At 39.5% G+C, this 72,089-nt stretch overlaps 2 protein-coding genes across 2 annotated transcripts in view; one reads left to right on the top strand and one right to left on the bottom strand.

Moving 5' to 3' along the window:
• Window positions 1-23,643: 23,643 nt before the first annotated feature.
• c18h3orf70 (chromosome 18 C3orf70 homolog) lies at window positions 23,644-53,045 on the top strand. The gene is made up of 2 exons (XM_053477686.1): window positions 23,644-24,345; window positions 50,520-53,045. The coding sequence occupies exons 1-2, from the start codon at window positions 24,171-24,173 to the stop codon at window positions 51,146-51,148; spliced, it is 804 nt and encodes a 267-aa protein (XP_053333661.1). The 5' UTR covers window positions 23,644-24,170; the 3' UTR covers window positions 51,149-53,045.
• A 16,490-nt stretch (window positions 53,046-69,535) lies between these two features.
• vps8 (VPS8 subunit of CORVET complex) overlaps window positions 69,536-72,089 on the bottom strand; it is a 109,160-nt gene continuing 106,606 nt past the window's right edge. Inside the window, exon 45 of the mRNA XM_053476992.1 lies at window positions 69,536-71,754. Coding sequence (XP_053332967.1) covers window positions 71,611-71,754 — 144 coding nt within the window. The 3' untranslated portion in view covers window positions 69,536-71,610. The remainder of the gene's footprint in view (window positions 71,755-72,089) is intronic.

Raw genomic sequence — 72,089 nt, 5'->3', positions numbered from 1 at the left:
TAATCTTTAAGTCACCATGCCGCCTGTGATATTTCTATTTTTCTAAGATTTTAGTACAAATACAAATTACATGGCCAGCAATAACCCAAGTGAAAAGTCAAATCGATTTATATTTATTGAGTTGGGAAATTCCTAATTTCCCCCCTTTTAATGACAGCATTTGCTCAAGATGTCATGAACATCACAACTTGTGTGGTCAACTCGCTGCCACTCCTCACACTGCTCAAATGTTTTGGCAGCCCAAACGCACCGCAGTCTGACGCTCCACACAATACAGTGAACTTACATTTTATTTATATAGTGCATTTACCAATGGTTATTGTTGCAAAGCAGTTTTAAAGAATCAAAAGAAAATTAGTGAAATGAGTATGAAATGTGTGAGGAAATGTGTATGAATCAAAATGACCAGATAGTCCCTGATGAGCAAGCTGAGAGCCACAGTGACAAGGAAAATCTCCCTCAGATGGAAATAGAAAAACACCTTGAGGGGAACCAGACTCGACAGGGAACACATCCTCATTTGAGGATCCTGAGGAACCCCCGTGACACGCTCACAGTATGACATAAAAGTTGATGATAATGCTGCCCACGGGTACAGTACCTGTGCACTCATCGCGAACACCGCCCACCTACCCGCCAAACAAACTGAATTTCTCTTTTATATAGAGTGTATACTGTAGATTAGCCACAAGTTTTACTGAGCATCCTGCAGCACCTCCCACAGTTCTTCTGTGGACTTTGACTGTTGCACCTGCCTTATTCTTTTCATGCAAAACCAAGCAACTTCCATTTCGGTTCTGTTGTCTAAAAAGCGGTCGCTTATACAAAATATGCTGGGATACAAAATATTTTCTGCGACAGTTTATTTTGTGGTTGAATACTGTTGTTAGTCTGGGGGTCACCACAGTGGACATGCAACTTGGCACAGGTTTTTACACCAGATGCCTGTTCCTAACACAACCCTCCCAGTTTATCCGGGCTTGGGACCGGCACTGCATCCAGTGGCTAGGGTATGGGCATTTGGTGGGACTTGAACCTGGGCCTTCAGCATGGCAGGCGAGAAACCTAACACTGAGCCAAATTTCAAATTTGAATTTTTTTTTTCTTTTACTAACTTAACATTAGTTCTAAATGAAATCCAAAGGAAAGATTGTGCTAAAAATCACACGGTACTGTGAATGCTTGGCTAATCTAATTATTGTTTCTCAGGGTAGCCACATGACATGACTGTCACTGTCACAGGCATGAGTCTAGAGTCAGGATTAGAAAGAAATCAGCCCGAGCCGCGCTTCTTTCTGATATCTTTCTGCATTCATGCCATTTTCAGCTCTTATCTCGATTCCACAATAAATATAAAATAATCCGCTTTATATCACTCATTAAGAGCAAATCATCTGATGTGAATGCCTGAAATGAAATCTTACATTCATGTATTTTTTTATCTTTGGTGAACAGAACCCGGTTTGGGAGAAAGCCAGACTCCAGTATGTCATAAGAGAAGCATTAATGCTAACGGTTACATCATGCTGCTCAGCCCTGAGAGAACAGGACAAAAGGATTTAGCTGTGCAGCTAAATCCCCACAGCACTCTGGGAAATTTCTTGGTGTTTCGAGAGAGACAGAGCAATGAGGTGAGAGAAAAATGAATAAAAGGAGCGAGTTAAAAGGCGAGAGTGAGGAGATATGAAGAGTGGGATGGCGTAGGGGATGAAGCAGCTTATGTCTGATTAGATGGAGTGAAATGTATTCTAAACATCATGTTTTTTTGGGGGGAGAGTTGCTGTGTGTGTGTGTGTGTGTGTGTGTGTGTGTGTGTGTGTGGATTAGGATGGGAAAAGGAAGACCATTTTAATGGTACCCAGAGTAAGGCGGCAGAACTAATCTAATTACAAATACAAGTAATATTTTATGTATGGATTTGTGAATTCAATCCACTGGGTGATTGTATTTCCTACGTTACAATCAATTTCATAGTTTTTATATTTCATTTCCTGAGGCACATTCCCACTTCATTAAACGTGCCTTAATTAAGGTCTGCTCTTGTACCTCTTCATCAAACAGGGTTAAAATTAGATACAAAAAGGAAGGAAATTGAATGCATTTTTCTTAAAATAGGCCATGACGGAAATAACGCATGACGGAAATTTGGATTTATCTTCGGATATCAGAAGGCATATAAGGGTGGCGGTGGGAGTTATGTCATGACATTTCAATGGAGGTATATGGAAAAACAAGAAGTGAATAATACTGAGGAGATGCACAATATAGTGCACAGTGATATTTCAACCTAAAAAAAAAAAAAGGTTGGGACATTTTTCATCTGGAGGATTTTTCATTTTTCTTCATTTTACTCCCTAATTTCTCTCCCAGTCACCTGCCAATTTACACCCACCAGCCAACTCTCCACTATCCTCAGAGACACATGAAACCAGCCGACAGTATGATTTCGCTCCGTTGCATCACAGGGCGGTGTAACCCACTTAGAGAAAAGCACTATCTACCCTCTTCTACATACGCACATGATATGGTCACAGGGCACAATGATTGGCTGGTGTTACTGTGGTTGACAGAGCAGTAAGAGGATCTTATTTCTCCTACCTTGAGAGAGCAGCCAATTTTGTTCCTTTGGCTTTTTTTTTGTTCCTGCTCTGGCACCTCTAGGGTCTGGGTTTGATTCCCGCCTTGGGGTGTGTACATGTTCTTTCCCTGTGCTTGGTGGGTTCTCTCTGGGTACTCTGGTTTCCTTCCACAGTCCGGAGACTTGCACATTAGGCTAATTGGCGTTCCCAAATTGTCTGTAATGTGTGAATGTTGACTGGAGATCGTACCATGATCGTATAAATGGGAATAAATACAACGGTCACTATTGGCCTCCACAGTCCCTAGGAGTTTTCTAGATGGATGGATGGACTGTACAATGTTCACATAGCATGAACCTGTCAGATCATTTAAGGTAAACTATATTTTTTAAACAATATTGCAGATTTCAAAACTATGAAACAACACATATGCAGTCAAGTAACAGTAATTAAGTAACAGTCAGGTGTTATTTTAAGACATGATGGTCAGCTGTTCTGGAATATTTCATACCAGAACAGTGTATATTGTGTTGAGTGCATTTGCAAAACCCATCAAGCAACATGATGAAACTGGCTCTCATGAAGACCTTCCCAGGAAATTAAGTCCAGAACTTACGTCTGCTGCAGAGGAGAAGTTCAGTATCAACAAATCAATCTGTATCAATCTGTTTAACAAACAGTATCTCAGATTAGAGCCATTATGAAGCTTTACAAAGCATAAGTAGCAGATACATCTCAAAGGAGGTTATTACATACTGTACAGTATGTTGGATGCTTTTAGCATTGTTTTACAATGAAGATAAAAATAAAAATCAGGAAAGACCATGGAATTAGAAGACGTGTCCAAACTTTTGCCTGGTGTAAATATATATATATATATATATATAAGATTTAGCACAGTATTTAACATGTTTAAAGCTTGAAGTCATCAGAAAAGTCACTACTCCAAGGCTGCACAGGTATACTTACATTTGAATCTTTCCGAATCAGCACTAAAGTTGAAATGGAACCAAATTACAGTCTCATATTTCTCTGTTCGGAAGGCAGAAAAAAAATAACCCAGCCAGTTATATATCCACATATCAGCACTCTACAGAGAGTGATATTTAAAAAAATAGATTATAAGTGAACAAACTTATGCATAACAAAATTTTGTTTCACAGTGTCCCTTGGATAAGAAGAGAGAAAACGGGGACTGAAGATGAAATGAAAAAAATAAATAAAGGCAAAATCTTTTCCACACAGCATGAGACATATTGCAGCGTATTACAGCGACCGAGCAGCACCGTGGCACATTTCTCCTACACTGTCCAGTCGTTTATACCCCTCCGGCACATATTTATGAATGTCCCCAACCTCTGAAAATCAGCACTGCCATTAAATGGTACTTTATTTGCCTGCTCATACAGTATCTGCCAGTCTCTACAAAAAAGTACATTTACAATACTGTATAAGCTGCTAACACATAAAACGTTCATTTTAGTTACACAGTTACTGATCGAGGGACTGGAATATCTAGATCATGCATCTGCCAACCCCCGATCTATTTCCTCTCCATTAATGTCCTATACAAAACGATGCATTTAGCAATACCCAAGTCCTCTAATCCCATGAGTGGGTTCATGTGGAACACTCACACCAGATTTATGTGTCACCAGTCCATCACAGTTCATACACTACCACACACAATCACACACACACATATGCATACAGTCGGCACACACTCATTCATGCCGAGGCGCACTTTAGCAGAGCGCATCCACCTCCAGTTGTTCTTTCGGAAGGTACAGTACAATGAGGAAACCCACATGGACACAAGAGAAGGTTTAAATACGATGCACATCATGCTCCCACACTCGTTACAGTTAAGTGCAAAATTCCTGCAAACACAATTTCTAGATCACAATAAAAATATCGATATTTCTTGATGTTTATGCTCAAGTTTCTTTAAATACCCCAACTCACACCAACTGTCAGATGAACTGTTTGACCGCAAAATGAGATAAATCCATTTTGAGAAAATAAAGCAATGTATCGTACACTGATATGAAAAATATTTTGTGCATCTTTCTTCTGAGTTACAGGGGTCTTAAAAAGCACAAACGCCAAAATATTTGGACAAATATAAGTTGTGAATTTTGTGTGATTTTTTTCAGCTATAAATATTTTATAAATTAATAAAATGAAAAGTCTGAAAATGGTTTTTATCTCATTTTGCTGTCAAACTGTTTGTAATCAAGAGGAAAGAATGGATAGAATGAATGCTTCTTTATTGTGGATGAGTCAACCGGCTAATGTTGTGGTGGCAAGATGCTAGCTTGTTAGTTATTTAGCTTTTAACTTTTTCAGTTTAAATATTTATATTTATAGTTTAATATAGTATGGCTCGTTCGACAACCCGAGTCACACACAACGCAGCAGCACAGGTTTTATGCCAGATGCCCTGCTTGATGCAATTTTATCTGGGCTTGGGACCAGTGGCTGGGGTTTTGGGGCGCTGTGCTGGAATTGAACCCGGACCTTCTGCAACCTGCCACTGAGCCACCAATAGAGCTATTTATAGTATAGTTTTTATAGTATAGTGTAGAATTTATAGTATTCTTGTTCTTATTTAATCCATTTCTCTTCCTCTGCTTTTACCTTATGCATTGTCCCAAACCCCAGATACTATAGGTATGAGATATTCATGATCAGAGCTTCATTGTGATTTTCTGAAACAGGTTATGTTATAAAAGAACTTTGCACATCACAAGGAACATGCCTGGTACAGAAATATTTATAGATAATGAAGATTTTTTTTTTTTATCTATTTTTTAAAAAATCATGCCCCCTGGTGGTCTACTATACTCACTCACTCACTCACTCACCATCATTACCGCTTAATCCTGTGTCTACTATACTAATGTGACTATTATTGTGACTTACAGCAAGAAAAAAGTCAAAATCAGCAAAAAAAAAAAAAATGTCTAGAACTTGCGAGGTATTAATCATGCAATGATCCTTTAGGTCTCCAGTCATGATTTTGTGATAATATTTTAATCAGTAAAACAGGTCCAGAATGAACGCACTTGGTGACACCGGATGCCGTGAACCCACAGTGAGGCCGTATTAAGTCGTATTAACAGGCTGGAAATGAAATAATAGTTTTGCGAGCGGAAAATATGAATTAGTCCTAGACTGACTTAGACTTAGTGATTAGACTGACTAGTCTTCTGCAATTCAAGTCCACCATTCTCCTTTCAAACTCCACATACTTTATCTGTATTCAGGTCTTGAATATGGTTTGTGTCAAGTTGCCCTCAGTGGGAGTCACACCGGCCCTTTAAGACTCCTGATACTGACCCAGTTAATGTGTTAAGTGTCTCTTATGTGTTCTTTCTACGTGTGCATGTTGGGTTGCATGGGCCAGATGGCAAGAGTGGTCTTTAAATGTCATATAAATCAGCATTTTTATCTCTGTGTAATAACGCGGAGGAGGTTCCAGGTGCCTAATGAATTTTCTTTTCACTCATGTACTTATAGCTTTAGACACTAATGTAAGCAAACTCAGTACACACTCCAGTCACAGCTGGAAATCTGAATCTGTAGAGTAAATCGTGTCATTTAAGTCATGCAAATACAGGCTGTGTGTGTGTGTGTGTGTGTGTGTTAGAGGTGCTTGAACAGCAGAGCTAAGCAGCAAGCCAGGAGGCGGGTATCATCTTCTATGAGGTCACAATAGGGGGAATTCAAATTGGCTTGTTTAAACAGTACAAAAAGTGAAAATGAATAAAAAGCTTTTTTTATTGTAAGCAAAATTATTTTTTTTTAATGTACAAAAAGTATTTGTATTGAAAAGTATTAGTATTGTTTATTTTTTATTTTTTGCATACTTGTTGGACCTGAGTAAATACAAAATGCAGTTTTTAAATGATGATTTAATTTATTAAGGGAAAATAGCAGTCCAAACTTGCTTGGCCCTATGTGAAAAAGTAATTGCCCCCTAAACATAAAACCTGGTTGTGCCACTTTTGGTGGCAAACAACTGCAATCAAGCATTGGCCATAACTGACACTGAGTCATTCACATCACTGTGAGGGAATTTCAGCCTGCTCTTCTTTGCACTATTCAGCCACATTGGAGAGTTTTCGAGCATAAACGGCCTGTTTAAGGTCATTACCACAGCATCTTAATCCAACTAGGCCACTCCGAAACCAAATAAAAATTTTAATTAATTAATTAATTAATTAATTTATTTATTTATTTATTAATGTATTTATTTTTGAGAACAACTTTACTTGCTTTATGGGGCGGTTACTTTTTCCCATAGGACCAGGTAGGTTTGAAAAGCTTTCTTCCCCTAACAAATAAAATCATTAAGTACAGTATTTAATCGAGTTATCTTTGTGTGATTATAAAATTTGTTTGAAGATCTCAATCGCTTAAATGTGAGAATTATGAAAAAAAAAAAAATCAGGTAGGGGCAAATACTTTTTCACAGCACTGAATTGTTTATACACACACTGGAGACCCATGTGAATGTTGAAAAGTGACTAAAAAAGCATTTAAAGGTTAATTATTAAACTGTAATGTTGTTGCTATTCAGTCGTGTTGGCGGTTTATCTGGAACTGAATCTGAAATTCAATAACACTGACATATTAGACATGGAGATATATTTTTTACTTTACTTTACTCTTATATAGCGCTAAATCTCAGCTCTCCTATTTCATTTCTTATTGCCTAAATATCCGGCTTTTCTCCTCCAGTCCTGGACGGCCAGAGTGTAACACAGTTTGGTGATTTAACTAATCTGCTAATTACCAGGTTCAGTGAGTGTGTTTAAGTGGTGGTGCATTACAAACTGTGCTGGACACCGGCCCTCAGGGACTGGATATGAAGAGCGCTTCCCTATACAGTGTGTGTGTGTGTGTGTGTGTGTGTGTTTGTGCATAAGTTTGTTCAGAATCTAAAAGTCCAAGCCAAGGAGTGGGAAAAAAAATGGATAGAGTGGTGCAGCCCTTAGGGAGATCTTAAGATATGTTTTACTGCAGGACCAGAAAGCAGAGGCTAAGAGACCAAACAGAGCAGAAACAGGAACAGAAAGAGGGAACGTCTACGTAAGTACCAGACATCCGCAGAAAAAAAAACAACAACAAAAAAACTGAAACTACTTGAGGTGGTGTAGTGGTTAGTACTGTCCTTGCACCTGCAGGGTTGGGGTTTGAATCCCACCTCAAGGCCTGTGTGCATGACGTTTTCACGTTCTCCCTGTGCTTGGTGGGTTTTCTCCAGTTTCCTCCCACAGTCCTAAAACATGCAGATTAGGCTACCTTGAGTTCCCAAATTGCCTGTACAATATTAATCTCCACTGGCCTCCACGGTCCCTACAGGGGTTCCTAGATAGATAGATAGATTGAGAGGCATAAAAAATTTGATTTGCTCTGTTTAATAAACTGTTATGTTAATGGTTTCCATCAGGCTTTTGGTGTTTCTCTGTATTTTAGCCATTTTAAATGAGGTTATGTTAGGGGCCTGTAAGGGCAATAAACGTCAACAAAAATTAATTATTAAAAATGGAGAAATATTGGCAGCACTCATCTCTGTCGAGAATGATTTTCGTTAGTGCGGTGAGGTTTCAGGCCATGTCAGAAACGTGCACTTTAGGGTGAGTTCTGTGAAGACGTTTCTAAATCAGTGGGCTGGAGCAGATGTGTATATATAGTCTCCGTGTGTGTGTGTGTGTGTGTGTGCTCTCTGTCAGAGAGCATCACTTTTGTAGTCAGCACAAAACCACAGAAGCGCACAGCAGGCTGTCACTGTCAGACAGAGGAGTGTGTGTTTGTGCATGCGCGTGAGAGAGAGAGTGAGAGTGAGAGAGAGAGAGAGAGAGAGAGAGAGAATAGTGGTTTTGACAGGATTGGCCTGTGTTTGGAGTTGCTGGTGCGCAGATTGACTCTGGCAGAAGCATATGCAGGACTGCAGAACACAAACAGCAGGCTGCCCATCTCCTCACATTTAATCTCCTCCCCTCTCTGCACTCCTCACCTCTCCCGTCCTGCACAAATTTGCACTCTTATACTCTCATATATACATACTGTACTATGTATGTACTGTACAGTACATCTGCCCCGCCCATGGTCTTTTAAATGTCTCAGGACGATTTTAATTGCAAGACCGAAAAACAAAACAGGCATCCTGCAAGTGAAATTATGTTTGTTTCAAATTACTGTTCAAATACAGTCGGTTATTATATATTAATAAGTGAGGCACATGCTCATGCATTTTGAATGGACATTAGTAGAAGTGATGCACATGGCACGGAATCGCTATTTATAGAAACAAACTGGGAGAAGTGCATGTGAAATGTCCATGATTGAGGTTACACTGAGATCCTTGGCTCATGGTTTATGGTAGGTTAAAAAAAAAAGGCCCTGATCCTGCACATTGTATTCTGTATAGTTTATGCTAATTTCTAAAAATTGCCAAAACTAAAACACTTTAGCTGAAGCTTCAAAAGTGACAAATCCAGGTAAAACTTATACTTAAGATTTAATACAATTAAAGAAATAGTGACGCAGGAACATCTATCCATCTCTTCACCCATCCACCTAATCATCCATCCAACTCTCCATCCATCCATCCATGCATCTATCCATCCAAACATCCATCCATCTATCCAAACATCCATCCATCCATCTATCCAAACATCCATCCATCTATCCATCCAAACATCATCCATCCATTCATCCAAACATCCATCCATCTGAACATCCATCTGAACATCCATCTGAACATCCATCCATCTCTTCACCCATCCACCTAATCATCCATCCATCTCTCCATCCATCCATCCATCCATCCATCTATCCATCCAAACATCCATCCATCTATCCAAACATCCATCCATCTATCCATCCAAACATCATCCATCCATTCATCCAAACATCCATCCATCTGAACATCCATCTGAACATCCATCTGAACATCCATCCATCTCTTCACCCATCCACCTAATCATCCATCCATCTCTCCATCCATCCATCCATCCATCCATCTATCCATCCAAACATCCATCCATCTATCCAAACATCCATCCATCTATCCATCCAAACATCATCCATCCATTCATCCAAACATCCATCCATCTGAACATCCATCTGAACATCCATCCATACATCCAAACATTATCCATCCATTTATCCAAACATCCATCCATCCAAACATCCATCCATCTGAACATTAATCATCCAAACATCCACGCATACAAAAATCCAACCGTCTATCCAACCATCCATCCATCCATCCATCCATCCATCCATCCATCCTTAGACCCTATTCTAGGGAACAAAGGGCACAAGATATCCTGGTTGGGATGTCAGTCCATCACAGGACACAAGGAGACATACACTCATACATACACTGCACTACGAGCAATTTAAAAAGTCAGCCAACCTCTATTCCTGGTGATGGAGCAGGAATGGCAAAAGGAAAACACAAACATTTTCAAGAAACACTACTGTAAGTGTCTTGGCCTCGCGGGATGGCATTGACATTCCAGTAACGAACACTCATGCACTAAGACACTGGCTTCACCCTGACATCGCATGAAGTATTTTTGATTTGTGCCTCATGTAAGAATGTTTCATAAAAGACTGAAACCTGAGGGTACAGATGCTGTCCACACGAATCAGAGACTGTATCTTGCATTCAGTTCTGCGGCACGGGCTTTCTTTGGTAAAGAGCACACAGGCTGAGAATCACAAGCATCAGCGTAGAAATATGCTGAGATGCAGAACGGGAGATGGAGCGAACAAATGAGAGAGAGAGAGAGAAAGAAAGAGAGAGAGACTGGACTGGACAAAGATACGCCTTAGCTATTGTGATTCATTGTATGCATTGTATCGAGACCACATCTCACAGGATCTCACAGCACTCCCCAATCTGACATAAATAACCATTAGCGTTGTACAATACAGTATATAGGATCTATTTTTAATTAGTTATGATCATTGTCAAGGAGGTTTAAAGGAATTTTGAACACTTATTTTTCAAGACTTCTCTGTCTGTGCAAGTGTTCACCATGGAGGAGGATTTTAACAAGTATTTTTTTAGGAAAACCTCATACATACAGTATCAACGTGCAGCGGCGGAATCCCTTCAGCAAAATCATAAAACATATGGATTCTTAATCCTAGCGTAAGGTTTGATAGATGAGATGCAGCCACGGCGTGAATGCAGATGGTAAGACGTTTAATGAAATGTAAACAAACAAGAATAAAAGCAAGAACTATCGAGACAGTGATGAATCCAAGCGCGATGAAGAGAACGGAAGCTAAACGTAACAGTGACAACGGATCAGTACAAGAACAGATGTGACTTACCCGACCTAGTGCTTGACGTTAAGCTTAAACAATAGCGCTAGTTACCCTGTGTATTACGGAACAGAAACACGACAGTGAAGCAAGAGCCAACAAACATCAAAAGTAGAGTCACTAAAGTACAACATGCAAACCCACGCAATTCCATGAGGGCAGAGACACCTACTGTAGATGGGTAGGTGGGGTCAAATTTAGTTTCTGATGGGTCAAATTATTGAGTCTCCTCACACATTTTATGCTCAATTTCCTAATTTTCTTTATGATTCTGTAAAAATCTGCTTTAACATTTAATTCAATCGAACTTTAGAGCGATGGAAGAAGTTCATGTTGTCTGATGAGTCCAGATTGAGCCTATTTCAGAGTGATGGTGCATCAGGGTAAGAAGGGAAGCGCATGAAACGATTTACCCATAATGCATAGTGGCCACTGGATAATCCTGTTATGATGAGTGTTTTGATCTGGGGTTGCTTTAGTTGATCAGGTCTAGACTCAGCTGCTGACCTGGATGAATGAATGACCAGGGTATCACATCTATAGGTTTTTCCTCTCTGATAGTCCAGGACTCAAATTGTGAAAGAGCGTGAAGAGTCCTTTTCACACATGAACTGGTCCCCACATTGTGTGCTGTAATCAAAGCTACAGTAAAGGTGCCTGAATGGGATCTTTGGGTGCACAACTTTTTTTTTGCTTTTTTTTTTTTTTACATAGACACCACAATATTACCTGGAAAAGTGTAAATAATTGGATTTACATTTAGAAAGTTTGATACAAAGCCATTAGAACAGCTTTGGTCAGACTTTTTCTTACATTCTTCTCATTTCAATAGCTTTATTGCTGTAGTTTAATATGTGCAGTTTTGAATGACGTAGGCCTCAAAGTGTGTGCACTATTCAAGAATCCATAAGCAGAAAATGCTGAAAATAAGCAAGGGGTGGAAAAAAACGAAGTATGATGTTATAGAGCACTCGGAGCACACTGTTTAGACTTAACGACACGAAAGCATGATAAGACTTCGCAAAGATACTCCACACGCCACGGCAGCTGAGAAAACAAACCAAGGACACAGAACAGATGAACACAATATGGGGAACAAACCAATCCCTGGACCAGAACCAAAGCAAAACAAACACAAGCACATGCATCTGTAACAACTGCCCCTAGACATTACAGTTAAATAAACATATTTCTGTTTTTATCAGCATGTTGAAATTCTTCTCTACATTAATCACACACGTCCTTCAGACTCCGTGGAATGAGATAGATTGAAAAATGTTAGAGTTTCCCTTTAATTGACAAGTAACAAAAGCTGATCCATAATCACTAAAACTGTCATGGTAGCGCAAAGGAATGCTAGACTACATTACCCATCATCCCCCAGCATGTCACATGTCACTAATCACTCACACCTGTGCCATCTTTCATCATGACTAGAGCTGCGTTCCATTCCAAAGTGCACTTCGCTACTGTAAATGCTCCCTACTCCCTACTCCATGTACAGAAAATTTCTGTAAAGAGAAATTCCCTCGACATAATTTTACCATTCGGAACACCCTGCAATGTCACCAGCGCAGACGTCACTTCCTCTGTGCGTTACCATGGTAACATAAGCATCTCAGATACCTGTCGCTGCTGCTGTGAAAATTTCAGACTACGGACCAAAACTGATACTATTAAAAATGAAAACCTAGTGTTACTTTTTGCGCACTTTTGCACATTTATGGTCATTACATCTCCACATCCATGCATATTTACACACTCCCCGGACATTTCTATTTAAATTCCATGTCAATTTCCACAGCAGTTTCTATATTTTCCATATTTGTACAGCCATATTGTTTATATTTTGCACAGCTAATTTTTTATTTTATTTTATCACTCACTCAATCACTCATCTTCTATACCACTTTATGCTGTATTCAGGGTTGCGGAGGCCTGAAGCCTATCCCAGGAGGCTTAGGGCATGAGGCGGGGTACACCCTGGACAGGGTGCCAATCCATCGCAGGGCACACACACACATACACACACTCACACACCCATTCACACACTATGGGCAATTTGGGAACAGCAATTAACCTACTCTGCATGTCTTTGGACTGTGGGAGGAAACCGGAGTACCCGGAGGAAACCCACCAAGCACGGGGAGAACATGCAAACTCCATGCACACAGAGACGGGAATCGAGCCTGGCCGGGAATCGAACCCAGACCATATCAATATTTCTTATTAAAAATCTGTTTCTTAAGGTCGTATAAGCATTTCACTGCATATTGTACTGTGTATGTGACAAATACAATTAGAATTTGTAAATATACTGTATATTATTAAAACTTGTAGAAGATTTTTGTAAAGATTACTATTCTGTATAATACCGTGGATTTCTTGATTAAAGTAAAATGTGAATTATTGTGTCCCATTAATATGATGTTGTCCTCGATAATAACAATAATAAATATATAAATCCTTTATCGAGCTTCATTTTTTTCACGCTCCAATGAGACGCAATGACTCATGGGAAATTTTTCGTTCCCTTTTCCGTTGAAGTGAAGACCTGTTGTTCACTTTCGCTCACAGTTTCCTTTGAACTGGGCAATTTCGCTCTCTGAGTTTTAGAATCACACTTACAGTAAGATGGCTAAACACCCTATGAAGTATACATGGTAGGGTACTCCAAGCCATCTGGAACGCACCATAGCACTCCTCATGTATCACTTTGATTAATAAATGTATCCCTCTTCACCCCTGAACCTGACAAAATCTATATTAGACCTCCGGATAATCCCAGGAGATCGAGAAAGCTGACTTGGAAAACGCACCTTACACCTGAGGCAATTTTTAGACTTCACTCTGCTGCAAGTCTGCATTTCATGTTGTAAGTCGACTTCATGTTCCCTGGGAGCCTTGTGGCATCTTCTAAGCGTTTCTCCTCCATACATGTGCTCGCATCTGTGCTCATGGTTTAGAACAGACTTTACAATTCAATAAAAGCTAAATGAGACACAGAGGTATGTGACTATTCCTGTAACAGTAATGAAGATCCTTTCCCTGACATGACCGTAAAAAAAAAACAAATGAGCACTCCTGAAACCAAACCTCTGCATGGCAAATCACGCCCTAACTAACTGGGAGACGTCTCTTGGCATTTCGGCGGGGAGGTGAAAATGAATAAAAACTCATTAGAGTAAAGAAAGGTCAGACGAAATGTCATGCGAACAAAAGAGACTCATCAGTCTTTGTTCCGAGTCTGCTGTCATCACAGCCATGCATAGCACTAACGGCCATTTATGCCAGCTTTCTCATATTGATTGGCCTATGCTCTTACATAATTATTCCTTTGGTAAAATCTGTACATGGTTTTATGTAGGTCTCTACAACAAAGGGGTTTCCTTTTCATAAAATAATTCAGAAAATATCTATTAATGATTCTAAAAAAGGAAAAAAAATCACTTATCATTATTCATTTGTTGTCACTCTACATATCATCTGTTTTACTAAACATAATTACAAAAAAACTAATTGAAATATGTAATTTGAACAAGTCCCAAAAGATCCTTTTTTTTCTTTTCTTTTAATCTTGTTGAAACAAGTCATAGTTTTGTGTACAAGGTAAAATCTTGTAGTGAATAAATTATTATCTTGTGTAAACAAGTATTTAAGACATTCTATGCTTTGTTGTGGAAACCACAGGATTAAGTTGAATTTACATTGATGCTTTGTTGATTTACAATATATGTGGAATGTGACGGCCTTCTTTGCTTTATTTAAACAATTTATTTGCTTTGTGGTTAGAAGGTGACCTGTGTGCGCACGAAGTAACTACTAAATAATGTGTTCCCACAAGATAAATCATATCTACTAATATTTGCTTACAAAATAAGAATAAGATTTTCTTTTGGTTTTCTTTTGTAAGAAAGAAAAATATGCTTTGCAACAAAGGATAAGGGAAGATAATACAGTAGGATGATTTCACAAGATAAATAACCTGTTCCCACAAGTTAATATTAGGGGGTATCAAAAAGTTTCAAGATTAGCTAAGTTTACAAACTCTGTTTTTTTCCCATGAATTTGGGGACGAATACTCGATTCACGATGCCTCAAATGTCAAAAAAGTTGATGAGCATTCACTCGATCAAGCTGTGGACCAGCCCTAACATACACCCATAACATGGTGTATGTTCAAATCACATGTGAGGATTGCCTGGACTGTTATTTATGACACACCGACAGTCTCAGCAATGTTGTGGATTGTTCTCCGACAATCATCTGATCATCCGACGAAGCATGCATGCCACTCAAAACTCATTGCAGCATCACCGTGAATTATCTCCAATCGTATTAAACATCTCTGTGGCAGATTTGCCTATTTTAACACAGAATTTCATGTTCACGCTTTCTCGCTGTCCATGATGAAATAACAGACGTTGTAACGCATGTGGTCAGAATAGCACCAGTTCCAATGCTCCCGATGTATACAGAATGATTTCCAAAAGCAGATGTCTTTTGGCACTTACTTATGAAGGTGCTCACTGTGACTGTGCATGCAGCCTTGTGCTGCCATCTGCTGGTGGGTTACAAAACTAGTCTTGAAACTTTCTGATACCACCTCGTAGCTAGTTCCCACAAAACAAATAGCTGGCTCCCACAAAGTAAACAACTTATTTAGACAGTATAATAAATGTTTCTCACAAGTTGAATACCTTGTTCACACAACTTCTTCACCAAAGGTAAATAACGTGTTGCCACAAGGTAAACAATTTGTTCTCACTAGATAACACCTTGGTCACACAAGATAATAACTTGTTTTTTCTTCCATTTCTGTACATTTACTAGTCATACGCCTGACTAACAATGTTTGCAATGTTTGAAATTCTTCAAAGGTTTAATATCTAGTCAATAACAAGTGTTTTCCATCGGGTACCTTTTGGGCTAGCTGCTAAACCAAGTACTTTAACTAAGGGGCACCAATGCTAGTCAGTTCTGGCGTTAGCAAGGAAATCAAGCTAACTCTGTAAAATATAGTCAGTTATCATGTTAGCAACTTAGCAAGACTAACCTCAGTGTGTTTGTTCATGTTAAGCAGGTAAACCAATTGATGCCAATTTATTTATTAATCTTTTCCAGGACATCGAAACGCTTAAGAACCAGGTGTTCACCCTCAAACTCAGAACTGCACTCACATATTCCGATGCCCATGGAATGGTAGCTTAGTGGTTAGCACTGTCGCCGTGCACCTCCAGGGTTCTGTGTTTGATTCCCGCCTCCAGTCTGTGTGCATGGAGTTATGCATGTTTTCCCTGTGCTTGGCGGGTTTCCTCCCATAGTCCAAAGACATGCAAATAGATTAAGCATAGATTAAGCTCTTCCCAAATTGCTCGTAGTGTGTGAATGAGTATTTGAGTGTCTGCCCTGCAATGAATTTGCACCAGTCCAAGGTGTACCCCGCCTTATGCCCTAAGTCTCCTGGGATAGGCTTCAGGCCCCCTGCGACTCTGTATACACGATAAAGCGGTATAGACGATGACTACATGTGTGAGATGCACATGAATAGCTATAGTGGTAACTTTATTGTTTAGCGTTAAAAGGCCACAGCAACTTCTATCTACTATAGACTATGATCACCTCTAGCATGCACAAAGCAAGCACTTTCTTTCCCAATTTTAGCATGAAAAAGGCATGAAAACTCCTGGTTTGAAAAATCATGTAGTGAAGGGCTAGATACTTCAATGCCTGATTAATGACATCATCGTTATGATAATGATTATGGAAAGTGATATTGATTGTGCACCATCAGCAAGACATGGTGGCGGAGTGGTTTTTTGACGTAGCTCAGCATTCTCACTTCCCGTCACAGAAACCCCATGCGTTGCACATGACTGTGATTTCTGTATGCCTGCACAACTGCTTCTGCTTATGAGGTAAGTATTAAGCAGCTCATGCGCTGTTTTAGGTGTGTTACAGCAGGAAAAGCACAAAAATTGTATTAATGTGCATTTCAACGTGAATAAGGACAGGAACTGGGAAGAGCTGTGGTAGTTAACATGAACTGAGTGGCTACAAAGGGAAAACCCACGAACAGTGCATAGTGAAAAATAAACTGGCTTGACATGTGCATCCTGTTTTTTTCTGAGCCAAACACACACACACACACACACACACACACACACACAGAGCACTGAAATAACCCTTTCTTTCAAATCCATGAACAAAAACAAGGCATTGTGGTTTGCTTGTAAGGATTACTTCCTCAAGCCTCATGCGTTCCCTGCCGCTTTCTTCGCTCTCTTTTTATTCGCCCCTCATCTCTGGTTCCTCTGAAGTTCACATTCCATCCGTAGCCTGCTCTTGCTCTCCCTCATGCCCATTAATGGCCCAGCTTCCTGCTACTCTTAATGCTCTTAGAAGCATAGCTGTGTATGCTCGGGGGTCGGTTTGCATTACTGACTCAAAATGGCTATGGATCACGCAGAAGGTGACCTGATCCTGAACTCACGTGGAATCAGCAGCGAATGGCTAGCAGTGGAGAGCTTTTTTCATTCATAGTCCTGAGAAACAATTGTGCTCCTGAAGGCTCTGGGCATTATAGAAGCGATGAGATTGATTATAGGAATATGGCAAAGTAGAAGAAATGCTCAGGATAGGGAGTCCATATTAGTCATGAACAGATTTCTACTACAAGAACCTTTACAGGAAGGCAGAAATATTTGGCCTCAACAGCTGGACTGAGGTTTTCATCTCTTATGCTACTTAACTGTCCTGCTCTCAATTCATCCACAAGGTCAATTGAGAAGGGTCTCGCCATAAACAGTCAACATATCAACGGCTCAACAGCTGCTAACTCTTATGAAGTCCTTTGCCTACAGTAACTCTACATATTTTAAATTCCACTGAAATACTAATTACTAATTTGGAGTGAAGAACAATTTAAAAATGTTGGTAGCTTGAAGCTGTTATACTGATTTGCTGTCACTGTTCAGATTGCTTTCTCCTGGATTTATTGTTATAGGGCTATTGATGTGTTTTTGGTGTCTTGTTAGAAGAGGTAAGGAGTCACGTGGCCTGGGGGTTAGCTCTGTTGCCTTGCACCTCCAGGTTTCGGGTTTGATTCCCGCGTCAGTTTGCATGTTCTCCCCGTGCTTGGAGGGTTTCCTCCGGGTTCTCCGGTTTCCTTCCACGGTCCAAAGATTGCCGCTTCCAAATTGCCCGTAGTGTGTAAATAAGCATTTGAATGTTGACTGGAGGCCTTACCACGATTGTCTAAATGGGAATAAATACAGGAGTCACCACGGCCTCCACGGTCCCTAGTTGGACTACAGACATTCCTGGACGGATGGCTGGTTAGAAGAGGTGGGCAAAGTACACAAGGCCTGTGTTTGAGTAAAAGTAGAGATACCCCAGGTCAAATATTAAGGTCAAGTCTTCAATGAACATGTCTATTTCAGTAAAAGTACAAAAGTACTTACCCTAAAATGTACTTAATTATCAAAAATACTGAGAAATATCTACTTAAGTACAGTAACAAAGTAAATTTACTTACCTTCCATCTCTCCTCATTAGTTGTAATTTGCACCTTGTGATAATGTCCTTTCCCACATCAGACTGTCCAAAGAGTAAAATTGACTGGCCACCTCCTGGAAACTGTCTTTTGTTAGCTCATAAAAGCAAGTTTAATTGCTCTTTTAGGGTTTGGACGAATATTACAACAACAGTGGACCATAGCAAGTGGCGTGCTAACTGGTTAACTTTAGTAAACTGGTTAACTCCAACGTTCACGATTGCCTCCTTAAAATAGTGATAAATATGGCCCATATTACGTATTTAATTACTGTACTGTAAATTTACTAATCCAAAGCCAATATAACTTATTTTAATGTAAAGAAAGGGGACTTTACACTCCTGTTATTTTTTATGTGTCATGTTACTTTGTAAACAGGTAAGGAACTTGTGTTTGAAATAAATATTTATGTTAAGAGGGAGTTTTTCATGTTTTTTTTGTAAGCAAGAAATTCACTCACTCACTCATCATCACTTTATCCTGTATGCAGGATCGTAGGTGGCCAGGAGCCTAATCCAGGAGACTTACTATAGGGTATAACATGTGGTACACCCTGGACTGGGTGCCAATCCATCGCAGGGCACACACACACAATATGCAATTTGGGAACACCAATTAATCTGCACGTCATTGGACTGTGGGAGGAATCGAACCCGGAATCTGGAAGTGCAAGGCGACAGTGCAAACCTTTAAGCCACCATACCACTAACAGATTGTTTACTGGACACTCACTCACCGTCTATACAGCTTTATCCTGTATTCCGAATTGCGTGGGGCCTGGAGCCCATCCCAGGAGACTTAGGGTACAAGGCGGGAAGCACCCTGGACAGGGTGCCAATCCAGCGCAGGGCACACACACACACACACACACACACTCACTCACAAACTATGGGCAATTTGGGAACGCCAATGGACTGTGGGAGGAAACCAGAGTACCTGGAGGAAACCCACCAAGCACAGGGAGAACATACAAACTCCATCAACGCACACAGACCCAGAGGTGGGAATCGAACCCAGACACTGGAGGTACAAGGCGACAGTGCTGACCACTACGCCACTGTAACCCTAAGAGATTGCTGAAAGAAGCCCATGGGCTTCACTGACCAATAGTCTGTGGACATACGTGAGCTAATTTAGACAGAAGAAAGCAGTGAGCTCTTATCTTAAAGTGTTTTCAGCTGGCATGTAAAAGGCCATGAGCAGCGATTTGAAAAACCACATTGGTAGAGCTGCATATGTGAACCATGTTTTAGCCCTCCTCTCACCTGGAAATACGCAATGACTTTATAACAAATATAAAATGTATCTACAGCACTAGAGTGACACAGCGTTCACCCTATCTTTGGGAGACTGACTTTAAATCCACACGATGCTACAGCTATCCGTGACTTGGAGTCCAAAATTGGACACGCTTTCTCTGTGGAAAGAATGGTGTTATTCTTACCCCTGTCAATCAAAGCAACACTTGCTAATCATGAGCTCATGTATGCCGGATGTGCTGCCCTTCACCCACCCCGGTTATTAGCAGCTCTGTGATAGGGTTTTGTCAAATGATAATCACAGTAGGGTGGAAAAAAAATGTATCAGCAGAGCAATTTGTGTCATTTCTCATACGCGTTATTCACACTGAATTGCACAAGTAATGTTGAATTCTGTGGCACGGCCACTTGGATAGCAGCTGCAAGCCTTGATTGACAGACAGATAGACAGACAGACAGATAACTTTATTCATCCCAGAGGAAAATTAACCTATTACAGCAGGTGTTACATTCGACTTACACTATGTACACATGTCGATGTACACTAAAATAATTGAACACTATAAATGAGACAAAAGATAAAGTGTGCATTGTGGTGTGAAGCAGCGAGCTTAAGTGGGATTAAAGTCTCAGTGCAGTGTAAACATTATTCAGTATTGTATAAAAGGGAAAAATAAATAAAAGTAAAGTAGCCGTGCATATGGATATGAATATAAGGTGGTGGTGAAGTTTTCCAATGAGCCTAAGTCTGGCTCAAGTTTTTTGGAGTGTCTCTACACATTCTGAGCCCCTTGAAATCTTATACTCTTAAAAGACTGGGACCCCAAACTGGTGCATTCCCTGCCGCTTCCTTTGCTCTCTTTTTTTCACATTTGTGAAAAAATCTTGTCTCTGGTTCCTCTGAAGTTCGCATTCCATCCGCCTGCTCTTGCTCTGCCTCATGTCCATTAATGGCCCAGCTTTGCTGCACTTTTACTGCTTTCAGAAGCATAGCCATGTATGCTCGAGAGTCGGTTTTACCTGCTCACTCAAAATGGCTATTTTGAAGGTGACCTGATCCTGAACTCAGGATGGCTGGATGTGGAGAGCCTTTTGGCTCACAGTCCTATGAAACAATTGTTTCAATGCAACAATGCATTGAAATGGAAGAAATGCTCAGAACAGTGGGTCTATATTACTCATAAGCAGATTTCTACTATAGGAACAGGAACCTTTGCAGGAAGCCAGAAAATATTTGGCCGCAACATCTGGACTGAGGATATTCTCGCACGGTTTTCTCTTATTTCTGAACTCCGGAGTTCTCAGTGAAGGTTTGTCCCAAGGTGCAAGTGGGAACACTGTATCTACTGCTCAACCACCGCTAGCCTTCATTCATTCAAGTCCTTTGCCTGCTGTAACTCTACACGTTTCAAACTCTTCAAAATTTTCAGCCTTGACAAAGCCAACCATTTTCAGTTGCCCTATGGCACCCCCTTGGAAACTAAGGCGCCTTTGGAATCGTCCTTTCTTACAGTAGTTACCCCTTGTTAACACCCCTCATGATCACACTTGGTACAAACGACTTCCTGCACCTCCTGACCTCGTCCTTTCTGCAGCAGAACTGATTGAGTCTCCAACTAAAGGAGTTCTGCTGTTTAACAAGTAGGTCATGGAGTAGGTCATTTTTCCATCACAGCCTTAAAACCGTCCAGAGAGCAACCGAAATTGAGCCAGCCCTCTTGCATTTGCAGTGTGTCGAGTTTTTTTTTTGGCATTTGCGGCTCTGATGCCAGATCTCCAGCATACTGCTTCAAAAAATGACTGCGCTGACTACATAGGGTTTGGTAGAAACCTCTAGCATCTTCCCGGAAAATGTTAAAGGACCCGAGCTTGAGGTTACTTGTTCCTTTTCTGCACACAAATTGAGTTTACATTCCATCTACCATAGCTTGTTGTTGAGACAGACACCAAGGTATCTGTAGAAGTCAGCTCTAAGTGCTTACCCATGATGGTGATGAGGCTGGTTGTGGTTCTTCTTCCTGTAATACACCACCATGAGTCATGACAGTCTAATTGAGGACGTCAGTGCTAAACTCAAATCACACTTTGCTCTTGTGCAATTTTATACTTCCTTATATAATCAATGTAATGTATTTATTTCGATCAAATATTAAGAACTACAGAGCAACCCTGAAGCCCATTCTGCAATGTAATCACATACTCCAGGCTATCAAATCGGATTTCTATTTTTATTTCTGTCCCTCCACATCTTTTCCCCTCTTCTTTAATGGTAATGTCTCTAATAAAAAATCATACATGTCACATGTGATCATATGTTTGTCTCATTGTGTTGTCTCATGTGATTATGGAAATATGATTAACTGCAAATGCGAAAGGGATCATGTGAACTCAAGTAAACACTTGTGAATAATATGTGATTAATTGTTTTAGAAAGCATGTGTGAAAAAAACATGATAAATCATAATAAATCAACATAATAAATGTGCAAAACACACATGAAAAATCAACAAATCATATGAAAATCACATGTGAAAATCATCAACTGAGGTTGTTTAAAAAAGTTTAACCAAATCATGTGTACAAAATGACATATGAAAATATATTGTGTAAAAACAAACAACTCAAGTATAAAAATCACACGTGAAAAAATCAAGTGTGTAAAATCGTGTGTATAATTAACAAATCGTGTATAAATCACACATGAAACACCCATTTCTCTTCCCTCTTTAACAAAACCCACATTTTTTTGTCTTTAAACATTTTTTCTCTGTATAAGAACCCAATACATTTAATGTATGACTTGATGTTTATATTATAACAAACATATCTCAACAAATCAGTTTCTTTTAAGAAGCTGAGACCACAGTATTACGAAAAAAAAAGAGAGAGAGACAAAAAGATAGAGACAAAGTGAGACAGAGAAAGAAACAGATTGAGACACAGAAAGTGAGAAAGATACAGACAGACAAACAGAGTGAGACAGCGAAAGAGAGAGACAGGGTGTGTGAGAGAGAAACAGGGAGAGAGATAGACAGACAGACAGAATAAGTGAGACAGAGAACAAAAGACTGTGTGAAAGAGAGACAGAGAGAGAGAGGAGACAGAGACAGAAGGACAGTTAGAGAGAGAGAAACACAGATAAAAAGAGAGTGATGCAGACAGACAAACAGAGTAAGACAGCGAGAGAAAGAGAGGGACAGAGAGAAAGACACACATAGAGAGATACCGACAGAGTGCATAACAGAGACACAACGAAGAGAAAGAGATTTATCTTTGACTAAATGTCTGTACTCTTCTATTTTATATACAATTATTTATTGTTACTTTCTATACACTCTATTACTGTATCTTTGAATCTTGAATCTTGAGACAGACAGAGAGACAAACAGAGAGTGTGAGACAGACAGAGAGACAGACAGGGAGACAGTGTGTGTGTACCCCTATCTCTAACTGACTACAGTTTAACATCACTATTGTTCAGACTCTTATACCTGACGGTTCTGTTGTTGGTGCTTTATTTTTATTCTTCACCCACTATGTTATTCTTTCATACTTCATCTGTTTATACTGTATATGTCTATAGGTGGAATATAAAATAAATAAAAGATGTTATTGATAATGTAATCAGTGTTTTAGAATTGCTTTGGCAACGATGTACATTTTTGTTAACATTCCTGCCAATAAAGCCGTTATGAGCTGAGAGAGAGACAGAGTGAGACAGAGACACAGAGAGAGACAGGGTGAGACAGAGAGACAGAGAGAGAGGAGCGCGTGCATGGTGTGATACGATCAGTCGGTGGCTTTCGTCGCGCGTGCAAGCGTGCCTGGGCAGAGAGAGAGAGAGAGAGAGAGAGAGAATATCGGTGTGGGTCGACAGTAACCTGACTCTCTCTCTCTCTGTGTGTCAGCGCGCGGATTCGGTGGAAGTTGAGGGAGGAGGCGCGCGCAGACGGAGAGCGGGAGACACCGACAGGAGGAGGAGGAGGAGGAGAGGAAGGAAGGGAGGAAGGACGGAGCCGCTCTCCCTCACTCCCAGTCCAGCCTCCGCCATCGGTACCGCACGGATGTGTAGCAGCTGGGCCGAGGAAGACACGCTCTAAAGGAAATGATGTAAATGTTTATAGAGGGAAAAAAACAATAGTGGGTTTTTTTTTTTTTTTTTTTTAAACCGAGTCGGCGAGCGAGCGCGCGCGCGGGATGTTTTCCTTCAGTGCGCTCCGTTAGGAGTTACTTTGTTTCATATATTATTTCAACACCCTTCTGCGTTCTCGGCTCGTTTTAATTTTATTATTATTATTTTTTTTTTATTTTACCGTCGACGCGAGGAGGGTCGTGCACGCGCGCCCGGAGCTCACTCCGCGGTCCTCAGGAGCGCATGCGTTCTCGGGAAGCGGGGCTGCTGTGACCGGCGGGGGCGCGTGCGAGATGGCCGCGTCGGGAGGAGCGAAGAGCGGCAAGCTGGACGAGGCGCAGGCGCTCGCGCGGAGCTGCGCGGGGAGACCCGACTTCCTGCCGTGCGACGGGCTCTCCATCTGCGCCACGCACAGCCACGGGAAGTGCTTCAAGCTGCACTGGTGCTGCCACCTGGGCTGGTGCCACTGTAAGTTATTACACCGCTTAATGTACCACCCGAGATATACCCCTCACCTCTCCACCCCAGGGCACAGTTAGAGCTCTCCGGGTCCCTCCATGGTACAAACTCTCAAAGGCAAGGGTCCACTTAGCTTTGTTTTTCAACAACCTTTCCCCCCCCCCCTAAATTATCCTGAGGCACTTTTAAACCGGTTTTAAACCAGATGGAATACAAGGTTTTCCCAGGAAACACTTTGATTACTGTGTACTTGGTTAGTGCAACTTGAAATACACTATATTGCATCACATGGTGGCACTGTGACTTAGTTGTCAGCGCTTAATTGTCGCCTTGCACCTCCAGGGTTCTGGTTCGATTCTCTCCTCAGGGTCCGTGTGCATCGTGTTTGGTGGGTTCCCTCCAGGTACTCCGGTTTCCTCCTCCAGTTCAAAAGGCATGCTGATTAGGCTAATTGGCGTTCCCGAATCGTCCTTATTGTGTAAATGCATGCTTAAATGTTGGTCATAAAAATGGGAATAAATATAATACATACATTGGCGTCCACGCTCCCTAGTTGGACTACAGACAGATGGATATTGCATCACAGTTATATGTGCTTGTTGAAAACCTCATTCCACATTTAGTAGTGCTCCTCTGCTGGTCAAATGACCTTCACTCTTTTGGGAAGGCTTCCCACCAGATTTTAAAGTAAGGATTAGTGCTTGTTCATTCCGCTACAAGAATGTTTTATGGAAATCAGGCACTCATGTGGCTGAGGAGATCTGAAGAGCAGTTGGTGTCCCAGTTCATTCCAAAGGTTTTTCACTGCGGTTGAGGTTGAGGTCAGAGCTCTATGCAGGACACTCAGGTGCCAGCCATGTCTTCGTGGAGGAGCTGGCTTTGCGGTCATGATGGAACCGGTTTACATATTTATGTTAAACCATTAAAGAGAAAGCTATCATATACAACGACATACTTCCAACTGTTTGGCAACAGTTTAAACAAGAGTTCATATGGATGTGCAGGTCAGGTGTCCACATACAGTACTTTTGGCCATGCAGTCTATTTTCCCATACAGAAAAAATAGGCATGGTGGTATAGTCGGTAGTGTTATCACTTCATGGGACTCCAGGTTCAACAGTGAACTCAGTGATATCGTTTGCAAGTTCTCCCAGTGAAAGTGTGTTTGTTTCTTTAGGTTCTCCAGTATCCTCCCATGTAACAGTCTAACACAAACCATCAACATCTACCTGGGTAGTACATTTAATTCCAGATCAACTCTTACACTAACAGATTTTGTAGAATTAGTGAGGTCAGTTAGTCCTGTTTGTTTTTCTTGTTTCTCTACTACAATGTAATAGAGATAGAAATCACCTGATCCGATATTAATGTAATACTTAGGTGCTGATTCGATTCATACTTCAATTCTGTTAGTCACAATTTTCTAAATATCCGAATTCGTTATTAATTTTAAACTAAGATAATTTAGTAATTTGCTCCTATTACACCGAATGCTGCGCTGCCTGCCAATGTGGGAATAGTTTAGAGTGCACCACCTGTAGGATTATAGCGGAACTACAACATTTCACCATCTGAAATGCAAACTTATATAAATTTAAAAAGAATTTTCAAACAACGATTTTGGACTACAGGTAGACCTTGACTTACAAACGATTTCTGTTCCAGGAGCACGTTAGTAAGTCTGATTTGTTCTTAAGTTCAACAAAGTGAGTCTTATACTGTACGCCCTTGAAATGACTATACAATGTAAAGCATACCTATCCAATTGACTAAATCTCTGTCTCCTTTCCCCACACTGCCATCATGTGACCCCCTCACATGCACACACGCAGACTTTAGACATTTTATACATTCATGTACACACTAAAGATATTGTATATAATTGTAAATATTGGTATTTGATGCACTGTCTAATTTGCGTACAATACACGTGAGTTACTTCTGTCATTGAACTGGAAGTAGAACCACGATACGTTCATATCGGAAATCCGTAACTCGAATGTTCGTAAGTTGGGGACTACCTGTACTGTACATGAATTGCCATACAAAAGAATTGCGATACGTAACTGAATTGATTATTTTCCCCCATTTGTGCTGTGTAAAGGTTAAAAATGTTTTTTGGGTAAGGGATGAATTATTTTATAGTGTAACACATCTTGCTTGGTCCCTCTTTTTATTTCAACTGCAGTACATTTACATTCAAGCATTTGGCAGACACTCTTATTCAGAACGACTTAGATTTTTTAAAAATCTCATTATACATCTAAGCAGTTGAGGGTTAAGGGCCTTGCTCAAGGGCCCAACAGTGGCAACATGGTGGTTGTGGGGTTTGAACCTGGGACCTTCCGAACTGTAGTCCAATGCCTTAACCACTGAGCTACCCCTGGCAGTACTCGTTCTCTGACAATGTTTTGTAGTGCAAGAAACAAAAGTTTACTTTTCTCCTATATTAATTCCTCAGCAAAAATTCTTGACTTTGCTAGTACCTCATGATGTTAGCGCTTCACTTCCTGCACATCTCCCTATTGAACACTATTGGAACCTAGCGCTAACCGTTTCCCCCTGTGGTATCAGACTGCCAGACAATTTTCTGTCTTCTCACAAGAAGGACAAGAGCAAAGCAATAATCAACACCAGGATCGATAAACAGGTTTTTGTTTCAGACTTTAAAGCCTGGCAAAGGTATTTAAAATCATTTTCAAAATTATTCAAAATCATCTCTTTCATTAACACACTCCGTGACCGCTCTCACCTCGAACCCCAGGTTTATAAATCAGAGACCATATAACATTAAGACGGACCAGGATCTAGGCCAGGAAGTCTTCTGATTTAGTTCTAAGCCACAGGATAGAAGCAAAAGTGCTTTATTAGTTGCCAAATTGCTGAAAGCGTTACTGAAAATATTCTAATTACAGGCTACAGATGGCAGCTATGACTGTCAGAGGATTATACCGGATCCTTGGCAAACAGGTTTCATTCCACCGATCGCAAATCTCGTTAAAATTCTTTTCCATTTCGCCGTCCTCCTTCCAAATCCATCAAGGATTCCTTTCAAATAAGCCGTAACCTGTTTTTCCGTCCAAACAACAAATTAGTTCATGATGAAATAATTAATGAGTCATGATGCTGGTAATTGCTTACTGATTGCTGTTTTGCGGGGAAGATGTTTCTCGTCTAATCGATACATGCAGGCTCATCTGAAGCCAATCAGATGGTTAATAAGCACGATGGAATCAGCATGCGATGTAGTTACAGAGGTGTTTCCTACTTTTAATGAATAGGAAATAAGACAGTCAGATACTGTAAGGAGTCTATAGATTGATAAGTCTGCATTATGGATAACGGTGTTGTGCTTTCACTGTTCAAGATAAGGGTTATTACGATTGAGCTGTAGATACAATACTTCACTGTTAAAGAAAAACGAGCTAATTGTGATGAGCTAATCTGCATGTCTTGGGACTGTGGAAGGAAACCCTGTAAGTGTGAGATCACAGAGCTAACCACTGCTACGGCACCTAATTGTGTGCCTATTAGGTAAAACAGGTACATGAATTCGTTTATTTTTAGTAGGCTCCGCCCCCAGGATGTTATCCCGTATAGTGTCTAAGATATGACTGACAGGAGGCACATGTCATGTTCTCTTCTTTTTTCGAACTTCATAACGAAAGTAGAAAGTAAGTATTTCATACCTCAGTTTAAGCTTTGCTCTTTAGAAGAATTTTGTATTATCGCCTTTCATGAACCTGTACAATGACCCGATCGATCAGCACAAGCGTTACATTGCATTCATGAAAGCAGGCAACAAAGCGACAGGAAATGGTCATTTTAAACGTATAGTGGATGTAAGTCATCATTGTTTTATTGTTAATCTGAATAAAAAATACATCACAATGCCAACCCCTCTGTATTTCCCATAGAACATGTTTCTAGCGCGATGGCAAGACTTGACGATGATGGAGATTTGGCGGCACACACACACACACACACTTACACTAACATTTATGTTTTTTCATTTCTTGTGCAATCCAAAACCGATATTGGTTCTTCATTTCCTTAAGCGTACTACAGTGTAGTGCTGATTTGGAGAGGTCAAGCCCTTTGTTGTTTCCGCACCACTTTGTCTCCAGCCCATGACCGTAGCTGGAAATGTCAATTTGTGTGTTCTATTGATTTTCACATCTACATGAGGGGTTTCACGACTGTAACAAGGGCCAATATAATATGCGTTGTTTTATAAGTGGACTACAGAGTCGTGCTGATTTAGCGAGGCCGAGTCTTTTTACTGAATAATTGTATTTTCAGCAGTACTTAATAATATGCAGTAATCCATGCAAAGTTACCTAGAGTGAAACATGTTTGCCGCTTATAATTTATGTAGTGACTTATTCAGGTCTGTATTATTACAGGGGGGAACAAACAGGACCTCAATCAGAATAGCCTGGAAGATCCGGGTTTATTGAATTAATATAAAATACGTAGTAAAGAATCCAACCAATCATAGATGAGACTTGAGTTCTTGTAACGAATCATAATGCAAAAGCAAACCTAACATAAACTTTTTGATAGAAATATAAATTAATAAACAAAAAAAAATCAATTTTATTCCCAGATTGCAGATTAAACACTTCCTGGCAAACAGATCCACTGTGCATGTCACACATGTCAGATCCTGATTTAGTGCTTGGAGCATGTACGGTGGTGGCCAAAAGTATTATAACAGAGGAGTATTAATACCTATATATCCCTGTGCACAAAAGAGGTGATTTTACTTCTTAGTTTGAGTCTATCTGGGTGAAGAGTTGTGCTAATTAGCTGAAAAACTGACAACAGTATTCGGCTTCTGGAGCCATGGCTCGGCTCATCTCCTGACTGAAACCTAATAGTAAACTGTTAGACAATGGTGAAGAAGGAGGTAGCAGTAAGGAAACAGTCTCACGTCTCCTGTACATCTTCAGGAAGCAGGCATGGACTGAGCGAGCGAGTGACATCTTTCAGACCTCTTTTTCATACTCTATGTCCAGCTAGATCCAGCAGGGTTTGAAGACTTAAGGACTTTATAATCAGTGTTGGGTGTAACGCGTTACAAACTTTTTTGATGTAACGAGTAATCTAACGCGTTAGGTCCAGCATTTAAGTACATTAATTATTTACTTATATTTTCAAAAATTTAATCCATTATTCATACAACTTCTGTAATCCGTGAGCCAGACAGCAGTCATTCCCAACCTGTTATTAGTAGTTAACAGATTATGGGCCAAACTTGGCTGAGTGTTGATGGTAGAATAATTATAAAGGTCTTGACTAAAACAACATGCATGAGGAATCACAAAGGAGTCTTCATTTCCTGCAATGGAAAAGGACTCGTTTTTCTAAAAAACTAGTTACTTTTATTAGAAAGTAACGCTGTAATGTAACTCATTACTTTTTAAAGACAGTAATTTTGTAAAGTAATTAGGTCCTTCCCCCAACACTGTTCATACTAAATATCGATTGTTGTATGGCAACTTTTTAAAAAAAAAACAACAAATTATTATTATTATTATCTTGATTAGATCATTATTTTAAAATTATGAGAATTTTCTTTTGTCCCAACTGGAATTTTAAATCTGATTGAAGAAATATCGTCCATCCAATAACATGATCCAACTTCATTAAACAGTAATATAATCTTATAGTACTGTACTGTATATCCTGTCAGATACAACCTCTTGTTAAACATGGATAGAAAAAAAAAAGGAAAGAAAAGCCCTCTTTGTCATTGATTTCAGTGCAGTAGTAGACAAACTCAAAGACGAGTTGACTTTTCAGATAGGAAGCAGGGATGTAAAACCATTTAGCGGAAATGATGCTGAAAATGGAAAGCAGAAGCACGTTCTTCAGCGACTACAGGAAGAGAAACGCTCAACTGGGCGATTGGGAATTAACACTCGATCTCATATACAGGAAGGAAAGTACAAATGAAGGCCTGACCAAACCCCGAATGTCTCCCTCGAGCCTGAGCTAACTGCTTCAACACCCAATATCACTGCATCTTAATCTCATTTCTTAGCACCCGGTATCCTGTTCGTTTTTACGTTTTACATGATAACACGCGAGTCGAGTCGTCAAGCAGCTATTAAATCTTTTACGAGGAGAGCGCACGAGTGCAAGTGATCATCGCCGTGGGACTGAAACACGCCAGTCTCAGCAGCGACCTATCGAGCTGTTTTGGACAGAGAGCTAATTTTTCCAGACGTGTGACACGACAGAGGGTTGCTTACACTCGGGAAGGCGGTGTCAGGATCACAACCCATCTGCTTTATAAACAACAGGCTTCTGTTAAATGGCGCCCGTCACCAAGGAGAACACGGGTCATGTGACGGGGAGAGAGGAAGCAGATTCTAAGCATCTTGTCGGTAGTAGTGTGTGTGTGTATTTGTGACAGATAGAGAATGACTGAATCGGATGTGTAAGCAGACAAGAGATCGTTCTATGCAGATGCTCGGGCCTCTGGGGGAGCGGCAGTGAAAAATCAGGTCACTCAGCAGTTTTTTTTTCCCTCCCGAGTTCTCAGTGCCGCTGCTGCACTGATGAGGAGTTAGAACTGTTTTCCTGTAGTGAAGCACTTCATTTCCTCTCACGCAGACTGTTTCCACTCTCGCTGCCGTTATTCCTTCACCTATTACTCTTAAGAGTGGCAGTTCCAATGTGTAGAAAACATGCTAACCCTTTCTCTCTTCCCTTTCTCTTATTTGACCCAGTCATGTAACCAATTAAAAAAACAGACTTTGAAGTAGCCCTACATTTACAGTTTTAAAATTTCGACCAACCGTGAAGTTGATTATTTTCCAGCGACATCCTCTCGTACCTCAGCTGTCTGTGAACAAATAATTAATTAGCGTGTTATTCAATAAAGCTTTAATTGAATGTCGTAGGACATCTGTAAACGGAATTAGTTCATATTCTCATTTGCATAACAGCAGTAATAAACAGTTGTTCCTGTTGCACCACCTCTTTTTCTTTTTTGATAATATTAGCATGAAGTAGCATGTAGGAAACGAAATATAATCGTTCCCACGTGTTCATATTTAAGCTAAGAGTATTCTGATTTAAGAGTAAGCGTGCCATTTTATGCCTTTATTCCTTTAGTCCAGCTGACCATTATGCTGTGATACTAACATTATACTACCTTGAAGAGTTAGCTACGTAGCTAAAGTTAGCTTGAGTATAGTAGTCTGCTCGTTTTTGTTTTGTTTTTCTTTAGATTGAATGTTCGACCAAATGAATCTAAATAATTTCTGGTTTGAGTAAGATTTTAAAGGCTAAACCTCCTGTGGGTAATTTAGGGATTTTTCTTAATCCCACATTCCTGCTGTAGAGGAGCTCAGTGTCCAAAATATCGAACTAACGAGGGTAGGGCTGCAACAATGAATCGAAATCAGTAAATAAAAGCGTTGACATCGAATTTCATAATCGATTTGTTGTGACGCACGATGCGGAGACATTTGATTATTAAAAATATATATATTTAGTTGAGCGTGGAGTGGAGTGAACACACTACACTCGGTCTCGTGCACTGATGGCGGAGCAAAATTTTTTTTTTTAAACGAGCGGAGGTAGAGAAAAGATACATGGCGGAGGCAGAGAAATCCATAATCGGGTAATCGTCTCCCCTGCTGGGTCTCTGGTATAATCAACATCCGTGCACGCGTATACTGTTTACCATAACACTGTGCGCATAAAACATTTTTTGTCTGTATGCGTGTGTGTACAGCACGCATGTAAAGCAAAAGCAAGTCTTATTAGAGAGGTTAAAAATCCATTTTCTTTCTGCTCAAGGCTTAGCCTTCTTTTTGCCTGCTGTGTGTATCTGTGTGTCTGTGTGCGCGCGTGTCATTGGACACTGTGCCCCACACACACACACACACACACACACACACACACACAGACCCCTCCTACTTTCACCTTCACAGACACACACACACTCTTTCTCTCTGCTCTATTAATTAGTTTTATTTTTACTTTACAGCAGTGATTCTGTTGATGTGTTTTGGAATATAAGCCGCTTCCGGAATGAATTATGCTCGTAATCCAAGGTTCCACTGTATATATTTGGCAGAAGTAAAGCATACATGTCTATGTTTTTATTATTATTATAACAGCTCAAGGAGCAAAAATTTTTTACATGGTTTGTGCACTTTCTAAAGATTTTAGTTCTGCTTTTGAATAAAGGATTGGAAATGATAAAAAATAAAAAATTGAAAAAATAATCGACAGATTAATCGTTTATTAAAGTAATCGTTAGTTGCAGCCCTAAACAAGAGTGTACCTACTGTATGTTCCCAGGGTCCTTTGTTCGCTAGTTCATTTTTTGCTAACACACATTAACCACATTTCGGTTCAGATGGTTATCGCTGTGGCTTCACACCTCCAGGGTCAAGGGTTCAGGCTCATGTTCTCCCTGTGCTGTTCAGTGCGGTTTCCTCCCACAGTCCAAAGATATGCAGATTATGTTATTTGGCATTTCCAAATTGCCATTTTACCCTTTGCCATGCTCCCATTATATGATATAAAAATCTCGGGACCATAGGACCCTGGGAACATAGGGGTGACCCCCTAGCTAACTCGCAAACACACTTCATGTCAAACTCTTTTAATCAACGCAGAGTGTCCCAGTTAGCTGTCTAGCTAGCTAATTTCTCTTGAGTTATTTCTTTCTTTGCGGTTATATAATCCCTCTGTCCTAGACGACCTCGCTGTCTGTTTGCCGTTATTCTTCCTTTATGTGGCAGAAACTAGCAGAAGCCCTTGTAGTCGCTGCAACAAAAGGCATTATCTGCTTCTCACTTTCTCTTTAGACTTTCTCATTATGCTTCGACTCCACACACCTACGCTGCTTTTAAGACACATTCATCCTGTTTTAATATTTTATCAAGCTATAATGCGAGAACGCCGCCACTGTCTGTGACTCACTGTCTCAACCGCCTTGGCTAACATCAGTTTAGCGAACGGAAGTTACACAATGAATTGCAGGAAGTTTAACATGACCTGAAACTCACCCTGATCTTTGTGTCTTCCGTTAAGCGCTGCATTTTTTAAAATATTTTCTTTTTGGAATATTAATATCATGGCTTTTTGTTAAAGACATTGCATCAGAGTGCAGTGCTTTGTGGATAAGTGTACACGGACGTCGACTCTATCCTTCAGCCTCATGAAAGAAACTCCAGGACTAGCCGTCTTAAAGGCGAGAACGATTTGCCCCGAGGGGAAACATTGATGGGAAGCAGACGAGGCAGTGTTTAAAACACTACAGGAATGCTACCTGAAAAACCCATTAGCTGTATATATTTTAGATTTCCTGGCTCTAACTCACCTGATTCAGCTCATTTAAGCTTTGGTAATCAGCCAGTGAAACACTAAGGTGCCAGGACTGGAATAAGGAACTGCTGAATTATTGTCTTTGCATCATCAACATGACTTTATTATGTACTGGATTGAGGAGGCGCGGGTCACACAGGCTGAAGCGCTCTGTTTATGTAGCCGAGTTTAAACATAAATTGCCACAATATCTGACTTATACGATGTCATTTTTTAACACGATGTATGTAAGAATGGCAATCAAATAAAACCTGAAAGACTTTTGATTTTGTAGAATGAAAGTATAAACTGCTTTTATTTCTCTATATGATCCCCTGCTGCACTAATGCGCTTATTCCAGCGTCTCACTAGTGCTTAAGTACACCATCAAGGTAGAAATTTTTCGCAGCCATGATCAGATTGCCTGATTCACATCTGAAACGCTGGCCTCCCAGGAACTCCTATAAAGGTCCAAACATGTGGTAATGGTTTGGAGCGAAGGTTAATGTCAGCTAGCTTTATGCCTTCATTCACGAAAAAATTTTTACGTCCCTGCTTTGACTCGAAAGTCCCTCGTAGTCTCAACACTTTAAACTGTAAAAGTTTATCATAAATCTAATACGTTGTTGTTGTTGTTGTTGTTGTTGACCACATTGAAATGCACTTATGTAATTTAATTCAATTAAATTTTATTTGTATAGCGCTTTCAACAATTGTCTTTGTCGCAAAGCAGCTTTACACATTTAAAAGAATTATTTAAGTTTGTATGGAATGTGAGTGTGTATGAATCAAAATGGTCAGATATGTTGTTTATTAAGTGGTAGATATTTTTCATTGGTGAAGTTTAGTGCATAATGCCCATAATATGTTTTAATGGTACCTATTATGCCTAATTGACTTTTTAATCATAATTTTTAGACATTCACATGGGTCACTAAGTTTAAATAAGCCAATTAGATTTTTTTCCCCCTAATGTGACCTCATATAAGAAGATCCCTCACCCGGTCTGTTGCTCAGTCCTGCTGTTCTCTTGTGGTGCATTGCTCAGTGGTAGGAATTTCAGGGATAAACAAAAAAGCATTATCTGACTGGTCCTGTCTTTCAGCTGCAGGATTAACACACATGGTGGAGGAGATCTGAGGCCCGGGTTAACTTGTTGAAGAAACATGTTTTACTTCTAGTTAGTATTTAAAATACAAGTACTAGAGAAAGATGTGTAAAGGGTTAGGGTAAGGGTTAGAAGTATGCGGGGTCGTGGATAGCTCAGTGCTTAAGGCATTGGAATATGGTTTAGGAAGGTCACAGGTTTAAATCCCATTAAATCCCATCCTTGAGCAAGGCCCTTAACCCTTAACTGCTCACACGTATGATGAGATAAACATGTAAGTCACTCTGAATAAGGGCAATTGTAAACTTTAAACTATACTGTATATATTTGTTGTTAAAATCAAAATTTTACTTTGAAGTAAATAAATTATATTATTTATACAGTATATATACACACAATATTGTTAAAGTGAAACAAAACCATTATTAATTTACATTTTACTAGTTATGAAGTCCTTTTTACACCGTAATAGTAGCACCCTTTCAATGACTTTAAGGATTGACTTTACACCCCTGAGTTACACCCTGACAGCTGGTGCGAGAAGAAATTTCATCCCACCCTTTTTTTTTTTCTTGTTTCTTGCTGTTTTGATTTGTTCAGGCAGTGTTGTGTTTTAAATTCTAAGAATGAAGACTTTGTTAATGAACTCTAGGTGTAGCAGGAGAAAGAACGCTCCAGATACGTGGACACGTGCACGAGCGTGAGCCATATGTCGAGTCGGGATGGTCGTAAATAGTAAAAAAAAAATAATAATCTGTAAATGTTCCGTGTTAGAGAGTAAAGCAGGAGTTGTGATCAGATCAGTAGGTGTAAGCCGTGTAGTCGTCAGAATGTCAAACGGGAAACAGTTGCACAATGAACACGAGGAAGTTCAGACGGCTGTCGAAGCGGCGTGAAGCTACAGTACATTTGCCCTCGTTTTTTTTTTCATTACAATCTACTCCAGCAATTTGCTTCACAAAGGTCAGCGTGTGGCGTCGCGGAAAACCGTTTAACCCAGGACACTCAGGCGTAGCGTCCAAGCCAGACCTTTTCTTCGGACAAAATAGCACAGGACCATCTTTTATCTTTTACAGTACACACAAGCACTTGCTTAGTGTTTTTTTTTGTTTTTGTTTTTCTCGCACACATCAACTTTTTATATAAACCATAATGTAATTGAAGAAAAAATGGGTGAAACTTTCACTTTTTTACTTCAGTCATAAAAAAAAAAAAAGACTTTTCTTTGTTTAATGTGACCGTATCCTCCTGCATATTGTCGTCTCCGGTTTGCGTGACTCATGGCCTGAGAGACGATGTCAACTCGTTGTCATGAAGTAATGATGAGATCATGATGCTTATGCACACAGTATGATGTTTCTACTAATCCAACACGGTCATGTCAGTCGCTTGTGTGTTCTACAGTAACTCAATCGGCGAATATCAGTCTAATTTGGTGTCAAGGACACGTCTGTGTATTGAACCATACAGTACATTTCACAAAGGACAGTAATAGTAGTGGCTAAATAATGAGAGCTCATATTAAACAAGGTATACTGGACGTTTAAACTTAATCAAGACCTTTTCTCTGAAGAACAAGCTTTCTGTTTATCTTGAATCAGCAGAGGAGACTGGGGTTTATATATATATATATAAACATTCTTCTAATAAGCCTGTTGTTAGATGAGTGTACATTACTTTATTACCTTGTGATAAACAGCAGTGGCAGCATAATATAAATTGGACCTGAGAGAAAAATAATGTATTATATCCCTGCTAACCGTTTCACCCAAATGAGGATGGGTTCCCTGTTGAGTCTGGTTCCTCTCAAGGTTTCTTCCTATTACCATCTCAGGGAGTTTTTCCTTGCTGTCCTTGGCTTGCTCTTATCATTTTGATTCGTACACATTCACATTCCATACAAACCTAAATAATTATTATGATTGTGTAAAGCTGCTTTGCGACAGTGACAATTGTTAAAAGCGCTATACAAATAAAACTGAATTGAATTGAATTGTATTCGGTTATCGATGGTGCTCCTTTTGTGTGCAGATTGATGTAGTGCTAAATTGTTTTTATAAAATACATTTATATCGCGTGTAATAAAGATTCACCTGTCGATCAGGGACTGACCAGAGTTGACTGTTTTTCAGCTTGATCAGCCATGACCGATCACGTGAGCCATTACCGATTCGGTGCCGAGTACACGAACTTCCTGTAGTTACATTTTTAAAAATGTTAAAAATTCCCCAATCTGCATTTTTATCCCATGTAAGCGAGTGAATTAGTCACAAACCCATTCATCAAACACTCCAGCCTCGAATCACTGCAGCACTGCAAGCCCGAATTAGTCTTGAAACTCGCTGTGCGTACTCGTGTTCGGAGCTGCGCACAGCCACACTTTCGAGGCTGAAAACATCACAATTCCTTTATATTCCTACAGGTGGTAAACTCCAAACTATTCACCCCTTGGCAAAAGACAAAAATTATTTTGGTTAGGATCGTCAAAAATCAGGACAATGACAATTGTTAAAAGCGCTATACCAATCAACTTAAACTGGACTGAAAAATCCCGTGTGATAGGAGTGAATTATTTACTACGTTTGTTTAAAAAAAAAATGATGGTGGATCACAGAACTATATGATGCTCAGTAAAGTTGTGCTGCTCAGTGTTTAATTGAATTTAAAATTAAATGTTAAATTCTTGTATTTAAAGTTAGTTTTGTATTATTTAAATGCTGCGCTTTTAGGAATTGGAAAAGACTAAACAGGGGAGAAAATCAGGGGGAAAAAAATCCCCCCAAAAAATGATTAGGTATAAAAACTTTCAAGTTATGACAACTTTTTTTTGTAAGCATCATTGTCTTATATTTATATTTAGGCATTTGGCAGACGCTCTTATCCAGAGCAACTTACATTTTTATCGCAAAAATTTAAAAATTGCCAAAACAATGTAATATGCCGGAGTAAACACTCCTGGGATTTGCATAAAAATATAAAGGAGCGAGTGTGAGAAAGTTACCAGAAGAACTCGTATTCTTCAGCAAGCTCAGTAAAACCTAACAGCTGTTTTCTTAAAAAACTGCACAAATCTGTGTCTAAAACTCCTGATTTTAAGCAATGGGTTTTCACTCTAAATATTGACTGTTTATTTTATTACTCTTTATTGCTCTTTATAGAGCAATAGAAATGTTTTTAAAAGCATCTATTGCTTATGCCATATTTTTGTATGTGCCCAAGACTTTTGCACAGAACTGTATTATTGAGCTGAAACAAAAAATCATTAAAAAACAGAAAATGTGCGAATATTGTTTGGAAAACCGATACAGTGTACGGTGAGTGGGAAAGGATTTGAGTGTCCTGTTTAATGGACTGAAACAAGAAGGGAAGTCTCTCCTGCAAGCTGATGACATCTATAGTCATAGTTAAAAAAAAAAAAAAAAAAAAGTAAAGGGCTAGAGTACTGAATGCGCTGTAGCTAAAATTTTAATAAGATTCATTGCCTTGGATGTCCGTCTGATTGTTGTTGTTGTTGAGGGGTGCTCAAGTCAAACCGGGACTTTTAATTGCGCGGAATTATCGGGGGCGGGGCTTGTAGGACAACTTTCACACATATTATATAGAGAAATAAAGGTGGTTTTATGTCTCATGACTGTGTTCTGTTTTTCTGCACAATGAAAAGTCCCGGTTTGACCTGAACACCCCTGGTATTATAATAACTGTTTAAAACATCTAAACAGATGGAGATGGCGGCATTGTGGTCTAGAGAGCGTATAAAATACACAGAGGGAGAGGGTCTGAGTATAGAGATTTCTGAAAATAAATGATAATACATCTGCGTAGGGTGAGTATTATGCAGTCCTCCATATTCAGAATACAGCACTGAAATTGTAATAAGCCCAATAAAGGCTTCCCGAACACTTGAGCGCACATGTGGACACACACATACACACACACAGTTACAGTGCTGGAATAAATTAATACTGATTGGGCTTTTAATTCAGGAGGCTCCTTTGTAAGATGAGTTTTATGCAAACCCCTGGGAATACAGTGTCATTTGTCTTCTGTCATCTCTTTCTCTCTCACACACACACACACACACTGTCTTCTTTTATTTTTTGCTTTGAAGCATTGTTTACTTCACCATGAAAGAAAATCTGGGCCTTTATGATATACTCCAGGTGAAATATAGAATTTATTTATTTATTTATCCCTCCATCTTCCTCTGCTCTCGGTAGTGTCTCTCACAGGTTGCTATTTCTTAACATTTCATCTTAAAAAAAAGGAAAACAAAAAGCCGCGCTTCTGTCTAATAATCTCCAAGGTAAAAATGTGGATTTGTTTTTAAAGCTGCTTATATTTCAGGGCCACCGGAGGTCTGATTTAAATAAATTAACCTTGAGCGAGCTGTCCATTTCACTGATGGCTCCGCTCCCCGCGCAGCTCAAAGCACACCATGAGAGATTACTTTTTTTTTTTTTTTGTCATTAAAAGGACAACTGTTCCTCAGTCTAATGCCTAGCATGGAAAAGTAATCTAAGCATGGTGTAGTGACATGTTTCTAAATGCTGATTGTGATACTTTGGTTTCCTGGTGTTTATCTGGGAGTGAAGCGTTAAAGGAGAAAACAAACCAATATTTCCTTTTTCTCAGAAACGTTCGCCTTGGTAACGAAAATCCACTCAGAGCACCGCACGGTTTATCAGCTGATAAGAGAGGAATAGTTTTTGATCGGTTTGACATACACCCACCAGTACGCCTCCGCATGGGAAATGCAGCGAAGCATGCAGGTGTCTTCTGATTGCCATATTAGATATTAAATGTACTGTACACCAATGGGATGTTAATCTGGGTAATAAGGTTGAAATCAGGGGTGCAACAGCTCACAAAACAGATCACGTTATTTGATTTGGATAATATTTTTTATTGAATCTGAAGAAAATAAAAAGGAGAAATAGCATCCATCCATATGATGCATCAAACCAGGCCACGTTCTTCTATTGCTCCTGATGTTTTCCTCATTGTGCCGTAATATGAAGGTCACCTTGGGCACCCCGTCTACGCAGCACCGTACACAACAAACAGTGACGCGATGTGTGTTCTGACACATTTCTATCACATGATCCTGTTACCGGTTCACCAGTTTTCCTTTCTTGGACCACTTTTTGGTGTCCTGACCACTAAATACCAGAAATATCCAACAGGAGCTACAGTTTTGTCATCTAGACTTCCAAAGGCCTTTGTCAATGTCACTCAAGTTTTTAAGCTTAGCCACTTTTTTTGCTCCCACCACATCAACTTCAGGGACAAAGTGTAAAATCAATGGAAGCTGCCACGGGCCGCCAAACTTGAAAGCAGCTTGAGAACAAAATTTGAGATACAGTGGCACCTAGAGCAGCGTATTTACTAAGGGAAAGGCAACCTTACCTAACGCCAGCTAAGAAACAAAGAAGGAGGAAGATGTCCAATTGGTGTACTGAAAGTTATTGTTTGGGTGATTTTTTATTTTTATTATTTTTTTTATCAGAAGAGGGTTTTTCAGTGTGATCTGGCAACCCTGGCTAAAAAAAAACATTACTGGCTGGTGGGTGATATTATGACAAATGACCGAATTGGAAGATGTAACATCATCTACATTTCTTACATGGATAAAACAAACAATGCGTCATACATAAAAAACATTCATTTTGCATAAGAGGAATAAATCAATTTTAAGGGACATCAAGATACAGGAGGATAACCAACTTTGTGGTGGTAACAGTAACTCTGCTCCATTTTGCTTATGGAAATTCATTCCTACACTTGTTTTAAGGTAGACATGATGGAGAATCTTAAGGATGTTGTGAATCTTTTGGTTAAAACGGTTAATGCTGCGGTTTAGTGATCAGACGGTTGGGGGTTCAAGCCCCAGCACTGCCAGGCTTCCACTGTAGAGACTCTGAGCAAGGCTCTTAACTCTCTCTGCTCCAGGGGTGATGTATGCTGGCGGACCCCAACTTCTTAACTGGGATATGTGAAGAAATCCCTTTTAAGGTACACTCACTTACTACCTCCCTCACTCACTCACTCATCGTCTATCCCACTTTATCCTGTATTCAGGGTCGCGGGGGGCCTGGAGGCCCTATCCCAGGAGACTTAGGGCACGAGGCGGGGTACACCCTGGACAGGGTCTTCCAAGGAACATGTAAGAGATAATTGAATCTTTATTATAAAGGAAGGAGTAATAGTTTAGTTTGTGGGCAGACAGAAAACACCAGAATTGTTGAAGTGAAACACGCAGAGCCAGTTAACTGGAATAGTTTAAACAAAAGTGGCGTTTAGAGTGTGACGTTCCGCCTTTAGTCCAAATCCACTCTCTTAACTATGACATCTTTGTTTCTTTAGGTTTCTACTCAGGCTTAGCTAACAAGAAATTGGTTACCGTAGTTTTATATCACCTATATAATATATTGTGTTTTTACCCTCAAAATCTAAAGTCCTGTTGGCACGGGATTAGTATTATCTGGGGATCTCGTATGACTTAGAAATTAACCCCCCCTTCGGAAAAATGATATATGATCCCGCCAACCCCACGCCAAATCACATGGGACCAATATTATCACAGGACCTCGGCGGAATATGGTAGGTTATAAATATGGTGCGGGTGAATTTGTACTTTACAAATTACAGACACAGACGATTCGTACAGGATTAAGATAACATACGACCTCCGCAATTATTATTAATCAAACGAGGTCCCCAGGTGATACTAATCCCGTGCGAATAGGACAGAAGAGATCGTTAGGAAAGGTCTGCAGGTTTCATCTGGTGACGAGTCCTCTGTTTGTCCTTGAAGGAGAACCCTAATCCGTGAACACTTAACAACAAAAGAGGATTTCCCAAACAAAAACGCGTAACCTCGTTACAAAATATTAACCACGCAAAGGAACCTAAAAAAAAAAAAAAGGAAAAATAAAAGCCCCCAAACAAAGTACACATCATCTCAGCGCTTTGTGTTCAAACCACGTTTTCCAGACCCTAGTTTGGTTTCGTCTATGTAGGTCATGCTGATCGCATCATAAATAACATAAATGCTGAAAATTCTTTCATCAGCTCCTTCATTTCCAGACATGACTGGAAACCCTTCCCTTGTTTTTTTTTTGTTTTGTTTTTTTGCTAATGTAATCAGCATGAAAAAAAAAGTGCTAGTGTTTCAGAGGATAAACAATCATCAAGACATCGTCCACTTTCCTGATTGCCTATAAGCCCTGATGGGAATTATACTTAGCCTCATCCCAACTAAGTGCTGTTTCAGTTTTTTTTCCTAGGCTTTTGATTCTGGCTTGTGTTCATGTTTATTAAGGACCAACTGATACGATATTATCACGATACCTACAGTAGGTGTTAATTCGATGAGTATTGCGATTCTGTAAGAAGACTATGGGCACGAGGCGGGGTACACCCTGGACGGGGTGACAATCCATCGCAGTGCACACACACACACACTACGGGCAATTTGGAAACACCAATTAGCCTAACCTGCATATCTTTGGACTGTTGGAGGAAACCAAGTAGGATTATAAAGGAACTGCGAGATTTTTCCACCTCAAATGCAAATGTACATGTATTAATTAAAAATATATATTTTAAAAAATCTGATTTAAAACTCAGTGTGGCGGTACATGAATTGCCACACAGAAGAATTACTGAATCGATATCTTCCCCGTCCCTAATGTTTACCGCTTGCTGATTTAATTAGCTGACTGCTGAAGCTTTGATTTATAGAGAAGGTGTCATCAAACATCAGACTTATCCTGACTTTCTGATTGTTTAATAAATTTAAAACGTTTCTGTAAGTAAAAGCTACAAACGGTATCTAAAAATAGCTGCACTTTTTTTTTCCCAAAAGGCTTTCGTGTGCCGTTGAAATCCCGGCTACAGCTACAGTACAGCTTTAAGAGCCTCGTCTCCGAGGTGAGGAGAGCTGGGTGTGTGCGGAGTGAACTCAGCCTTGTCTTTCTAATCTTGACAAACGATCCACACCAGGCCTTTCTACAGCCTCTCATAATTCCTCATGCACACCTGCCCCGAGACATCAGCAGTGCAGCGTGTAATTATAAACGAGAAGAGGAGAGCATGAGAGAGAGAGAGAGAAGAGATCTTGAGGAAGAAAAAGAAGAAGAAGAGAGAGAGAGAGAGAGAGAAAATGAAGGGGCAAGGGCAGGAATGAAAGGCATGAGACAGCTAAAGAAGGAAGAAGATAGAAGAGAGAGGGATGGAGAGATAGGAGATGGAGTGGAGTGCAGGACCCCTATGGCCTCCTGCTCATCTCGCACTCCACTCAGCTAATCAGTCATTCCTTTCCTTCTGCTACACACACACACACACACCCCTACAGAGAGAAAATTTTACTTGTTTTTTTCCACAGCTTAGTTATTATTGGACTCAAATCACAAAAGTATGCTGTAGATACTTCAAACTGTACTTTCTTTTCCTAATGATTTCCATCTAGACATTTTCACTGTTACCAGCGACATCATACATCATACAGTACAGCAGGTTCAAACCATGGGCCTGATAACAGGTATTAGACTTCCTGTTTCATTTTGCTCATTCATGTATCGTCTTCTTCTCAGTCATAGCTAATCCACGGCCTACAGTAATAATCCGTCTGAAATCATTTTGTCTTGCTTTAGTAAAGCCGCAGTTGGGGTCAATAAAGAGCAGAGCTGTTACAGTAAATCCAGCTTAGTCTCTTTGTCTGAGATCCAGCCCTGCGCACGCGTTCGCTGTATACTGTATCAACCCCAGCCGACACAGTGCTGTTATATGACATCGCCATACAAGCCACATTAATCAGTTTGGATTCTTTCAAAACATCGATACGCCTTTGGTCGCGTCATCTGGGTTAAAAAGCACGTCATATCTGTGTCCGACCACTCAATCATTTCAAACAATGGATGCGATTCTAGCAAAAATACTGTACGCTTTGGATATTTAGTGTTCGGTTAGCAGTAAGCAGTTACCCGGCCATATTTGACGAGGTCAAGAAGAAGCCTGACACAATGTTTTAGCTGTTTTTTAGTAACTATTGCTAGCACTGCTGTGAAATCAACCCAATGCCACACAAACAGTCACATGAACTCCAAATTAGGGGTGCAATGGTTTGGATTATACTGTATAACTGTTTTTGAGACATGGATCAGATAGGTTTTTTTGTTTATTTTTTGGATCTGCAAATAATAATGGAGACCAAATATAATTGTGGGTATAAATTTGAGTTATTTGTTTGATAGGTGGGATTTTGCTGTGAGATCTGGCAACCCTGGTAATGCTGATGACTGGGAAAGTATTGATACAGATACTTGAAGCACACCTCACTTCTTTATGATAATTTTTATTGTTATGAGTTTATGATAATAAGGTTATGAATATATTTTGATAATAAATTGCCTGTATTGGCCACTTATGTTTATTAGTTTAAGCTGCAAGAGAGCTTAATGTTTTTTTTATCCCCTTTTTTGAAGTGATGCTTCATTTCTATTAATAAAAACACAGATTTTATGGAGCGGTCCAAGGCTGAACGAAATTGCAACTTCTACATCTACATAATTTCTGACCACAGGGTTGATTAGGTGGCTGCTATGCCATTGAACTCAAATAGAAACTCAATCATTCTGTATCCTGTAGTCATGAATGAGGTTAAGACTTATTTATTCTGGCTGCGTATTGGAGAAAAAAACCCACAGGAAATGGGTTGGCCTTATTCCCCGACCCATGCAGTGAGCATGGCTAATAAACCAGTGAGTACGCTCTGTACATGTACTATAAATGCATACATCTACAGGATCTTATACTGTATATATATACATCATAAGACTTTAATTTTCATTATTATGCTTTCATGCTGTACCTTAAAAATAACTCCAGCACCGTACCTTCATTTTAAGAGAACCAGACGTCCTCAGGGCAGCTGATCAGTCTCATGCTGCTGGCCCTCTAGGCATTTCCTTAGAAATTTGGTCTAATTACTACTAATATGCCAAAAGGAGGTCATGTCAGGGTCTTTCATCATAGTCTAGCGGCTTTACATTATTATATTTTTTCCTTTCTTTAAAATGGAAAGACAAATCAGCTGCGCAGGACGGAGAGTGGCTGAGCGGATGAGTGCATTATGAATGTTCTTGTTAACATCCCATCAGGGGGTTCAATCAGAGGGAACAGCCAGCACTCAGCAGCTTGTAAATCCAATTGCACTCTTATCAATGCACTGAAAGAGAGGCTTTTATCTGATGCAGTGACAACTTAGCCACTAATGCTGGGCCCCGAGTCCGGTCACACGCCAACACAGTTTGGAGATGTGCGCGCTCATGATTCAACTCGCTAGTTAATTCTCAGGTGGAGTTCGTGTTTTAGATGAAGGCGAATCACCAAAATGGCATAACGGGAAATTTATTACAACCAGAATGGAAAGGTGATAAGTTATATCACAATCCACTTTTCTAGAAATATTATGTCTATCATTGGTACGGGTAAAATCCAATCAGATCTCGGAAGGTCTTGGCAGCCGTTTAACTTTTTGCCAGAACAACACTGAAGTATTTTCCAAGAGAGTTCAATTTAAAAGGAAAAATTTTTTCGTCTTCATGAAATGCATTTTTGCACAAAACAAGGTCTGTAGCATTTGGCTCTGATTTCTTACACTGTACTTGTGTTCCAGGTGATAAAATTTCACGGCCAGTGTGTGCAGAGCAGCCAAGACCTATTGTAACGCACCTCAATTTTGATTTAAAACAGACTTTTAAAAATGTGAAGTATCCCTTTAAAACACCAACTGAACCAGTCGGAGAAAAAGAAGCGTAATGGACTAAAAGGTAGCTGCATGTCAGAATTACAGTGGCGCTATCAGTGCCAAAAGCAAGACGGTTTATGATGCAGTTTATACTGTATACAGTAGTTTTTTCACCGAAGTCTTAAAACTACAGTTGGGTTTGTTTTCTCATAAATCTTTTTTAGAATAACTAAACCAAAAATTACTGGCAGATAAGAAGAAGTGTGTTTTTAAAGCATTCGATATGTGCAGATCTTTGGCACATGCCTTTATCCAGAGAGAATTACATTTATCTCATTAAACACTTGAAGGTTAAGACCCTTGCCCAAGGATGCAACAGTGGGAGCTTGAACCTATGACCTTACAGTCAGTAGTCCAACGTCTTAACCATTGCACTAGACATTTCGTTTCTATTTAGTGTGTAGACTGCTTTATTTTACGGCTACATTAATAGGTATCTTGCAATAATAATTTAATCTTTCAATGGTCAATTTTCAATTTGGTAAAACAAACTAGAAGCTCTGGTTTGTATGTTGTCAGGAAAGGACAAATTTTAACTAACTACAGTAGCTAATTAATTTAATTTCTTTGTTTTTTATGCACACGTTTCTCTACAGTAGGATAATATCCAGCTATTAGTACTTTATCTGTATATCTACTTTTTAGCTAGAAATGACTCCTGGAGATGAGCTTTTGTTTTCTTTTGATTTAATTTGTTATTAACTGTAGCGTCCACTCAAATTTACTTTTTTTTTTTGTTCTTATTCAGTTTGCATGTAGACTAGGTGTGCCATTAGCAAAATCTCTAACCTTGCATAATGCATCAGTGTTAAATTACAAAACAAACCCATACACAGGAGTAAAATTAGGCTGTTTTTTATACTTCTTTTATTTATTTTCTGTAGTCACTATTCCTTGTTCTAAACATTTCACTACATTTAAATCACATATGTGTAACATTCCACACACTGTATGCTAATTAAAGAAGTTAAACTTACTTAATCAAAATGCAGTTTTTAAATGATGATTTAATTTATTAAAGGAAAAAAGCTGTCAAAACCTGCCTGGCCCAGTGTGAAAAAGTAGTAGCCACTGCTGACCAAAAAGAACACAAAGCGTCGTCTCACGTTTACCAAAAAACATCTTGATTATCCCCAAGACTTTTGCACAAACATTCCTCCACCAAAATGCAAAAGACTTATCAGCAGATAACACACTTGATTGCAGTTGCTGCCACCGAGGGCGGCACAACCAGTTGTTTAGGTTTAGTAGGCTTTTTTTTCACATAAGGCCAGATGTTTTCTGCTTGTTTTCCCCTTAGTAAATGAAATAATCATTTAAAATCTGCATTTCGTATTTACTCAGGTTATCTTTGTGTAATATTGAAATTTGTTTGATGATCTGAATCATTTAAGTGTGACATATATGCAAAAAAAAATAGGAAGGGGGCAAATACTTTTTCCTGGTACTGTAGATGCAACAATACTATAGACTTAACAAAGCACCTGATTAGGCTTTAAAATCTATTTTTGTCCCAGTCGTTAGGAACTGCTTGCTGAATCATTTATTTTTGTAGTTTCTATAAAAACGCCATTAAGTCCCTGCTGCTTTCATGTTCAATCCTGCACTAGTGCTTTTCTGGCAGTCTGTTAAATAAGGTCAGGCATATTACTTTCATAAAAATGTCTTCAGATTTTACTATTGTCATTATTGCAACGTCCTAAACTAGAACGGCTCGCTAACATATTCATATCCTAGTATCTATTAACATGTGTGAGTGTGTAAGGGGTAACACAGCAGGGGGATCCTCAGGGGGCCTGGACTAAAAAGTTTTTTTTTTCTTTTCAAAATATGGGAACGGAGTCTGCGGAGACTGAATGCGCACAAGGTTTAGAAATTTTGTCCCTGCGTTAAGCCAATATAATGCATGAGACAGAACAGTCTCATAACCTGCACAGGAATCTTACTCGTTCTGGTGTTCCTTAGTGAATACCCTTTCATTATTTCTTTCCTCTAAAGAAGAAGGGGAAAAAAGGAGATTCTCACTTTGTGTTCCACAGCTGGTTTTAATGAAGTAGGCAGATCTGGCTGTCCACGTCCTTATTCTCGGGAGCTCAGGGACAAAAATAGGCTGTGGAGATTACTCATGAGGAAGAAATGGTTTTAGAGTCAACAGCGTTGTTGATTATCGAACCTGAGAGGAAGAAAGAGAGAAAGAACTCAAGGAGATTCAAATTCTTTTTTTTATTATTATTTAGTTTCTGGCTAAAAAGCCATGCAGGCAGTTTATATTTTCTTTCTCCTCAATTAGAAAACACGTCATATCTCTGAGGCGCAATCATGTAAAAGCCATCATTATGTAGATAACGAAACAAAAACATGCATTTTATCAGCAGAGCTCAAGTGGTGTGTGTGTGTGTGTGTGCACATGACTGCACAGAGCTAAATGGACATAAGTGCATCATGGGTTACAAAAGTCACAGAGAGAAAAGGCTATTAAGACAGAAAAAGTCAGCTTTGTCAACCAGGTCGAGCTTTACTGGTGTTTAAGTGCAGAGTTTACCTCAGAAATGTAGCTAACAGTGGAAGCTAGTAGAGGACTAGCCTAGTCTGGACAACACTTGTTTTATTTTTTATTTTTTTGTCAAAATGGAGATTGTAAAGATAGAATGATTCATATTAAATAAATTCATTTTATTTTATATTACATTAAATGGTCTTTGCTGACAGGAAATATCATTTAAATGTATAATTAGCAAGTGCTGTGTTAGCACAGATTAGCAAAGCTAGCCAGCAAACACAGCAGGATTATTAGAGGAAGCTTAAACAGGAGTACATACAGTATACAGTAATTTATAATGTAAATATCTATATCTATATAAATAAAAGTAAGGTTTTGTCTGTACATTAATCAGAACTTACTCTTTTAATGATATCTTTAGGTTTAATTCAAACATTGGAGGACCTGAAACCATTCTCAGAAAAATCTTCTGTCTGTGTGTCTGACCAGTCACAGCATCTAGCCTTTTTACAATTTTATTTATTTATTTATTTATTTTTTACACTTATTCAGCGCTTTTTCCTCAAGGCAGGTGTGGCTACAGTATATGTGTCACTCAACAAAGTCAATCGATGCGACAGTTTACCGTACTGTAAATACTGAGTATGTGAAAGACACATAACCAACCTCAATGCAGCTACAATCCTCAATACACAGACACGACTCATTATGGCTTACTCCAAAAAAAAGTTATTTCTTTGTATTAATAAGTTAGACTGAGACTTATTAATAGACAGAAAGACATGTACGTGCGCTTGGACCTGAAATAAATATAATATCACTGATTACATTAAAGCTGATGTATGATAAAAGCTGATGACGACGGGTCAATATTCCTGCCAGTGTTGGGGTTTTTGTTTTTTAGGGTTTACTCAATGTGTGGTAAAAATGTAAAGAGATGATTTTTATGCCTGGCTCCGGCTTACTCCACTTCTCAACTGCTCTACAGCGAGCAGATTGTTTGTTCCCTGAAGGAAACGCTGTGTGGCCACAATCATTTTCTGGCATCAGAGAGATCTGAAAATGGCTGAGAACTACTCCTGGTTTGTTCGCCATGCTAGATTTGTGATGCGTGCAGAGAGCCTTGCGAAAGTAACTCTAATATTGTTTTCTCATCATGTAGTGTCTTGTTATTATTTAAACAAGTGAAAGAAAAAAAAGTGGAAAATCCAGAACCCTTATTAAGTCCTTCACAGCAGATATACAGTACTGTATGTATGCAATAAAACCACTGTGCTTTAAGTTTTAATTCTCTGCTTCACTAGAGGATGATGAAAGACTCTGACATGAGTTATGTTCATAGCAGGCATGTGAATTATTACTATACGTTATAATAGAAGATCTCTCGAGATCTGTTGCCACAGCTACATTAGAAATATCTGGTTATTAAATGTGGAACGTGTCTGAACTCGTTTGCTGATTTTGGCACGAGTCTTGGGAGTTGGGATCAAAATAGTTATTTTTGTACTCATGCACTTTGGATGAACGAGAAAAGAGTATGTATTAGAGTGTGTCTGATGTGAGGCAATAATAAATAACAGCCAGACATATTCAAATCATGACCGTTTTCTGTTTTCAGTGAGGCTGTGGAGGCACTGTCGCCAGCATCGACAGGGTCTGGGTTCGAATCCCCCCTCGGGTCTGTGTGCATAGAGTTTGCATGTTTTCCAAATGCTTGGTGGGTTTCCTCCCACAGTCCAAAGACATGCAAACTAGACTAATTGTGTGCCCTGTGATGGACTGTCCCCCCCTGTCAAACATTATAGTTTTTATGTCTTTTTAAATGTAATTATAATTTATTTCCTCTCTCCGTTTATTATTATATCAAATAATTTTTCTTAGTATCCATTTATAAAAAGGTTTAAAGTCTAAATACTGTATATGAACTTTCCGACCAACTAGATAATTCAACTTGTAAGGTACAGTAGAACCTGCCATTTTGCATACACACGCAGTAGCTTTCTTAATTATTGATCACGTGAAGTTATAAGTTGGCTCAGCATGCTTGGAGGAGAACACTTACTACTGCTGTACTTTGCATACAAAATTGGGTAGTGTTGTTAGAGCTGTGCCATTATTCCTACCCAGAAAGCCCAGCCAATTATGCTCTCTTGAACTCTTCACATTGTTCAGAACTGAACTCTCCAAATTCTGATGAATGCTTAGACCATTATGCCACTTGGGAGCCTTTTAATGGCTTTTTAACTCTATAGTCTTGGATTTTTTTTTTCTTCTGCTGGAGCCTTTTTTGCTCTAGCACCTTGCTCGTATATGGTATATTCTGATGTCTGTTAAAGGGCATGCTGTATGTTAATATTTCATCCAAATTCTTCCTACTATAATATTCTGATCCTGTTCTTTCTTTTTTTTTTCTCTCTGTGTGTGTGTAGGTAAATATGTCTACCAGCCTATGACCAGTGTGTGCCAGCTTCCCACCACGCCAGTCCCTGTCTCACCCTCGAATCACACAAACACCATAAACCTGTCAATGTCCCTGACGGAGCGTCTCCTCAGGACCGCCCCTAAATTCAGAGCTCCGCCCTGCCCCGAGTCGCCCAGATTTTGTATCATCTCTGAGCTTTTTGTCGATGACTACATTGTAAAACGGATCAACGGGAAGATGTGCTACGTTCAGAGGCCTCAGACGGCGATGCCTGTTCCCCGGGAGAGGGCGCCAGCCTCGCCAGCCCGGACTCCAAGTCAGCACGCTCAAAACCAGCCATCCCAAGTAGCCCAAACTCCGACCACGCAAGGCCAAAAAGGTCCCAAAATGGACCACTGCTCCTCGCCGTCCAGCTCAGAGGACTCTGGGATCAACGCCTTGGGTCTTCACTATGTGGAGTCGTGCGAGGACGACTCCTGTGAGGATGAAGAGGAGGACGAGGAAGAAGAGGACGATGAATTGAGCACAGATGGCAACTCTAGCCCTGGTAGCCTCTGGGAGCAGGATGAGTGCACTCTGCTCTCACCCTCAAAGTCAACTGTGGAGATAATTGAGAATATTGAGACGACTGTCTAACACATCAAGGAAAAATTAGGTTTTTATGGCTTTTTTTTTTGACAGCACATGCATTACTAATTTTCAACTTGAGGATACAAGTTGGTTGGCAAAACAAGAGCACAACCTAAAAAGCCAACCGGTCACATGGTGATAATTATACGAAAACCTTCTCACGTCCTTTATACACGAATCTCCTGATTGCATGGTGACCCCGCTATGGATTATACACAGTAGATACATTCTGCATGTACTGTATGTAGTACTATGTAAAGCTAAGTGAAGATGTTCCACAGGTTAAAAAGAGAGAGTTTGAAATGAATCGTGACAGATACACAAACATGCATTTCCTTGGTAAACAAAAAGGAGCTAATGCTCACTCAGCGTGAATAACCTTGTATGGATATTCTCTCTCTGTCTCTCTCCAAGGACCTGAATATTAAATACATCAGAAACGAATAGAGGAGAATATGATAGGCAATAAATGGAGGCAATAGAGTGAGAATAGAAAATGTCATCTCGTATGGAAGAAAAAAGTGGAAAAAATTGAGAGAAAAGGGCAGAACAGGGTGAAAGGCTCTTCAGTCTCTTTTAAGCAGGCACCATTTGAAGTGCGACTAAATCATGCATGAGTTCAGAGGACTGTAAGGACACGATGTGAAGAAAGACCACATATTCGCAAGTCTGCAAAGAGGATCAGCTTACATCTATCTTGCTTTCAATTTTTCCTTCCTCAATGGTGACGAGCCCTGAAGCTTTTAGGTGATTTAGCAGCAGAATGAGTTCCGACGTCTTGACAATCATTTAATGATATAGATTTAGGGGTAGTTTCAAAGAACTGGTGATCAGCGGAATTTCAAGGGGTTAAGGCGCTACGTTCTCCTTAAAGCACAGTGCGGATACTTTGAACTGTTTGTGTAGCAGTATGAAAGCCGCCGTCATCACTGAAACCAAAGCTCTAGCCAAGAGAGCAGCAGTTATTTCTCCGAGGATGTTTCTTAGCCATGCTCCTTTTTCCCCCATTACAATACTCACAGCTTATTTAATAAACAATGATGTATGACCTGAGCACATGATAAACTCATTCTACTGTCTTTGGATAGAAGTGATTATCTGTTTTATACAACCGTTGGCAACTGTGGGCAGAGGTCATCTCTACATCCTAAGAGACACATTTTCAAGCGCTTTAAATCTGGCAGCCCACACGTAAAAGCACAGCCTGCATGGACCCTAAGAGCTACGAGCCAACAGAATTTTAATACCAAGCATTAAAAACCACTCCAGCCCAGCTGACAACCACTGATTATTAATGCAAGTGCTTGAAATAGCTGCAGTCTGATATATTCATGATGATTTAGCTAGTCTCGGGCATAAATGAGATTAAAATGATGCCTAGGACAAAGTGATCTAACCATCGCGCTCTTACTGCATTTTTAACGTACAGCTGTACAGTACTTTTATTTTGGGGTCATAAATCCCTGATCTGGGGTTATAATCCTACTCGAAACAGTTGTGCAACTGCATTAAGGAAAGAGACTGTAAAAGATCACTGTTGTCGTCTCCCCCGAAGTGGACGCTAAAATTATAGCCAGGAATCCACTCTCGTCCGTCTCTCCGACTCCGGCTTCAGTCTCTCATAACAGCGCCTCTGTTTATAAGCACAGAACTTTGTCACTGCCTGATCAGAAGAGTCAATTTCAGAGCCGTTCCAGTAGAAAACCTAATGGACCCGTCATGCAGCCCTGAGGAACCCCACACTCAATTATTTGTATGATTACCTCTCCCGCTGGTGGATAAATAAATGGGTGTCCCTGTATCTCTGCAGTTTTATATCAGGGAATAACACTGTAGCTATAAACATGTACTGTAGATACACAAATGTTTATCTCAGCTTTAAATAAACCCCTTTCTTATATCAGTTATTGTTGTTTTGGGGTCATATTTTTTTTCTTCTTCTTGGAAACAAAACGAAAAAAACAAAAAACATGTTGCTTATTTAATATTCAAAATATTCAGTGCGCCGTCATAGAAGCCAAAAAATAATAATCTGATGTTTATCAAAATCAACAGCTTGACAGTGAAATTATTAATGTGTTATATCACAAGGTCTCATCACTGGCAATAAAAAGAGAGATTTTCAATTCTAATAAAACTGATCCTTTTACTATATACATGAGGACAATGCCGGGATATTGAAAACAGACATACAACACCATTTATTTACAGTGTTTGACAGATGTCCAGAAGGAATTCCAGAAGATAAAGGACATTATATTTTACTCTGATCAGCCATAATGTGATAACCTTAAACATTATGCCCAGTGTTGTGTACCATTCCCACTGTGCAATCAAAACAGCTCCAAGACTTCTGAAGGTGTGCCGTGGTATCTGACACCAGGGCATCAGCAGATCCTTTAAGTGCTGTGAGATGCGAGGTGAAGCCTTCATGGATCAGACTTGTTTTTCCAGAACATCTCATGGATCCCTGATTGGATTGAGATCTGGGGAATTTGGAGGCAACACCTTCCTACAAGCCCCATTTACACAGCATGCTTTATTCAGCAAATTTTGCTAGATTGGCTTTTCTGTAGGATCGGACCACACAGACAAGCCTTTTCTCAGAACAGACATAGATAAGGCTCGAGTGATCATGATCCTGTCACTGTAATTTAATTGATAATCATCATTATTCAGTTATTGTTATGGCTGATCGGTGTATAAGCATGATAATGTAACGAACCTGCCTCATTAACATTTTTTACACCCATCACGAAATGCTACTGTACAGTATGGATGTCTCAGCGAAGCAGGCGTCAACATCTTACACCCAGTGATGTCTGTTAGGGTTTGCACTCTGTGTAATCATATGACATGTCACTGTAACATATATAGCCTGGAGTAGAAATACATAAGCACCACTTCTTCCAAAGGAATCCAAAGAACTGGAACAAGATGCGGATGCCAAAAAAAAGTCTTTTAATCTTTGAAAGATGAGCCCATTCTGGTTGCATCATCAGGGAAGAATCTTACAGATTGCCAGAATAATAATAAAAGTACCAGACAAAACGTCTTGCGAATGGAACTTTAGAGCAAAGTCGAACTGTGGAAAGAAAAAAAAAAACACACCCTCCGCTGTTGTTCTGGAGTACAGGTTTATATCATGAGAACATTTATAGCCTGCGCCACATATCCTGTATCAAATCATCGCTTTAGGCAAAACTTTGGCAATCTGGGATCACTATTAAATAGATGAGAGCAGGATATTATATTATGTAAAGCGCTACACATGAGAAATGTGATTTTAAATAATGATACAGGCACTGTATTGATGTTTCATGGTGCAGATATGTAAGGGATACACTTATACTATGACATATAAGGTTAAGAAAAGCTGTAGCAGTCATTCCTGAAAAGCATGCTATATAATTAAGAAGGGTTAAGAATTATACTGTAACTGCATTCACAAGGAAAGACTATCTCCATAACGTACTTCTCACTCAAAAGAAACGCAGGTATAATGTCAATACTCAGACTCATAGGGTGACACATCCACACTGCTGTGCTGTATTTTATATATATATATATATATATATATATATATATATATATATAAAACTGACAATCTTGATGTGTTGGAGGATTTTTTATTCTCCACGCTGCGTACACAGCTCTAAGCCATACAGCACTAAGGATCCATACACACACAGATGTTAGAGCTGACACTCCTGTATTTTCTTCTGGCTCTATTTACTCATGAGGATGCCGAGCATTCCGGGTTGTCAAGGAGACAGATGCTTCGTGAGGTGGAGAAGGGAACGTTATAAACAAGAACGCAGCCCGTAGCTATCGACAGAGGAATCGCACTCAAGCGTCTGTTCTCATGATTCCTCAACTACTTCACGTAGCTCATCTCCACGGATACAGAACAATGCCAACAGCATTTATTTTCTCCAACTCGTTAGCTTATTAACAAATGGGATATTTCTGCTATTTCCTGTTGGACATGGATGGCATTTTAGCATCACAGTCATGCAGATTAATGTAAAAGGAAAGAGTAATGATTAACTTATCAATCTACTGTATACAGTTCCTGTTTTTCTGTTTGAAAACTTAGAGCTCTAGTGATCAAGGGATGACAAGATCAATCCTGAGCTAAGAATCACTTTTAGGTCTTTGACCCGTAAACTTTACTAACTCAGCTGTGTGATCGGATTGCCTCCGTCTTCACTTCGGATGAAGGCGTCAATAAAATCTAAAGGAAACGGCAAAACGTTAGCAAGCCCACCCACAGCAGCTGCGACAGGGCTTAAACGTTAAATACCTTATCGAATAAAGTGTAAAATAAATGTGTTTCACTCCAGCAGCATAAGACTGTATGAGCCAAACCGCATTTCCAAACTGGATTAGCACTGGAGGAGTGCTGCCAGCCAACTCACAATACAAATGCTGAGCAGAACAGAACCTTTATTTATTTATTTTTTTCACAGACCTGGTGTTAAAAAAAAAAAAAAATGGAAGCTACTGAAAATGATTATGCAACCCAGGAAGGGCCTGAAAAGCAGGTATTACATAAACGATTTGGCATTTATAAAGATCAAAAAGTCACGAGTGATTTCACAGCCACAGTGGGTTTTTAGCCAAACGTTTTTCATCATCTTGGTGTCGACGGCTCGGCCTGTCAGAAACCAGGAACAAGACGAGCGGATCAAAAGGTACTGCAGAGGACCCGTCAGGACACATGCGACGTGTATTAGGTTGTGTAACAGCGAGTTAAAGCTGTGATTGAATATGAGATTTTTTTTGTGTGACTGAAATGGCAAGTGATTATTGTGATTAGTCTAGAAATTTAAACGTTACTATTTTTTTTTTACACAAATTAATCATTTGACCAAGTCTGACCCTAATGACTTTCCATAATTGCAGCACGGCTGTGTGCGATAACGGCGGATAATAAGGTGACTGAGGAAACATCACCAGGTGTGCTGAACAACAAGTTTTGTTCTAAAAAAAAATCTAGACGTAAGTTTGGATAAAACCAAAAGTTGTGTGCCCGAGCTACCTTCAAGGGGAACTTATTTTTATAAGAACACATTGAATGTAAGATGTGGGAGTGGTGGCTCAGGCGGCTAACACTCTAGAGTGGTGATTTTCACACCTGAGGATATGGGTTCGAGCCACATCCAATGCCACCCAGCCATGGCATGCAGTGCCGGTCCCATTCTAGAGATTTTATTTTTTGTTAAACATTTAACATTTATTAAATGTTAATATTCAAGATATTATAAAGCTCCATAATCTGTTTCAGTCGGTCATGCATTTCTTTATTCCAACATTACACGTTTATGTATAATACAAGTAAATCTGTGTATTTTAAAACTCTAATTAATCGTGATTGATCACAGACTATGGCTACGATTAACTAGATAAAAAAATTTTAAATCGATTGACCGCACAAGTTTAAACACACAACAAGTTGCGTAAATACTTATATACTCGATTTTACCCACATTAGCTTAAGTAAAAAAAATTAACAACAACAATAATAATAATAATAATAATAATAATAATAATAATAATAGGATTATTGGTGAAAGTTTGCTTCTTTCAATCCTTTCTTTTTTTTTTTTTTTTTGTCAACTGGACCTCCAAGGCTAATCTAGCAAACATGTAAGTGAAGCTCATGGCTAATAACACTGAACAAATTTCATTAAGCAGTTCATTAAATAAAAGCATCTATATATCTGTATATATATACACACACATTTCCTCACATTTTCCAAATAGCAGTGTTAAAAAACACATAAATGTTAACAACACAGGATCTAAGGCTAATATTAGCCTCCTTTCCCCATTAGTTACATTAAGCCTTTTAGCTTCATTACACAACTTAAAACACACACACACACTTTAAAAACTAACATGGCTAACATTTGAGATAAGAAGGGAATGTTGTAAGTTTTAATTTCCCTGGAATAGGTAAGCACACTGTCTGTGTGTGTGTGTGTGTGTGTGCATGCTGCATGTCAGTGCGAGTTTCCTCCTCTCTTTGTTGTAGTCTATTCTCAGCTAAGTGTGGCAGGTTTTTCCACTGGCCCAGAGAAGCACATCCCAGGCCCCGATGGATTAATTAGAAAAAGCTTTCTCTCTCCCTCTTTCTCTCCCTCCCTTTTTTCTCTCCCAACGGATGATTAAAAACAGACACCAGAACATATGTTAAGCACTGCGAGCTGCAAAAAGCCCTGGATAATGTTTTTGCCCTCAGAGCCGAAGGGAACTTCCTTTGTATTTAAATGCAATAACAATGTATGAAATGTGATTTCTGTTCATATACAGTATCTGACTATGAGATTACAGCACATGGGGCAGTGGTGGCTCAGAGGCCTAAGGCACTGAGTTACTGATCGGAAGATCGGCAGTTCGATCCCCAGCTCCACCAGGTTGCCACTGTTGGGCCCTTGAGCGAGGCCCCTAACCCTGTCTGCTCCAGGAGTGAAATTACCATTACAATTACACTGGAATATGCGGAAAAAGAATTTTACTGTAATTTATATCTGACAAATAAAATCTTAACCCCAGGCGAACTGTACTACACTCGGAAAAGCTAGTGTGCTACTACTTTGATTACGTTCAGTGAAGTTTTCTAACACGATGTATACATTTCTACGGTGGCCGTGAAGTGCAAAACAAATTAACAAAACTGAAAACAAAATAACAAATTCAAAACCAAATTAACAAAACGGAAAACAAATTAAAAACCAAATAAACCGCTGATTGGACGAGACATCTGTCACTCATAATATACAGGAAGTAGGAACTTGTTTCTCTATCTTTGTTTCTTGTGTGTTCTGCTTCACTTTAAACCTATGATGGCCGTGAAGTGCAAAAAATTTACAAAACTGACTTCAGGGCCACCGTAAGAACGCCATATTTGAAACCACAATAATGTTTGCACATTCATACACACGAATCTACTGCTACTACAGTACTTCCTGTATATCTTGAGTGACAGATGTCTCGTCCAATCAGCGGTAAGCATTTCATTCGCAAACTATATCTACCTTTTCCGGTTTGTATCGGACTGGCCAAGAAGTGCAATACAAATTAACAAATCCGAAAACAAATTAACAAATTTAAAACTAAATTACCAATTTCGAAAACAAAATAACAAAAACAAAAACAAAACAACAAAATTCCCCCCCTTTGAAAAAAATAGTTTTGGGTTTTGTTATTTGCTTTTTATTTGTTTTCCATTTTGTTCATTTGTATTGCACTTCTCGGCCAGTCAAATATTAGTTATTTTGTTTTCCGTTTTGTTAATTTGGTTTTGAATTTGTTATTTTGTTTTGGGTTTTGTTATTTTGTTTTCAGTTTTGTTAATTTAGTTTGCACTTCACGTCCACCGTACATTTCTCATCCAAATACATTGATACCAATGCAGTTGTATCCTGCAAAAAAAAAAAAAAAAACTTACTCCGCGTACAATTGTAAAGAACTCTTTCCCTGTGGAACAAAACTTGCATACAAGGCAAGTAGTTTATACGCTCCGATTAAAATAATTTAGCTAACATTATGAAGTACTGATCTGATCTGATTGATTAATCAACTAATACCAAAAAAACTTCTATTCAGATTTGGTGTAAAAAAAACATAATGATGCAGTCATTTATAATGATAAAATATTAGGTACTAGTAATAACCTTGTAATTACTGATTACTACTAATAATAACTAGTTATTGCAGTTATTTTCTTGCTGCTTGGTCTTATCTGAGGGGATGACTTCAAACGCTAAAATGTCCACGGGTGCGTCTATATACTGCTTAGCCATGGTTAGTAGTGATGGCAAGTTTAAATCATTTTAGTAACTCTGTATTTTGAATCTTGTTCATCAAAATGAATTAATCTTTTTTTTTTTTTAGATTATTTAGTTCTTTTGATCAGAAATAAAATCAAATGTCACATTTTTAATAAACAGCCCCCCAACACAAATATTGTTATTGTAAATATTAATATACAGCTCACCTATCATACAGTATCTTCTGGTCCGAATCGTTTGTTCCTTTACGCTTTTAGCGTCTATGGGAATCATATGACAAAAGACCAAACGACTCAGACTAAAAGACTCATGAGAAGAAGAACTGCTCAATTCTGCTTTCTGTGTACTGCATGGCGTAGGATCTATGAGAGTCACAAGACAAAAAAACGAACGATTCAGACCAAGACGCTAAAGGTAACTAATAATTCCTGTTTCCTCTACATAACCTACGGAGGTTTTGCAATGCTTTGCGCATGCACGCCCAGTAGAAAACAAACAAATCACTCTCTAATACTACTCGTTCATTAGACTTGTTCAAAAAGAATGAATCGTTCATGAACGACCCATCACTAATGGTTAGTTACAGCTGCGTACTGACCTAGACCAAAACCTTTGGATCTGGCAACAATTTAAACTTTACTCTTTATCAACAACAAAATGACTGAAATGTGCACACATGGTATATGATCTACAGAATATTTGATTTCTTTATCCATTCATCCGTTGTCTATTCTATTATTACCAGTTATCCCGTGTACAGTAGGCTCACATGGCCTGGAGCCTATTTCAGGGACCAAAGTGGCAGACAACCTGGATGAAGCACCAACCCATCAGAGGGCACAAACCCACACAGTAACCCACCAAATCATACACTATGAATTATTTGGAATTGCCAATTAGTGTATCCTGTATGTCTTTGGGCTGTAGGAGGAAACCAGAGTACCTGGAGGAAACCCACCCAATATGGGGAGAACCAGACCAGAGGCGAGATTAAAACCCCCAACGCTGGAGGTGCCAGGTGACCGCGGTTACCACAGGAAAATCGGTTGGGTCTCTGGGTTACTGACTGGAAGGTTGGGGGTTCAAGCCCCAGCACTGCCAAGCTGCCACTGTTGAACCCTTGAGCAAGGAATTTACCCCTATTTACTCCATTTACGCCTTATCCTGGCTCACCCCATGCTCTGATCCCAGCTTTCTACTGTAACTGGGATATGCAAAAAAATAATAATTATAATTCACTTTACAATAGGTTACATGTGAAAAATTCTATTCTCCTCTAGCCCATGAGTCACCATGCCACTGTGTGACAAACAAGCTTAATTCCATCATCAGTATATCTGTGTTAATATTGTGCAACCATGATACACACAGGAACACAATAAATAACAGATGGGGGGTGGAAAGCACCATTTGTGATTGTTATGGTTTAGGTCAAGTGTTTTAAGGAAGTTAATATGCCATGTTTCTTCTGAATAACTGGCACGACGAACAGAAAATCTGAGCTTGCCGTCCGTCGGTTCCACATATGTTTTGTCATTTGTTCCTTTGTGGAAATTTGTTAAGAGATTTTGAAATATATATTTTTTATTATTATTGTTTATTTGTCCACGAAGGAATTGTTTAAATCACAACACCCTTTGTTAATGGAAAGCCAAAAGAAATCCACACGGACACACACATACTCAAGACACTTACATGACTGTGCAAATCTCACTACTCCATTTCTTTGGAGCTGACAAGCAGAACATGGAGTGTTAACAGTGCTATAAATACAAAAACAAACTGTGAAGGCCTTGGAAGCGCGCACACACACACACACACACACACACACACACTCACACACATCGCAGTCATGTGATGGCATTGACACCAGCAGTCTGAGGAATGAAGAGATTTTTAGGTCTGATTAGTACAAGCTGCAGACTTTCTCAGCTCCTCGCATCATGTCAAACCATATACCAGTTTGCGAATTGCACTAACAGGGTTTACCAGTTTATACACTGGTGGAAGATAAAGTCTCTCCCAGGACTTAGAGTTTGTGCAATCACATGGCTCCTATTCTTGCTATGCTTTAGAGATTTAAACACCAAAAGTCAAGTTCGAACTGCACAAAGTTCGGAAAAAGCCTCTTCTGAGAAATCTTGCAGATTTTCACTGTCAGCTTGGTAACATCTGAACTGTGTCTTTCTAAAACACATGAAACACACACTGATGATAAACCAAACTAAAACTTGAGCTATTTTCTATGCAGCATTAAAATCCTCTCCGCTAGCCTGGAGCCATTTTCCTCAAGATTAAAAAAACGTGGGAAAACGGCACAATCTGGCAACAACGTGCTCTTCGGTGACCTTCGCAGACAGCGTGTGCGTTTCATTTCTGTAGGCGTTAATGACTTACTGATGAATCATTTTTATCACCAGCAGGCTCATATTTGGCAACCTACAGAGCTCTGAAACTGGGAACATTTCCAGACTCAAGCAGGGGTCTTGGGGTCCTTATCCAGAAAGAACTGGTTTCACAGACTTTCATTACGACTTTGTAAATTTTTTATGCACCAAAATATAACCGGCGAATGCATTTTACATTATTAAACAGGAAAAAGTGGCCAATAATAAAGCAATAAGTAAGAAATAAGACTAAGGTTTGTCAGAGGAAATAATCAACAGCAGGGTGTGCAATACTGATATTATTAGTTTTTTATGTTAATAAGACATATAATGTTAATGTTGTTCAACAAAAAACTTGTGTATATTCTAAAGACTTTACAGTTTTACTTAGCACTAAAACTGGAGACTCCTTTCATGACAGTTAAATAAAGATCTCCTCAGAAAAAACAAACCCTTATCAAAAAATATAAATATGTTCTAGTTTTCTTAACCAACAAAAAATTTTTTATCAGGCTTAAAGATTATAGAGCATCCACCAAACAAGTCCTTGTGGATGCTGTTACTATAGAAACGATAATGTGTTCAAACAAGTGCATCAATATGTGCATTTATATTATTTATGCTACTGTCGTAAATAGTGTCAGAGCTTTGCTGTTAAAGGAAATTAATCCGGTTCAAGAATAAATCAGGAAACAAATGTAAAAGATGTCAAATTCATTGTGCAAATGAAACCATGTACAGAGCCAACAAAATGCCTACTGCACTGTTTCGAAGCCACCCACAGGGTTCTTAGAAAACCGAACAGCTCTAACCAGGGCAATATGCGAGAGTAAAGATGATTGACATTTTCATTTATTGACAGTGAGGAGAAAAAAATTGGATGGTTAGCTGACCAATGAAGCTAGAAACGCTCTACCTCACCCTACTGCAAACAATCCTGCCTTAAAGACAAAGTTCAAAGCCCATGTGGCCAGCTGTGTTTCAGGACTTTCCCTCCTGATTTGAAGTGATTGACCTACGGAGTCACTAACCTCGCACATGCCCGGCTATGGTGTTAAAGCTGGCCAGATGTGCAGCTGCATATGCCCGAAGGAAGCTCTGCTCGAACCGATCAATAGACAAATTACGCACAAGGGCTGGTCTCTGGAGAGTGATTCATGGCCAGGCCATGGTGAGGCATGCACTGTAGATAATAACGAGTCAAATCTCCTTTATACTGCAGGTGTTTTCTTTGTAAAAAGTGGAAACGATTTTGGAGTGTAAAATGCATTTCCAAAGGGACGTCAACAGGCAGACTGTCTATGTAAATATATGTTGTGTATGTTTTCACTATTGTTAAAAACAATTTAATGGTCATTTGTAATAAAATCTGAATAGAGCTAATTAATAGGATATCTCCAATGAGAACCGTCACTGCACTAAAGTGTCCTGTAAATAATTAAAGTCAATATTATACTATTATTTCAAGTTATTATATTTGATGTGATTTACGTCAATTTTAGTTACTGTATAGCTGCATGGTTTAAAAGGGAATTTACTAGTGCTGCCAACATGGCAACTTTCTAAGCAGATGTTAGTATAGTTTGAATGAGTTGGACAGCAATTTGGTTGACTAACACCAGTGTGTAAATACTAACTAATAGTGTCAGAGCTTTGCTGTTAAAGGAAATTAATCCGGTTCAAGAATAAATCAGGAAACAAAAGTAAAAAGATGTCAAATTCATTGTGCAAATGAACACATGTACAGAGCCAACAAAATGCCTACTGCACTGTTTCGGAGCCACCCACAGGGTTCTTAGAAAACCGAACAGCTTTAACCAGGGCAATATGCGAGAGTAAAGATGATTGACATTTTCATTTATTGACAGTGAGGAGAAAAAAATTGGATGGTTAGTTGATCAATGAAGCTAGAAACGCTCTATCTCACCCTACTGAGGTGTGCTTACACAGTGTTTCCAAAAACCAATCACTGATCTCATCACTCTTCCCAACGACTAATCAATGATGTCAACAGTCTTCCCCAAAACCAATCACTGATCTCATCACTCTTCCCAACAACCAATCACTGATCTCATCACTCTTCCCAACAACCAATCACTGATCTCATCACTCTTCCCAACAACCAATCACTGATCTCAACATTCTCACCAACAACCAATCACTGATCTCACCACTCTTCCCAAAACCAATCACTGATCTCACCACTCTTCCCAACAACCAATCACTGATCTCAACATTCTTACCAACAACCAATCACTGATTACAGTGTTCCTAAGAGCCAAACACTAATCGCATACTTTACAACAACCAATCACTGATCTCATCACTCTTACCAACGACTAATCACTGATGTCAACAGTCTTCCCCAAAACCAATCACTGATCTCACCACTCTTCCCAAAACCAATTACTGATCTCACCACTCTTCCCAAAACCAATTACTGATCTCACCACTCTTCCCAAAACCAATCACTGATCTCATCACTCTTTCCAACAACCAATTACTGATTACAGTGTTCATGACAGCCAAACACCAATCGGATTCTTCGCAACAACCAATTACTGATTGCAGTGTCAATAATCAACCACTGATCACATCATTTCCAAAAGCAATCATAGTGTTTACACCCAACAACTGATGACCACTGATCAGACTATTCACGACATTGTCGACAACAACCAACTACTGATTACATTGTTCCTAACACTGATCACTGGTTACACTGTTCACGACAACCAATCACTAGTTACACTGTTCGTGAGTGAGTAACAACTGACCACTGATCACATTGTTGTCAGGAATGTCACTTATCATCACTGAACCCAACAAGAAAACATATTGTTCTTGATAAAAATAATAAATGTTTTGTAAAGACGTAAAGACGTTGTGCTGTCCGAATACATCCTTGTCCATCCTTTGCTCTAATCTATTATATTCGAGTCTGATAAAAGTCTATTATATTTTCTACTTAGAGAATCTTACTCTGACCACCACTAAACCAAGCCTCCTACAGAGCATTACACTGAAGGAGTTTTTCCTCCATCAGTTGGTTATTAACTGGCTGTGGCTTCACAGGGCAGATCAAAATAACAACAGCAATACAATTAAAACATTCATCCTCTTAATCCTGAACATGTCTGAACCTGGGAGAATGCCAGGCGTGGGCGAAGAAAATCGAAGGATTGTGAATGTGCACTATGCCAGTAATGAACACAGACCTCACTGTGTGAAGCGGGTTTTAGAAGTGTAATAGCCTATTGGCTGAGGATCACAAGATTATGAACTGCCATATACGCCAACCTACTACTTTCCATCGGATCAAAAGCAGCGGAGATGCAGTTTTTGTTTCCTTTCAGGAGCTCATGATGTTCTGTTCCTACTCTGCTGAGCGGTTCACCCCCTTGTGTGCCATGACCACAGCGCTTATGAAGTGATGAAAGACAGAAATGAGTCAGGCCGAGAGAAACGGGGAAGGTGAAGAAAAGAAAAGCTGCAAGGAATAGCTTAGCCGACTGATTTGTTCTTAAAAGAGCTTTGACTAAGAAAGACTACTAAATCAACATTCTGTTTAGATGCTGTTCACCTTTACTACAAATCTTCTGGTTTACCTTCTTTGGTCAAAAACAAATCCTGTACAGGCCAAGATTTAAACTTATATAGTGTTTAAAAGTTTAAAAACTGAAAAGGTATACAGTACAGACTGTTTAACCGTCCAGTTCTGTGCCCATGGTAACCTCTGATTCCTGTTCTTGGGTGACAGAAGTGAACCCTGACGTGATCTCCTATCTTGTTGTAGTGTATCCAGCTCAAGGTCTGACATGTAACATGCTTTTCGGCTCACTGTGCTGGTCAACGGTGATTATTTAACGTACGATATCCATCGCATTAGCTTAAACCAGTCTGAGAGTTCTTTTTTAATTTTTTTATTTCTGTCATCAAAAAGGCGTCCCCACCCATAGAACTGTTGTTCGCTGGATTTTTTGGTACCATTCAGGCATTTGGCAGATACCCTTATCCAGAGCAACTACATTTTTATCTCATTATACATCTGAGCAGTTATGGGTTAAGGGCCTTGCTTAAGGGCCCAACAGGGACAACTTGGTGGTTGCAGGATTTGAACCTGGGACGGTTGATGGGAAGTTCTTGAACTGTTTCAATCAGTATGACTGTATGCATAAATTATTATTTTTTTTTAATCATATCAGGGGTGTTCAATTAAAAAAAGGACTTTTGATTGTGTAAAATAACAGACCATAGTTATGAGGGTAAAATCTCAGACTGTCTGCTTCATGTCTGAAATGATGTCTGGCCTCCCAGGAACTCTTTTTTAAAGGAGGGTGGCAAAAACTCCCAGCCTGAGTTCCTGTAATGTGCAAGTGGTGTTGGTAAATGATTGTGTGTACTGTTCAGACAGACAGATAGGTCTCTTCTGCAAGTTGATGACAAATTATCAGTTGATTTTTACTCGCTGAATGCTCACTGGAATGACTGCCGTGGGCTCCGAGCCAGGATCGTCATTCATAGACATATTGCTTTCCTTGTGCTGTAAATTACACTTTCCATTTATGCATCAGGTATACCTTAGGGTTATTTGTATTTATACTTTTTCCATTGAACCTATTTACAAGACCACCTACATTGTGATTTATCTTAACACCTCAGTTAGTAGTCATAAACCCCCTCACATGGAATGAAAACCTGACAAACAGAAGAAGAAAGGGCTCATCAAGAAACCTGGTTCCTGCAGTACATCAAATTCCAACTTCATTAGTCAGTGGAGAAAATGTTATTATTTCAAATGCTTGATTATTAGCAGTCAGGATTCTCCTTATTAAGGCTAATTTAGTGTTGAAAAACATCACACGATTTATTTCTTCTTTCTTCAAAAGGAAAAAAAAAGCACCAAAGATTAATAGAATAAGAACAGAAGAACTGAAAGCCTTTGTATAGGAACAAGCAGAAGCCATCCTTGAGCGATGAGCTTCTGTTTTTGTAGTGGTTATTTGCTCTTTCTAAAAAATCCCTGAAGCCTCTGAGTATCGAGTAAAATTGCCCTCTGAAACTCTTAAACCACCTACACATGAAAAGCAGCAGAAATCCCTTAGAGGTGCCTGAGACATTGATGTCCAAAGAGAAAAGTCATACTTCCCTCTGCACTGAAGTTCCTACCGTACAGCTTTCAAAGTATGGCTAATGTCTTAACCAGAAGTAAGTGAACCTGGAAAAGTGATCTGACCAACATGGAAGAAACTTCTTTAAGCCTGATGTCACTGATATCACTACTGGGCAGGGGTACATCAAAGGGCTAAGAGGCTGAGTTACTGTTTGGACCCCAGCTCCACCAGATTGCCACTGTTGAGCCCTTGAGCAAGGCCCTTAACCCTGTCTGCTCCAGTATCATGGCTGATTATTTACCATTGACTTTGCTGTAATGTATACAGTATGTGATGAATACAGGCTTAACTTAAAAAACTTAACTTGATTATGTCTAGTCAGTTGGTTGTCTCAAGGATTTTTCCTCCATTTTCCTGCTTCAGATTTGGTCAACTTCTAGTTAACATGAACCAGTCGGCTCTCTGCTGTCATACAACAGCGGTTCCTCCACAGAAACAACCAGAAGACCGCATTTTATTTTCTAACTGCTAGTCATGCTGCATCACAATGCAACATAATACAAGGGAAGAAAAATGCTATCCACATTATTCAGCATACACTATATGGACAAAAGTGTTTGGCCTGAATTTAGATGCTTCAATCAGGACCCTTATTGCCAGTGCAGGGCAATCTTAATACTTCAGCGTACCAAGACATCTTGGACAATGCTATGCTTCCAACTTTGTGGCAACAGTTTTGGGAAGGCACCTTTCTATTCCAACATGACCATGCCCCAGTGCACAAAGCATGGACTATAAGGACATGGTTCAGTGAGTTTGTTGTGAAAGAACTTGACTGGCCCGAGCACAGAGCCCTGACCTCAACCAAATCAATCACCTTTAGGATAAACTGGAATGGAGATTCTGAGCCAGGCCTTCTCCTTCAACATCAGTGCCTGACCTTATACTGGAAATGCTTTACAGACTGAAAGGGAACGAATTCCCACAGAAACACTCCAAAATCTTGTGGACAGCCTTCTGAGAAGAAGAGCGAAAGCTGTTATGGCTGCAAAAGGGGGACCAACTCCATATTGAAGAATACATGTATGTATTTGGATACAATGTCATTGCAGGTTTGTCCATATGGTGTGTATGGGCTTGCAGACAATCATGACTTGCTAGTATCATCATATTATGCATGTTTCACACACTTTAAGTATGCATGTTTTACCCTCTGATTGGAACTGCTTTAATGAAACTGATTTGAAGCTGTAACTTGTTTTTAATGGGTCCTGCACAAGATAAGCGGTATGGATGATGCACAGGTGCACCTTACTGAAATAAATAATAATTTTCCCTTTTGACTCCCACTGAGCTCGATGCCAAAGCGATTCTGTAGCTGTGTGATGTTTGAGTCATGCATTCTGTTCTTGTCTAGCCATTTCTAAAACGTGACTTGCTTTAAGCCCACTGGTGGCTCGATCAGAAATGTGTAAAAGCTATTGAAATCCGGCAATGAAAAGCCACATGGATTTCGAGCTGATGTTCTCCTCACTGCACAACCGGTACTCCTGCAGACATTCGTTGCACAGAAAATGATCTTGATGGCTGCCTGTCACCCTGCTTGCCTCTGTGGCACTTCAGAGGCCTCTTTAAGTTTTGAGGCTCTAGAAGGTTCCTCGAGTGTCCCAGATCTTTCGCTTAAGCTACTCCCCAACGAAACAACACATCCACAGTCTCAGTTTTGACTCAATATTTTCTTTAAAAAAATAAAATAAAATGCCCTCGGATGCCTTTCTTCTGGGAGCTAAAATGCCATACTACGGAACAGAGCGGATATTCTCGCTCAGTATTTGCTGTTATTGAATGCCTGCCAAAGTTTAAAAGCCTATGGACTAAAACGGTGTGTGTAAGGATGTCAGTGCTAAAAATTTATTCTTACATTCCCATTTCCTTTTTAAAAAAAACCTCCACTAATATCCGACTGATGCCACTTAAAAAATTAACACATCCACTAAAATTGCAGGCTGTTAAATAATGAGTTATCCTTATTCACATCTCGGCAGGATGTATCTATTTCTGCCTATGCAATCAACTATGGAAAAAATGCCTTGTGATCATTTTGTGGTCCAGCAAAGCAGGAAAATGCAGGACTTGGAAGGGTTGGTTTAGGTGGCACGGTGGTGTAGCGGTTAGCACTGTTGAATTACACCGTCAGGGTCAGGGTTCGATTCCTGCTTCTGTGCTTGGTGGGTTTCCTCTGGGTACTCTGGTTTTCTCCCACAGTCCAAAAACATGTAGATTAGGCTAGTTGGTATTCCCAAATGCTTGTAGTGTGTGTTTCCCCTGTAAACAGCTGTGCTTTATAGATGAAGCACAGCTTCTGAGCCGACGAAGTTTGTAGCTGGCTAGGTTGAACAAGGTTTCAAACAAGGTTTTCGGCTCTCATTTTCAGCCCAGTCCCTGTTCCTTAGCAGTTTCAGAGAAATGTTTTTTGTTTGTTAAGCAACACAATGACCTAAAAAGCATCAGGCTTAAACATGAACCAGTGAGAAACAGGTGCAGATGATGTCAGACAATCAGGCCGGTGATTAGTATACTAGTGATGCTGAATGCTGAGTGGTCGGAACAGATAAGAGGGGAAATGAGGTTGCTGCTGAGGTTGCAACATAAACCAATTTTTTAAATTGTATCTTCAGGCACTTTGCAGCCCGACAGGGCAAAACATTTGTTCGCATTTGTTTAATTGAATTTACATCATTTTATTTAATTTAATATGAAGAAATGAGGACTAGTGAATCCCCAAGTCTGCTCGCTCGGAAGGTGTTAATTTCCTATAGCAGCCGCAGGGACAGTAGTACCAGCTGTAAATCACAACACAGCTTTATATTAATGTAACAGCTCATTCACAGAGACTTTTATGGCACTCCACAGAATACACTGCCAATAATACACAAATCCGATGCTAATCAGATGATTACAAAAGGAGTCTCTAGTGTCCGTGTTGTGCAACGTGGGAAAAATTTCAAGATCGAGATTCTATGACGATGTTTTTTTTCTTTGTTGTATTATTAAGTTGAGTAATGACAAGGAAGAGAGGCTGCTTGAAAACGATAAGAGTTTATAGCTGTTATAATTTATATCATTACAGGAACTTTTTTTTCATTGACATTCCATTACATTACATTAAATTGGTTCAAAAGAAAAAAAAATCATGACATTTCATTAACTATTACAATAAAAATTCTCAGCGTTAATAAATTGCTGTAGTTGAAGAGAAACAACACTTCTGGACTTTTTTTTATTATTGGAAAATAATCCATTGTGTTCACATTGACTCAATATCACATGGCATCACCGAGTGTTGTGATTATTTTTCTATAACAGCACATCCTGATGTGTTTCCAGAACTTCCTTTCAGACAGTTTAACAGCGTAGGATTTTTCAAGCCTTTTCCCATCAGGCTCTTATGCATGAAAAACTTTAAACAGTATATTATTCCACAAAGATTATTTCGGATAGTTTCACCTTAAGACTTTTCTGAAACATCACAGTAGATAATGTAGAAGAAAATAATAAAAGACAAAAAAAAATTATGAAAGAGAGAGAGAAAGTCTATTTGGAGAATCTATGGACACTGAAGCGGGTGTTAAGCTGTTTGTTAGCTGCTGCAGCCATGACAAGCGTCTCTTTATAATCCAGGGGATTTAAAGTCGGGCACTGAAATGTTATTATTACTTTTTTCTTTTTCCATTTTTAGTGTTTCTTGTCCTCTGCAACAGAAACAAGTGGGGTTTTATGCCAGGTACTGTATATAAGAGAGTAAAAGCTGGAGCAGATAAAATGTTAATTCTTCAGTTCTCAGGGACTGAGCTGAATAATAAAACACAATGTCCTCATGAATTTAAGGTTAATTGAGCCAGTTCATGGACTACTCTGTTAGGAACCGTGCCGTTTTACCCAACAACACCAATCTTAACCATGATCCAACCCGGACTGGCTCGCCAACGTTTCCATCAGTGCTTATTAATGCGGACATGATCGGTGTCGAGTGTTTGGTAGGACAAAAGCGTCAGATACGGCATGCGCACACGCACATCTGTACGAGCAGAGCTGAAGGCTCTTTGTTCATGGAAAAACATGAACAATCCCTTTTCTAAAGCCTGGGGGATGACAGAAGCACAGAGTTTCCTTTCACACACTCACAGACACAATGCGCCTGCTGTTTCCGTCCTGAACGTACACTATTCTCTCACACACCCACTCCTGATTATGCTAAAAGCTTAATATGTGCATCCCAGGCACGTGAAGTCAGCCGTCCCTGACAGCGTCATTAGCAGAACAGCTCGATCAGTCTAAAGCCATCGCGGCTCATCCCAGTTATCAGCTCTTAAAGACTTCCCTATGCAGATTAACTCTCAGGAATATCCCTGCTGTTACTAAAGGTTTGTGTGGAAGGAGTCACCAAAGTCATATATTTTTTCTCCCTATAATGAGTATTAAATGTGTGAAAACATGGGGTGGCAATACTTTTACTTTCATCTGGAAATCTTTATTCTATGGATAAGCAAATTCCTTATCCATTACTGTAAAGAACAAGAAGCGGGGAGAAAGAGAGAGCCTGATCAGCACTATAGCACGCTGTAACAGGAAAATAATCAAGCATAAGGTGATGTGACGCTATTCCTACATTAAGGCGGAACAGCAAGAGCTGAACTATTTTATTCTTCTAAAATATCTTGTGAAATATCTTTTAAGAATTCAAGGATTTTTATCCATATTATTAATATTGTGGAACCGCTGCGAAACAAGTAAGGAACTCTTATTACATCTTAAACATTATTGCAGCTATGAACAGTCGCTCCCTACTGACCAGAAACTAACTTGTCTTGTTGACTTTCCACAATATTAAAATGAACTCTACTGGTACGTGGTTAAAAAGCATCACGCACTTTATTAATCAATTAAAATGATTAACTTTGGAACACACTGTTCACATCTGTTTATCTGAAGGATGATTAATCCACTTGAGAATGGTAACCTAGTAACAGCATACCTTTAAGTGTTTTCCCTTTCTTACTTTCATTGTTCTAGACCTGAAGGCCAGTGAAAGAACGAAGACGTCAGTGTAGGGATAGAGAGAGTATAATGCGTTTATTCGAGGCTGTAACAGTGGGCGGAGTCTGCGCTTACTCCTCCACCATTGGCGGTGGAGAAAGCTTGAGGCTGAGGTTGTCGCTGTGGTAGATGCTTCCCGGTCCTGGGTGGGCGGGGTTCAGCAGGCCGCTTTTCTCGCTGCTGTGGGAGTGGGTGAGTTCTGTAAGGATGGCCAACTGGAAGACAAAAAACATAGAATTATATATAAAGATAAATTATACACATACACACACCTTATAAACTGCCTTCATTTTAATAAAACAACTCTAAGCATGAAAGCATTTCCTCCTTGCTATGAAGTCAGTTCTGCTTATTTCTTTCACACGTACTGTATGAGTGTGTGTGTGTGTGTGTGTGTGTGTATTTCAATCTACTTTCCATTAAACAAGCTAATTAGCTGGGTCTCTCGGGAAGATCGGATGTTGTATTGTTTAAAATGTGTGTTCTGTCGCCTTCATTGATTCATAACTGTGCTAATTAAGCCGGAAGCTAACAAAGACAAAGAACTGGT

The sequence above is a fragment of the Clarias gariepinus genome, chromosome 18 (assembly GCF_024256425.1).
Source record: "Clarias gariepinus isolate MV-2021 ecotype Netherlands chromosome 18, CGAR_prim_01v2, whole genome shotgun sequence".
Lineage (NCBI taxonomy): Eukaryota > Metazoa > Chordata > Actinopteri > Siluriformes > Clariidae > Clarias > Clarias gariepinus.
This window is presented reverse-complemented; position numbering and strand designations above follow the sequence as displayed.

What these genes read in the sequence shown, in the direction of transcription:
- c18h3orf70 (XM_053477686.1), top strand. Translation starts at nt 24,171, where the DNA reads ATGGCCGCGTCGGGAGGAGCGAAGAGCGGCAAGCTGGACGAGGCGCAG. An exon ending in CCACCTGGGCTGGTGCCACT is followed by an intron (nt 24,346 to 50,519) that starts GTAAGTTATTAC and finishes GTGTGTGTGTAG; the next exon opens with GTAAATATGTCTACCAGCCT.